Raw genomic sequence first — 72089 nt, forward strand, 5'->3', positions numbered from 1 at the left:
TGGTCACATTTTGATTTGTGCGAGATGGCCAACGGTAAAAGAAAAACGCGTTGTCATCATTGTCTAGGTTTTTATGCCGAAACCGCAAACTCCACGTTGAAGCAACACGTCGAAAAACCGTTTTGCAAGGCGTTGAAACAACAACAAGTTGGTGGTCAAACTTCCATGGCAAGTGATGGCGCTAATATTTTCAACTACAATATCAATATGGTTAGGGATGAAATGGCGAAGTTTGTAATCCAAGAAAGTTTGCCGTTCAACCACTTCGACAACCAACGCTATACAAAGATGGTTCAACGAACTCTCCAACCACGATACACGCATGTAAGTCGTGCTACTCATTGTTATGTAACCGTTTGTTCCAAGACTAATGATATTATTATGTGTTTAACTTTTTATGAGTTTATTGTTAATTTTTTTTATAAAAAAAACTGCATTTAGCTGAAAAAAACAGCCCAAATAGCTGAAAAAATGAAAAAAAAACATGCTGTGAACTTACTGCAGCTTTCTGCACAACCGGTTTTTTTTCCGGTTTTTTTATTCGGTTATTGTTAACCGGTTTTTTTAACCGGTTTCTCACTCACCGGTTAATAATCGAATCAAAAACCGGTTTTTTTAAAAACCGGTTACAACCGGTTACAACCGGTTACAACCGGTTAGGACCGGTTACAGTTTTTCCCCCTAAAAACCGGTTATTAACCGTAACCGGTTAATAAAAAACCGGTTTTTTTTTTTGCTGAAAATAACCGGACCGGTTATTAACCGTAACCGGTTTTCCAAAATAACCGATTTGTACACCTCTAGGTGGGGCTCGCAACACCCAAATAGATCTATCACTCATGCCCCTCGGTCCTTAATAAGGATTAATGGTCTCAAGATAACGCCTACCCATTCACATGATCTTACAGTATTTTCCTTAGCTAACCATACCATTTGTAATCATAATCATTTGTAACATGTATCTCACCCCCGAAGTTATAAAACCAAAACAGTTAAAAGAAAAGGGGGACATGAACTCACAGTCTTGCGTTCTTCGTATCACAGTAACTCAAAGCTCCTTCGAATGTACACGACTACATACAACGTACTACGGTTTATTAGACAAGCGGGTCGTGCCTTGACTTAGTATTAATTAGTGTATTTGAGTTACGTTTCTTTGTGTCTTCGATACTATTCCAAGTTATATAATTATTTGTTAAAATAATAAATATTTTAACTTAAATTATATTTATTAAATTTTGGAATAATTGTTAGAATATTATTTTAACTTGTTACTTTTCATGTGTTCGTACATGTATATCCTTCCCAAGGATGGGTGTATTCGTATTCGTATACTTGTATATTTTTGCCATGTATTGGTGTCGTAATCCGGTGTGTATTTATACGTACGAGAATACGTATTTTCTTGTATTTGTTAAGTATTCTTATACTTAATTTTGTATTAATTTTTCCGGAATATTATCTTTAATAAAAATTCACCAATATAAATATATATTTTGAGAAATATTACTTAGAAAAAATTATTTATAATTTTCCTTTGGCAAAAATATTTGTATTTTCATATAAGTTCCAAAAATAATATTTTTCAAGTTTAACTTGGAAAATATATATATACTTATTTTTCTCCAAAAAATAATATGTTTCATGTTTATTTGAGAAAATATATATTTCTTCCAAAAATAATATATCTTCTAATAGTTCCAAGAAAATATATATATATTTTCATTTGCCAAAAATAATATATTTTCTCCTTGTCAAAAATATGATATATATTGTAATAATTGTAAAAATCATATTTTTGTTCTTTTGGTGTCAAAATATTATTTACCAAAAATATACTTGTGAATCAATTTTCCGGAATATTTTTGTGAGTTATATTCCTTTGTTCGGTTTCGCCTTAACACCCCGTGTTTCAAAAGTCAAAGTCAAAGTCAACATTGAAGTCAAAGGAAGAAAAGATTGCTAATTGCGATCTGTCACTTCTTGCTCAATTCATGTTTTTACTTCTTTGACTTGTAGATAGTCTATTTATGGTTTGACGTTAGTTGTATTATGTGGAGTACTTGTTAATAATCGAGGTTTTATCACTATTTATCAATGTTTATCGTTGTTTTATCGCTTATCGCATCACAATCGCATTCGCAACTCGAATTACGTGTTCTGGATATTATTATACGTGTGTGTGTGCCTTTTGTGTGTTACTTGTGCATGTTTATGTTTATGTTGTGGTGATTAATCGAAACGCAATCGCAACTCAATCGCAATCGAATCGCAAACGCTAAACGCAAGTTAATTATAATGATTGTATGTTAGATATAGTAGTTGGGATTAAAAGTAATTTAAATGAGAAACTCTATCGCATCGCAACGCTCAACACGCGAATCGAAACAGCAAAACTCGTCGCGCCGAACACTCCAATCGAGTGGCCACCCGATCGACCAGCCACTTTCCCCACTTTCCTTTTATGGAAACCCTATAAATACCCTCATATGTCACATCAGTTGATGTTGACAGCTCCTCTCTCTACTCAACTCGCTCCAGCCTCTATTTCTTCTGATTCCTCGCGATTCTTGTAAGTTTTCAACCTAAATATTGTACTTTCTTAGTCTACACGCACTCCTACACCTTTCTATCTTTTGAATCTTAACTTTTAACCGTGAAATCACTAGATTTGAGGTGTTCTAGGATGATGTCATCATGGTGTTCATAAGAACTTCATGTTTTGGCTTCAATCCATAAAAAACAACTTAGATCTGAACGATTTCCACATAAATAAACAAAGATCTTGCATGGATTTGAACATATTCATGGTGAAAAGGATTGAAAGATGGTTTTCCAACTTTCTTTCAACTCTTTTACACTCAATGTACTCAAACCCGATGGAATCGGAGCTTGTTCTAATCTTCTACTCATTCTTAGTGATGCATTAGTTCCAGATCTGATTTCTATCCAGGAGAGATATTGATTTCGGGTTTGAACATGGACAACCGACTCCAACCGTGAACTGTTCGGACTAGGGTGATTCCTGTTCGGCCGGGTCACTTGGGACGAAATACGGGTCTTGTTGTTCAAGCAAGATATCAAAACGTCTCATTCAAAGCTACAACACTTCAAACGGAAACAAGGGTTAGGACGATCAGACCGTCGGAACGGATTGCCGTCCGATCGGGTTACCACCCGACCGGATTGCCACCCGATCGACCGGCCGTCCGATCGGGCTACACTTGATTCCATACTTAAACTATTTCTCAAACTATTCAAAGGATCTGAACGTTGAAACGGATTACCACCCGATCGGATTGCCATCCGATCGAGTGACTGTCCGATCGTGTGACGTTTGGGACTTAAACAATTTTCAACATGTTTAGTACGGATTGTCACCCGATTGGATTGCAATCCGATCGAGTGACAAACTGCTGTGAACTTGTTCTCACTAGAGTGTCCTACATATCGGATTGTCGCCCGATCGGACCGCCGTTCGATCGACCGACCTGAAAGGTAGAGATACTTCTATGTTTTCAAAATGCTACAACGAAAACTTCAAAGCACAAGCCATCATACACAAACACATCCATCCCAAACGAGGTAACAATCCAATCGAATGGTCACCCAATAGGATGACCATCCGAACGGATTGTCACCCGATTGACTAGCCATCCGATCGGATTGCCGTCCGATCCACTAACACTCTACACTATTTTACGCGCCGCTTATCGTTATTGTTATCGTTCTGATCAGGCTAAACTTACTCTAGCGCTCCCTTCAATCCATCATCGCTGTGAGTATACTCGAACCCTTTTTGCTTTATGCACTTTTAGGTGTTACATACGTTACTTATTCTAAATCACATCGAACACACTACGCAATACTTTAACGCTAACCATTACCGCATGCTATACGTGACTTAATGAATGCTTGTTTGTTATGTTTACACATGGATTGCTATCTACCTGCCTTAGCAACGATAGTACTATAGTTTGGACTCAGCACCTGTTCACTCAGGGGTTGTTAAGGACAATTAATCACATGGGTCACAGTGGTGATCATGTATTACAAACTGCCTTGCGCAGTCAACCCGCAGTCATCGGTATTGATAGGATCATGTCGATAACTTACGTGCTTCATTTCACACTGTGTACGTGCTGGTTATGCGTAAATGATTTCAAACTCTATTATATCTATTAAACTTGTATGCTCACCTTTACACTATGTGTATTGACTTTTACTTTAACGTATGTAGCAGGTGCTTAAGATGTTTAAATGCTTGGCTTGCTGTGAAATCGAGGCTAGGAAAGAGTCTAGAAACAAAGACAATTTATTTTTATTTAAATCTGAGTTATCGGAACATTTTTGTTTGAAGAATATCTATTTCTGTAATAACTATATTATCTTATGAGTCATGGTATGGGACATGATATTTAAACTATTCGGTAATTTAGTCGTTATGGAATTACTTTGAACAATCTGTTTCGCTCAGTGTCGCGCCCCGATGATTCCGCCATCGGTTGGGGTGTGACAGCCAATATTTTGTGTATTCTTTGTATATTTATTCCTTGGAATTTTGGTAATATTTTGGATTGTAATTTTTGGTATTTTGATGAGTTATATTATTTCAAATCCTAAAATAATATAACTAATACACATAATATACAATAATCACACACTTGGTGACATCTAAATATATATTTCCTAAATATATATTTATTCACTTTTATTTATAAAAACCAACCTTCAATATTTATAATTTTTGTAACAAAAATTATGGGCAAACTTTATGTGAAATTTCATGGTTTAAAATACATTTGTAAATATTTGTTCAGAAATATTTTTCTAAGTGTTTAATTTTTAGAAAAAAATTTGTCATAGTTTCCCCTAAAAATGGAGGTTTCCATACCTTCAAGGCATATAATTTTCTTTTGTAAATCCACACAATCAATCAACAATCAATAATAAACAATCTACACTTACCGATTTTGCCAAAAAACAAGCATAAACTACCACTTCATGAACTTGAAAGTTTACAAAAAAATTGTAGTAACTTACTAGTGTATTTAGTAAGTCTTGTTACCCTTTAAAGTGTGGTTGATTCTTTAAAAACATCATTTTTAAAGAAATAGGTCTTTACAACTTGTGATCACATTTTCTAAAAATGTTTCTTCTTGGATTTTTCTTGTTACATATGTGTTTCTACACTTGTCTAACCTTTAAAAACATGGTTGATTTCTTTAAAAACCAAGATTAAACAAACTTTGTATTATTAACTTGATTTCTTGAAAAAACACTCTTGAAATCTTAGATTTACAAGACTTACAACTCACTTTAATCATCATTTATAAGAAAACAATATATTCTTTCAAGTTCATGTCTTTCATGAGGATGATCCATTAACCTCTAACATGTCCATTCTCTCATATTGCTAGATTATGTTTTTAATCATGATCTACCAAGATCATATGATGACCTACATCATTTACATAAGAAATCAACAATCAACAAGTAAATCAACACATAAACAACATGGTTTCTTCATGATTTAAGCTTATGTTCAAGTTTCATTCTCTTGATTCTTAGTGTTCTTCAAGTTTATCATCATGTATCATTCTTTAACCACTTAGATAAGATGTAAAATGGGAAGATTAGTTTTCTTACCACTAGCTCAAGGTTATGGATGATCAAGAGAAGAAAAGAGGTGGATAATAGCAAATAGAGAAGGTCCTTGAACTTCCGAAAGCTCCTAGCTTCCTTATGCACCTTCTAACACACTTGGATATGCTTGGAATGTATGGAAGATGATTGAATGATGGCGGTGTGTGGGGAGGGGGTTACGGCCGAGAGTAGTAGAGGGAGGAGGAAAAGAGTTTGTTGGTGATGATGGTAATGAGAAATGATTAAGGACCTTAGGTTTAAATAAACTTTCATCCAACACAACATAATCCAAGGTGTAATATGTCTCTAAAGCACAAGGCAAATATAATAAAGAATTGCAACAAAATCCATGGGTGGGTCCACCCATGGTAACCGTAAGAATGAGGGGGGGGTTAAGATGTAATGACTAGTTAAGTTAATTAGTTAGATTTCAAGTGTTCTAGTTAGGGATTTAGTTATTAGATATTTATATAGTGTGTTATGATGTTCGGGGACCATAACTAGCTTGGTAATGTTAAAACAATGCTTCTAGTGAAAATTTGGTGTTTCGGGTAGTGTCCGGTTGTTCGGTTGGTTACCGGTTCATTAAGGTGCTAAACTATGCAGTTTAGTGTGCTTTATGTTACCTTTTGTGACACTTTTGATTACCGACACTTAGGAAAGCATTCAGGACCATTTAACCTTATTTCTGCATGATGTTAGTGTGTTTAAATGCTGAAAATTGTTGATTTTTGCTGAATTCAGCACTTTATGTGAGTTTTAGTCACTTTCCGGCACTTAAACTATCTCTAGGAAGGCAGTTTTGTGATCCTTACTTTCCTACACACTATACTAGGGTAATACTTGGTTTCTGACTCATTTTTTGTCCCAACACATTATCTATCTATGTACTGAACTACGTCAGCATTTTTCTAATTTGTCTGATAACTGTGCTAACTGTATTTCGTGCATCATTTGAGTCAATAAAGTTCTCATGCAATAATGATATAACATTAAGCAATATGTGATGAACATGTATGTATAAAGCAATAATCAGAAAGCAATTCAAGTCATTAATTGTAATTCAACATAGTCATTAAGCACTAATCATGGTTTAATAGTTGTACGGATACCTGGAATTTTGACAGTTGTCACAATTCGTCATGAACTTAGGCCACTTTATCTATGATTCTAAGTCTCTCGTTGTTGATTCTAATGGGCAAACTAGGACCCATGAAATCAAATACAACTTACTGTCAAAACGAGTACTTAGGCTAAATAATACTTTTATGCATACATACTTTTGTACTTGAATTCTAAATCCCAAATCCAACCGCTAACGTCGTATGAACTTTTACCTTCGATTCCTCATTCTCAAACAACTCGTCACTCACGGATAATAGGAAAGCTTTTGCAATATTGTGAGTATACTCGAACACCCTTTTCACGTTTTGCACTTTTGGGTGCAACATGTTTACTTATTCAACCTACACAATCACTTATACTTTTATATAATCACACAAACAATATAATACATGCATGCTAATATGTTATACTTGATTCGTGTTTTCTGGATGATTATTTTGTGAGATAAACTTGTCATTAACTATGTACGAGCCTCCCCTTAACATGTATAGCGCTATAGGAGTAACGCACCGCCCGTAGTCTTGTGGTCATGTTAAGTCTTTTATACTTGCGGTAATCAGGGGGTTGACTTGAATATTGCATGCCAGTTTATACGTTAATCTTGATAACTAAGTTTGCCATGTGGATTCGTTTAAATCATTTTATACTTATGTTATGTATCAAACTTGTATACTCGTCAATACTTTTGCATAGAACTATACTTTATAACGTGTTGCAGGATTTTGATAATGATGATGATACACGAAATCTAGTAGGATGTCTAGAAACGCACTTTAAACTTTAATACTTGTTGTATTGTAATTCATTTTGTTTCAACTTGTTGTATGTCTATTCCAAAAAAAATGTACTTGATGTTAGCAATGAAATGAAATTTGTTATTAAATACTTGTCACATTTAGGGGTTGTTTGGTAGCCTCTTAATGACCATTTAGATGCTACCTCTTAATGGTTTAAAACCTCTGAATGAATAAGAGGTAATCTCAAGTCTGAATGGTAAATCATCACATGTCACGTTCTTCTACCTTCTTATTGGTAAAATTCTTAATGGTTCCATTAAGAGGTAGCCTCTTAATGACCATTCAGATGCTACCAAACAACCCCTTAGTGTTATGAAGTCTCGAACAATCTCGTTCATCTCACTCTCCATCGGTTGGGGTGTGACACTAGAAGCCTCTAGTAAATTGTGCCTAAGTTAAGTTATTTTGAATTACGGTTGTGCTAGATATTGATATTATTAAAGACTAGTACATGTAAAGACTGTTAGCCTATTTTATTTTATAAAGGCTTGGGATATGGCACTAGCCACTTGGTCGGGTATTGCTAAAAGGGCGAATGATGTCACAAAAATGTAAATAACCCGTTTTAATTCGTATTGCTTGATAACTTAAACACTTGAGGGTTAATGCGACCTTGTCCTGGGCGTCCCGACTCATTTAATTGCAAAATGGCCACGACTTAAGCACGGGGTGTAGGCATACACCTGACAGACGCTAATGCTATATATTTATATGATTATGAAAATGTGGCATATCAATTAATCATGTACCGACATCTGATTTCTGGTCCCCGACTGTATTGACAAGCATGTAAAACTGATAATAAGGGATATAGTTTGTCCCAAGTTATTTAAAAATGATATACCAAATGGTATCAAATAAATTTTGAAAAGACTTTCAAAAGAATCGGTTAATTGTACCAGTGAAAATTTTCACTAACGTAATTTCAAAAGACTAAGCGCAGGTGGATAGCAAATACGGAATAGGCTGGAGCAAGCTTCATCTTATATATTGGAATTTGAAACTCCACAGAAAAGACCCGTATTAGTCTAAAGTGGCTTTTTATTTCAATCCGCATGTGGATATTTACACGAAAAACTTATATAAACTTTAATTATTAATTTCAAGCTTTTACGTTGTTGTTTTATTTTTATTACATCTTCCGCTGTCATTTGTGATAACTGATATCAATCGTCACGCATAAACCTCAAGTACGAGCCAACCGGGAAATCAGGGTGTGGCAATCTAATGCAACCTTTTACATAAAAAATTTGCAAAATTGTATTAAGTTTGCAACCTTCTAATGCAACCCTAAATAAAGAGGCTGGATTAGATCTAAAGCAACATTTTATCGGGATTGCATTAGCTTCATTTCTTTGTAGTGCCCCGATAAATGAACTTTAAACTAGACGTAAGGCTATCTATCTAGACGTTGTGTTTTTTTTTTTCATTTGACTTATCCTAGAGACTATTATGATTTATTTGGAGATTGTTTTAAATTAGGGACAACAATGGGTCAGTATGGTAAGAAAATTTGTAATTTCATTCTCATACCCGACTAGAAAACATTGTCCATTACTCAATATCCAGCAGGTTTGTAGCCATACCCACGGGGTTGTATAGAGTATACCAATTATGGTTTATATGATTGAGATTTCCCGTTGGGATTCCTATTACCCGAAAACCCAATAGTAAACTCATTTCAAAATCGAATTGTCGTATTAATCATTCCACCACACCTCAAACAATTTTAATAATCTATACTTTTAAAAAAGTCCAACATACTATTGAAATATATATATAGGGTAGGGTTCCATCGTGAACAACCTCCCAAGAGTGAACTGCGTGAACAGATATGGACCCTTGATTTCCTTTTTAGTTGTTAAGGGTAGGATTGTAATTATATAAAAAATTAGATTTAAATTATTATTTTAATAATTGAATGAAGTTACATCTTTCCTAATTTAAATTCATTATCCACATTATATTTGTTTATTAATAAGATAATTATCAAAACAAACAACAAATCACCAGATTTCAATTTTATTTTTTATTTCAGATTTCATCATCATAATTTAAATTTTGATTTTTAAGATCCACGTAACCTTCATATTTCAACGGTATACACATGTATATTTGGATATAAATAGAACAGTACACATGTGTACTCAGCATCGTACATACGTGTAGAGTAATTCACAGGTGTACATCAACATTCAATACAAGAAAATTCTGAGATATCACAAAAACAGACGATATACACATGTGTACATCGCATTAAAAAGAGAGCAAAATCAGAATACACATGTGTACATCGCATTTAAACAAATAATTATTTTAATAATTGAATTAAGTTACATCTTTCCTAATATTTGATTTGATTTGTGAGAGATTTATGCAATCAATTTAAGAGGATAATTGATTACTTGATTTGTGAGAGATTTATGCAATCAATTTAAGATTGAAATTACACATATACCCTTTTTGTATTTAATTAAATGGAAAAAAATTAACCAAATAATTACCATCATGCCACTCACTTTAATCTCAGGATCATAAAAATCAAGGGCCCAGATCAGTTCACGCAGTTCACTCTTGGGATTTTGTTCACGTTTGAACCTAATCCGTTCACGCTTCAACATACGATAAACTAGTTTTGGTAATTGAATGTGTACCACAGAATCCATACTTGTTCCAACTTTGTGAAAAATTCTAAAACTAATATCATATACAAACACAACTCTCATATGTTCCGGGTTGTTCCGTCTAGTTCGAGTTTTTTTGCTATCCCAGCTTCAAACTGTATGTAAAAATCTTAGGGGCTGTTTGGTAGCCTCTTAATGACCATTCAGATGCTACCTCTTAATGGTTTAAAACATCTTAATGAACAAGAGGTAACCTCAAGTCTGAATGGTTAAGAGGTAACATCTGAATAGTAAATCATCACATGTCACATTCTTCTACCTTCTCATTGGTAAAATTCTTAATGGTTCCATTAAGAGGTAGCCTCTTAATGACCATTCAAAGGCTACCAAACAGCCCCTTACTCTTTCCAACATCATTCTTCTTGACATTTATTGATCTTAAACATATTGTAGCATTACTATTCTTTTTTTGTTTTGTGGATTGACCCATAACCAAATGAAACCCATGTCAAAAACCCGATTAACCAAGATTTTAGTTATGGTTCTATTAGTGCCGAGAATTGAGTCATGTAAAGATGACACTGTAATTGTAAGATCATATATATAGGGTAAGGTTCATGCGAGAACCACCTTTATTTCGAGAACCGCAAGAACCAATGTGAACACAAAAAATACCTAAAAAAATACAAAAAACACAAAAAGAATTTTTTTAACATTTATCTAAAAAATCACTATATTTCGTTACCAAAAAAAAGAAACTTTTTTTTTCCGAGTAACAGTTATGGATGCACATGTGCATATGTATCATTTCTTGGGCAAATTCCGTAATATATTATCCGTAGTAGAAAAATGCACTTTCATTTACATTACCATCCGCAATACACTTCTTTTTACATTACCAATATTAAGAATGCACATGTGAATCATTATGTATAACCATCATATAACGTGTTTTGGTACAAAAAGTTTGTGATTTTAAATGATAAAGTAGGCCCATATACATGTGTTCTAATTAGTTATATATAGTGGTTGATGGTTTGATTATATTTGTCACTTTATGATGTAATATGTTGTTTGGATGGTATAAAGAGTGTTGATGTACATGTAATAAAGTTAAATATTGGTAATGGTATTGTATTATGGATGGTAGGAGGCAGTGGTATTGTATTACGGATTGTAGGAGGTAATGGTAGTGTATTATGGATTGTATGATAGATGAAAGGGAAAGTGTATTAAAAGTGGTATACCAAAACACGTTATATCATGTTCATACATATAGATGCACATGTGCATTTCTAGTGTAGTTAATGTTATAACAAGTTCATACACATAGATGCACATGTGCATTTCTAATATTGTTAATGTAAAAAGTAGTGTATTATGAATGATAGTGTAAATGAAAGTGCAATTGTCTGATATTAGTAATGTATTACGGAATTTATCAAAGAAATGATACATATGCACATGCGTATGGATAATTGTTCCTCGATTTTTTTTGGTTTTTTCTGTGACGAAATATATCGATTTTTTAAAAAGGAATATTAATTTTTTTGAGTGTTTTTTGATTTTTTAAGTTTTTTTGGTTTTGTTCACACTTGGTTCTCACGGTTCTCGCAATAAAGGGTGGTTTCTAACGGATCTTTCTCCTATATATAGAGGGGGGGGTAGGTTCATTTGAACTTAGTAAACTTATCCTAACCCTTGTTTTAGTTTAAGATGCAAAGAGTAGGATTGTAAAACATAATACTAATTCATTAATTATCTTTCCTTTTTATTAGGGAGTTATCCAAATCAGTTACATAATCCTATATTTTGGTGATTTCAAAATATCATTTAAATTTTAACAAGATTTTAACTCAGTATTCATACTCGTGTACAACAGTGCAATACACGGACGTACAACAATGATTACATATACATACAACAGCCTCCGTGCTCGTGTAGAATTGTGCAATACACAGACATACAACAATGACTACATATACGTACAACAGCCTGTACAATAGTGCAATACAAAGATGTACAACAATGATTACATATATGTACAACAGCCTATACACTCGTATACAACAGTGTAATACATCAATTTATTTAACTTAGATATATGTAATACACTGATATACTAATTTGGATATATGTGTGTTTGCCATCACAAATTGTCGCTAGCTCGCTTGTTGTGTATAGAGAGAGAATGAAGATTGATTTTAAATTGGAACAATGATATTAATACATAGATGACTAGGGCTGTAAACGAACCGAACGTTCAGCAAACAGTTCGTGAACCGTTCGGCGGGAAGTTCGTTTATGTTCGTTCGTTTAATAAACAAACGAACATGAACAAGAAATTTCGTTCGATTAGTTAAATGAACGAACATGAACAGAGGTCTCGTTCGTTCGATTGTGTTCGTGAACGTTCGGTAAGGTGTTCGTGAACGTGTTCGTGAACATTCGTTGATTTGCGTTTGTTTATGTTCGTATGTTTGTGTTTTAATTGAAGATCTTTGTACTTTCTTATATTTTATTTGTACTTTTTATATTATTAATCTTTTATTTATTTTATTTCCCTAACAATTAAACTGGGAAACCCACTTTCACCTTGTTTATGCATCATTTTCCTTTCATTTCTCGTTATTTACATCCACGAATACGATCGACCTCCGTTCCACAATAAGGGATTCAAGTTCGAGTGCTACTCTCTGGGCCATCTATCTTTATCCTTCGTCGCGTTCGCCAAATTTATATGTGTTCATGAACCGTTCGCGAACACGCTCATTTCCTTAATGAACGAACAAGAACATAAAATCTCGTTCGGTAAGTGTTCATGAACCGTTCGTGAACACATTTATTTCCTTAACGAACGAACACGAACAAGGCCTTGTTCGTGTTCGTTCGGTTCGTTTACAGCCCTATAGATGACTATACGAGTATTAAGGCATTGAAAATTTTTCAATAAAGGAAAGAGAAAAATGCCCGGATAGTCCCTGTGGTATCGCCTTTTTTCACCTATAGTCCCCAACTTTCTAAAACTACCTGAATAGTCCCCAAGTTTTCATTTTTTGTTCCCGGATAGTCCTGGGTCTAACTTCAGTTACTTTTCTCTGTTAAAATAATGTGAAATGACAAAAATACCCTTTCCTTAAAAGGCCAAACCATAGGGACTATCCGGGCATCTTCTTCCTTTATATTTATAAAACCCCACCACCACACTTCATCTTCAACCTCCACCCACCATCACCCTCCTCCACCTTCCACCATCGCCGCACACCCCCTTTTCTCCTCTCCCCCTCGTTCTTCTGATCCAGCGACTGGAGATCAGAGACGCAGAAGGAACGACGGAGACCTGGGATATTGCGTTATCAACATGGGATATTGATACGATCTGGACTTTATATTCTACAATTTGCAGCTGCAAAGAATCAGAAACAAGCTTGAAGGTCACTCAATGTACATATATGCAGACAACGTTAAACCATAAAATAGAAAGAAAAAAAACGGTACTCACTGCAGTAGATAAATTGATTGAGGTCAAGTGTCACCCTGCCCTGGTTACTAGTGTCAAAAGAACTAAAAAAGTTCCTGCATATGTTGTTTTAATAATATTATATTTTCCTGATAAAAAAACTAATATCAAAGATGCCCATTTAAAAGTACTTAAATTTCACATTTATGCATTTTATTAAATACAAATTATAATACAACCATTATACCCTTCTGTTTCTTCTTACACTCCAAACTTTTATGTCCTAAAGCAAGTTTTAAGGGAAGGGTATAAATGTCATAAATTAGAAAGAAAAAAAATGATACTATGATTTTTTGTTGGGTGGGTTATCTATTATATTATCGTGTGTAATAGCACGTTCTAAGGGTATATGATCAGCTTACCGAGCAGATTGGACAAAGATACAAAGGGACATGAAGTCATCCAGCCGAAATTTTCCGTTTTTTTCTTTATCAAAGCTCTGTAACAAGTACAAAAGCAAGGATTCAGAAATAGATGCTAAAGTTCTTAGAAGCAGTCATCTAAATATCACACACAATGCATGTTATGCATCAATTGATGAGTGTTAAACCGGAGGCTACGGGGATGAACATAGAACGAGGGGGAGATGAGAAAAGGGGGTGTGCGGCGATGGTGGAAGGTGGAGGAGGGTGATGGTGGGTGGAGGCTGAAGATGAAGTGTGGTGGTGGGGTTTTATAAATATAAAGGAAGAAGATGCCCGGATAGTCCCTATGGTTTGGCCTTTTAAGGAAAGGGTATTTTTGTCATTTCACATCATTTTAACAGAGAAAAGTAACTGAAGTTAGACCCAGGGACTATCCGGGAACAAAAAATGAAAACTTGGGGGCTATTCAGGTAGTTTTAGAAAGTTGGGGACTATAGGTGAAAAAAGGCGAAACCACAAGGACTATCCGGGCATTTTTCTCTAAAGGAAATGATTACATTTCCCGAGATACGAAGTTGAAATAAAGCAAATTACATATATACCCCTAAATGTTTTATTTTAAAGAATACAAACTAGCCATTAATATTAATCACTAGATCTAGACATCAATTGACAAGATTTATTCACTTTATTCACACAAACACTGTGGTTCACTCATGAACCCCACCATATATATTACCAGTAAGAATAATGGGGGGCTACTAAACGTACCCCCACTTATTACTTTTTATACCCCCTTTCTATAAAATCACATTTAAACTTGTCATATTTACCCTCTAAACAAATCATATTCTTTAAAGTATTCTTTTTTGTTACAAAACAATTTCAAAAGTGTAAAAGTATATTATAGACGTTTAATAAAAATGTTTATTTAAAAAAACAATATTTTTTAAAAGGTTTTCAGATATCTTTTACACTCTCTCAAATATGTATTTTGATTATGTATTCTTTTATTGAACATCTTTACAAGTTACTAATAACGTTTTTCATATAGAAACAATAATAAAAAAGTTTTGAATTTTTTGAAAAAAGTCTACATTATACTTTTTCCTCGTCTAGTTTGTATTTTAAATGTCTTATATTTATTATTTTTAATATTTTAAAATGTTTTTTTTTATTTTAGAATGACTTGAAGTGGGTATCTGACGCGTGGTCGAAAACCGATGATTATTCGTAATTAAGTTTATGTTTTTACGTGACTTTTGGTTTCGAATGACCTACTTTTGATTACAAAAAAATCCACATATATTTTTGAAATCAACCAGTTTGATATATTTTTTAAATGCAGAAGAGAAAAATATTTGTGAATCAACCCTATCCATTTGTTTTGCTTTAGAAAAGTGTTCACTTCGATCCAAGTCTTAAACTGGTTTTAACTTGTTTATAACATATTATTTACACTAATTAAATTTGAATTTATATAGATTATTAATTTATAGTTTGATAAAATAATTTTAGTATCTATTGTTTATTTGTTCACTTACATAGATGGCCTTTAAACGCCATTTTAAAAGATTTTTTTTTACTTTTTTGATAAATAAAAATTGTTAATTATTTTATAAACACATCAAAAGTATTAAAAAAATATAAAAGTAAGACCTTTGAAATACAAACTAGACGAGAAAAAAACATAATATAGATTTTTTTTCAAAAAGAAAGTTCAAAACCTTTTTTATTATTGTTATAAGAAAAAATGTTATTATTTATTTGTAAATATGTTCAATAAAAAAATATAATCAAAATACTATTTGAGAAAGTGTCTTTAGAAACAATATATGAAAACTTTTAAAAAATATGATTTAAATAAAAATTAAAAAATTAATATTTAAAAAAACATCAGTAATCTTCTTTTACACTTTTGAATTTGTTTTGTAACAAAAAGAATATTTTTTAAAAAGATGATTTGCATAGGGGGTAAATAGTAAAAGTTTTAATGTGATTTTATAGGAAGGGGGTATAAAAAGTAATAAGAGGGGGTATATTTAGCCTACCCCGTAAGAATGTGTTCAACCCTAAAATATTAACCATAATCTTACCAATATAATAAAAGAAACTAAATTTGGACACGTGTCGTTCTCACATCCAACCTCTCCTTATTTTCCCGCTCATTACCATATACCGGTTTACATCCACACGGATCTTTAAACCCGACCATTCTTTATGAAGCCCAATTCGCCTTCTAACCCTAATTCTATCGCCACACTTCTAAATTCTAGAATTATCTCCTCAATCTATTCATCATCGTCTTCAACGCGAAGCAGTTAAGCCCTAATCTTTTTTCCTTTGTTCTCCATTCCACATGTTCCCTCCTCTCGCTTATCTCGTGTCGTTACGATCTCTTCGCCTTTCGCGGCGGCTGATTCCGTTTCGGTGTCTGGAATCGAAGAATCGGAGATGATGACGAGTTTCAAGTTTCAACTCTTGGTGGTATCGTTTTACAAGTTTGCTGATTTTCCTGACCATGTCGTTTTGCGTAAACCACTAAAAAGCTGGTAAGTGTTCTCTACATACATGTTGCTGAATTAGGTTTAATCGATGTACATATAGCTATTGTGATCTTCTCATTTAAATGTCAACTTTGAAATTGATAAAAATGCTTTCTTTTCCATTTTGTTTTTGTTTTTCTTGATTACAGTTGATTCATTGTAGTGTTTTTTTTTCTTTGTTTTTGCTTGTGGTGGAACTCTGTTTCTTGTAATCTTAAATAATAATAGTATATTTGGAAAATCTACGGGTAAAATATGTTGAGATTATGTTTTTGCTGTATCTAGAAGTAGGGCTCTATTTATGAGATTTGTTCTTTAATAACTTATTTTTTTTAAATGAAGCTAGGATCGTCATGGTGAGCATCCATACACAAAGGCTCATCAAACTTTATGGACCATAATGGTATCTGTGTAACAATATATTTTCATGTTTGGGACTTACTATTCGTTTGCTTGTAATTTTCCTTCATTTAACACCATATATAATACTTATTTATGTAAAGAACTCTAAATTTGTTGGTTTTCATTTTTCTTTTTGTATTTATTGATAATATTACTGTGTTCAAATTAGGGAGAAGCCCTTTTCTTGATGGTCTTTCATCATATAGCAATGGGTAATACAACGGAAGTTCGGTGCAAAACGCATGATTTGGCTTGCATCCTTCACATTGGATTGATGTTGAACAACCTAATGAGGTAAGCGTGCAAATCATGTTTTTTATGCTTATTTTCCGTCATTAGCATTATATTTATCTGTGCTACCTTTACTGTCTTCCCTATGCCATATACGTATGTATATCTATGTTTTAATCAATATCAATAACAATGGTGAAAAGTGTTTTATTATTTAGTTATAATATAATTAAACTCATTTGTTTTGTTAATACTTTTACTTTTAATCAAATTGACTATATAACTGAAAAGAATTAGATCTCAGTTCTTGTAGCCTCTTTTGTTGCCAACCCAAACAGTTCATAGGTTGTTAATTCAATTCAGGATAATCAAAATCCTCAATTATTAAGAGAGCCTCCAAATAGTATTTCTATTAAAAAAAAAACCTTGGTAAACATAAATACCACAACATTGTTAGTTTTCGATAATTTTTCTATGAACTTTTTTGCAAGTTCAAGCTCTTTTTTTGTTTGGAGGCGGCAATACGGCCGGGTTAGTTTAACGGGTCAAAACAGTTTATTACGTAGCAATGTGATTGTAATTTGAAGTTTGTGTATTAAAGTAAAGTTGCAATTTTGCCCCGTATACGGGTCGATTCATATATGTTTTATCTCTGACATTTGAAAAAGGCAAAAACTAATTGCTTAAAAGAAGTGAAAATGTCAACTGGGTTGTAAGGAAAGTTGTTTGGAATGCTTATAAGTTATTTTATGAATTATATTGTTATCATCATTATTCATCCAGTGTACTGTTTCTTACCTTTTTATAGCAGAATGTTTATATTGATGCAGTTGCATGTATGAAGAGAATTGTTGAAAAGGGGAAAGCCATTGCAGCTAATGTAGAAGGTATTGAGAATCATTGGGGAACCTCTGTTTCTTGTTGGTTGACATTTGTTTATTTAATGTTTTTTAGACGGCATAATCACATTTGATTACAAATTTAAAATGCACTTATGGGGTGTTTGGATGTGCACTCTGACTACGTGAATTGTCTTGACTATGTGAATTAGACAACTATAATCAGATGGTAGTGGTACCTACACTTGTATTTGTAAATTGTTTGATTATTCAACAAGTTGATTACAAAATGGATGTTTTAACATCTCGACTCGTCAGGTAACTTTACATCTTTTATCTAATTATCTGTGGATACATGTATGTGTTCTACACAAATTGATGAATGAATACAATATCTTTAAATCTTTTTGGTTCTCACAAAATATGCATTAGTGTGTGCATTAAAACCCTTAAACCGATATGTAAATCTTACAATTATGCTTCCAAAATGTTTTTTTTTTCAAAATTGTAACGGTTTTTATTATTTAACCCGTGTAACACACGGGTCCATAACCTAGTTTATATATATATAAAGTTTATCCATGTGGCATGTTGAAATATTGACTTTTGTTCTTAAGTACCATAAGATACGATTATAGTCCTTATTGTTCAATCCTCTTACACACTTTTCGTCCCTAGATGTATGTTTTCTAGTTTTGAACGTTATTTTTTTTTCAAAATTATTGTTTTACCATGTTGATTAAAAATAGTAATAGTATGGAACATCCGCATGTACATTATTCTTCTCTCTCCCACATCCTTTCTGGTCACCATCTTCAATCACCTCTCTTATGACAATCTTTGATCATCCCCCGTTACTATATTTAGTTACCCGCTTTCGAACTTCACCCTCGAGGATTTGTTCTTACATTTCTGAGTTCCTCCATTTTTTAAAAATTTAGGCCATAGTTAACCTAAAACCCATTTGACTCCATCCACAACCATGAATAGGCTCCTTTTATGTTCAAAAGAAAACACACATCATAACAAATGAAATGACAAGTATTAGCTTCAAAATCAAACTTAGTATACACACATGTAGAGGTTACAAAACATATTATAAGGACCCCTGATCGTAATCCAGAACAACAACGATGTAACAACTCCCAAAACACCTTATAAGGACCCCTGATCGCAACCCCAGACTTGTACGGCGCGAACCAATTTGAAAAACAAAGAATCTTGTAACTGGACTCTCAGGAGACATGCGGGGGGTACCCCTAAATCTTCCGCGTGTCGCGGGAGAGTACCAATACATGTGTTACCCGAGCGCGACGTGTGGCAGGGCTACACGCAAAAAAATGTGTCGCAAATTCTGACACATTTACTACGCATTTCCTACGGAAAAAAGACCTTGATTTTTTTGGGCAATTTGTGACACAATAGTGACAAATATACTAATTCTAAGTATTGTGTCAGAAATGCGTAGCAACTTGCTACGCATTTCCGACGGAACCATTATTTATTTGTTGGAATTAGATTTATATTTTAAATTCATTTAAATATTAATTGTTGCGTCAGAAATGCGTAGCAACTTGCTACGCATTTATGATAAATTATTTATTATTATACTTAGATTATATTTTAATGTTTAATCAACATTATTATTAATTATTGCGTAGGAAATGTGTAGCAACTTGTTACGCATTTGTGATGGAAAATTTATTGTGTAGGAAATGTGTAGCAACTTGCTACGCATTTGTGATGGAATATTTATTACCATATTGTGTAGGAAATGTGTAGCAACTAGCTACGCATTTGTGATGGAAAATTTATTGTGTAGGAAATGTGTAGCAACTTGCTACACATTTGTGATGGAAAATTTATTACCTATGTATTGTTAACCTGGTCAATATCAAGCTTCTTCAACTCAGCCGGTCAAAGACGGCAGTGGTGGTAGTGGCTTGGTTCAGACTCAGTGGAGGCAACTAGTTTTATTACTACCATATAAACATGTGATTTACGGCTCTTAATTTCTCGTAAAACAAGCATTAGAACGATAATAAATAGTGTTTAAGGCGAACATTACCTTCATGTTCTTTTATAAACTATTCGCCGAACGTTTGGTTCATATGCAGCCCTAATTATTATATAACTATAATACATTTAATTTTTTGTAAGTATGTTTTGGAATTAATAATTAAATCTTATTTGATAGTTGTAAATAAAAAGAAGAGTGAATTGCAACGACTGTCCTTTATCTTTATACCCATTTGCAGGCGTTGTCCTTTATGTTTAAAATTGACGAGTTTTGTACTTTATTTTTTAAAATTGTCCGTCAACCATCACCAGCCACCACTCATATGAGTTAAAAGACTAAATTTCTCTTTCTTTCTCGACTCTCACTCAGACATACTTGTTGCAGATCTGTCGATTAACCATATAATGCCGTTGCCGTTGAAAGTAGTGGTGGTTGATGCCGGTTATTGGCGATGGTTGGTGATGGTGTGCAGAGGTATAGAGAGAAAGGGGTTAAGAGGGAGAGACAGGTTGATGCAATACTTAGGGAGATTTTCAAAAAAAAAATTGATATAATTATACTTTTAATGTGATTTATAAAAACAAATTGATATAATTACACTTTTAATGTGATTTATAAAACAAATTGATATAACAAGTTTATAAAAAACTGGATATAATTTATGTGCCACCATATTAATAATAATAATATTTTTTCATTAATTAACTAGTTAATAATAATAAAAGTAATAGATTCCAATTTTCTAACTTAGGCATAATATTTTACACATAATTGAGCCAATCAAAAGCTTTAGTTAAACTTCACATGGATCACCATCCTACGGTCAATTGTTCACCTAATTTTCAATCCAACGGTCCATTGCTCACCTAAACCCTACCTATTTAATCCTCCATCTCATTTCTCACATTCAAAACCTAAAAAAAAAAAAACCCTAAGAGAAAACTACTGCCGCACACCCCTCAAAAAAAATCACTGGTGCTAAGCAAAAGCAAAAGAAGGAGTGGATTCTTGTTTCCTTTATTTCCTTTCTATCTTGATGGAAATCACTGCCGCACACCCCAAAGAAAGGCCATTTCGGTTCACCGGCCACACCCCCTCACCATCACTTCTCTTTATTTCCTTTTTATCTTGATGGAAGGACTGATAATGAACAAATATTGTTGTTATTGAAACCGGCGGATGGGTAACGGTTTCAAGGGAAGAAAGAAGGAGTGGATTCTTGTTGGTCGCTCATTTGTATACACTTCAATTGAAGAAATTATCTATATTTTTTCACTGGAAAATAATATTTAGGGGTTTGATTGAAGAATGGTGAGGAGAGAGAGAGAGAGAGAGTTCATATGGCTTTGAAGTTATGCCCAAGATAAATTTATGTTTGTAAATTTGTGAATGCGATTCAGATTTAGATTTTGATTGGGAATGCGATTCAGATTTGTTTGTAAATTCGTATAAATTTATGATTAATGTTATTGAATTTTTATAGTTTTTAGTTTTATTTACTTTTGTATCCGATCTCTGGATGTTTTATAAATAGAATAACACTAGAAAAAGCATTAAATTTGGTGACAATTGTGTAGCAAAAATAAAAAATTAACTTCCGTTAAATGGGTAGGAAAATGCGTAGAAAATGTGTAGCAATTTGTGACAGCCCTTTTCTGTCAGAAATGGGTAGGAAAATGCGTAGAAAATGCGTAAATAAACCAGTTTCCTACGAGTGGTTTAACTACATATGCATTTCGTCACAAATTCGTAGAAAATTAAATTTCGTGATAATTGTGTAGCAAAAATTAAAAATTAACTTCCGTTAAATGGGTAGAAAAATGCATAGAAAATGTGTAGCAATTTGTGACAGTCCTTTTCTGTCAGAAATGGGTAGGAAAATGCGTAGAAAATGCGTAAGAAACCAGTTTCCTACGAGTGGTTTTCCTACATATGCATTTCGTCACAAATTCGTAGAAAATCGCGAGTTGTGACGCATTTCCTACGGAAAATGGTGTCAGAAATTTTAATTTTTCTAGTAGTGGTATAGGGGGTAAATAGTAAAAGTTTTAATGTGATTTTATAGGAAGGGGGTATAAAAAGTAATAAGAGGGGGTATATTTAGCCTACCCCGTAAGAATGTGTTCAACCCTAAAATATTAACCATAATCTTACCAATATAATAAAAGAAACTAAATTTGGACACGTGTCGTTCTCACATCCAACCTCTCCTTATTTTCCCGCTCATTACCATATACCGGTTTACATCCACACGGATCTTTAAACCCGACCATTCTTTATGAAGCCCAATTCGCCTTCTAACCCTAATTCTATCGCCACACTTCTAAATTCTAGAATTATCTCCTCAATCTATTCATCATCGTCTTCAACGCGAAGCAGTTAAGCCCTAATCTTTTTTCCTTTGTTCTCCATTCCACATGTTCCCTCCTCTCGCTTATCTCGTGTCGTTACGATCTCTTCGCCTTTCGCGGCGGCTGATTCCGTTTCGGTGTCTGGAATCGAAGAATCGGAGATGATGACGAGTTTCAAGTTTCAACTCTTGGTGGTATCGTTTTACAAGTTTGCTGATTTTCCTGACCATGTCGTTTTGCGTAAACCACTAAAAAGCTGGTAAGTGTTCTCTACATACATGTTGCTGAATTAGGTTTAATCGATGTACATATAGCTATTGTGATCTTCTCATTTAAATGTCAACTTTGAAATTGATAAAAATGCTTTCTTTTCCATTTTGTTTTTGTTTTTCTTGATTACAGTTGATTCATTGTAGTGTTTTTTTTTCTTTGTTTTTGCTTGTGGTGGAACTCTGTTTCTTGTAATCTTAAATAATAATAGTATATTTGGAAAATCTACGGGTAAAATATGTTGAGATTATGTTTTTGCTGTATCTAGAAGTAGGGCTCTATTTATGAGATTTGTTCTTTAATAACTTATTTTTTTTAAATGAAGCTAGGATCGTCATGGTGAGCATCCATACACAAAGGCTCATCAAACTTTATGGACCATAATGGTATCTGTGTAACAATATATTTTCATGTTTGGGACTTACTATTCGTTTGCTTGTAATTTTCCTTCATTTAACACCATATATAATACTTATTTATGTAAAGAACTCTAAATTTGTTGGTTTTCATTTTTCTTTTTGTATTTATTGATAATATTACTGTGTTCAAATTAGGGAGAAGCCCTTTTCTTGATGGTCTTTCATCATATAGCAATGGGTAATACAACGGAAGTTCGGTGCAAAACGCATGATTTGGCTTGCATCCTTCACATTGGATTGATGTTGAACAACCTAATGAGGTAAGCGTGCAAATCATGTTTTTTATGCTTATTTTCCGTCATTAGCATTATATTTATCTGTGCTACCTTTACTGTCTTCCCTATGCCATATACGTATGTATATCTATGTTTTAATCAATATCAATAACAATGGTGAAAAGTGTTTTATTATTTAGTTATAATATAATTAAACTCATTTGTTTTGTTAATACTTTTACTTTTAATCAAATTGACTATATAACTGAAAAGAATTAGATCTCAGTTCTTGTAGCCTCTTTTGTTGCCAACCCAAACAGTTCATAGGTTGTTAATTCAATTCAGGATAATCAAAATCCTCAATTATTAAGAGAGCCTCCAAATAGTATTTCTATTAAAAAAAAAACCTTGGTAAACATAAATACCACAACATTGTTAGTTTTCGATAATTTTTCTATGAACTTTTTTGCAAGTTCAAGCTCTTTTTTTGTTTGGAGGCGGCAATACGGCCGGGTTAGTTTAACGGGTCAAAACAGTTTATTACGTAGCAATGTGATTGTAATTTGAAGTTTGTGTATTAAAGTAAAGTTGCAATTTTGCCCCGTATACGGGTCGATTCATATATGTTTTATCTCTGACATTTGAAAAAGGCAAAAACTAATTGCTTAAAAGAAGTGAAAATGTCAACTGGGTTGTAAGGAAAGTTGTTTGGAATGCTTATAAGTTATTTTATGAATTATATTGTTATCATCATTATTCATCCAGTGTACTGTTTCTTACCTTTTTATAGCAGAATGTTTATATTGATGCAGTTGCATGTATGAAGAGAATTGTTGAAAAGGGGAAAGCCATTGCAGCTAATGTAGAAGGTATTGAGAATCATTGGGGAACCTCTGTTTCTTGTTGGTTGACATTTGTTTATTTAATGTTTTTTAGACGGCATAATTACATTTGATTACAAATTTAAAATGCACTTATGGGGTGTTTGGATGTGCACTCTGACTACGTGAATTGTCTTGACTATGTGAATTAGACAACTATAATCAGATGGTAGTGGTACCTACACTTGTATTTGTAAATTGTTTGATTATTCAACAAGTTGATTACAAAATGGATGTTTTAACATCTCGACTCGTCAGGTAACTTTACATCTTTTATCTAATTATCTGTGGATACATGTATGTGTTCTACACAAATTGATGAATGAATACAATATCTTTAAATCTTTTTGGTTCTCACAAAATATGCATTAGTGTGTGCATTAAAACCCTTAAACCGATATGTAAATCTTACAATTATGCTTCCAAAATGTTTTTTTTTCAAAATTGTAACGGTTTTTATTATTTAACCCGTGTAACACACGGGTCCATAACCTAGTTTATATATATATAAAGTTTATCCATGTGGCATGTTGAAATATTGACTTTTGTTCTTAAGTACCATAAGATACGATTATAGTCCTTATTGTTCAATCCTCTTACACACTTTTCGTCCCTAGATGTATGTTTTCTAGTTTTGAACGTTATTTTTTTTTTCAAAATTATTGTTTTACCATGTTGATTAAAAATAGTAATAGTATGGAACATCCGCATGTACATTATTCTTCTCTCTCCCACATCCTTTCTGGTCACCATCTTCAATCACCTCTCTTATGACAATCTTTGATCATCCCCCGTTACTATATTTAGTTACCCGCTTTCGAACTTCACCCTCGAGGATTTGTTCTTACATTTCTCAGTTCCTCCATTTTTTTAAAAATTTAGGCCATAGTTAACCTAAAACCCATTTGACTCCATCCACAACCATGAATAGGCTCCTTTTATGTTCAAAAGAAAACACACATCATAACAAATGAAATGACAAGTATTAGCTTCAAAATCAAACTTAGTATACACACATGTAGAGGTTACAAAACATATTATAAGAACCCCTGATCGTAATCCAGAACAACAACGATGTAACAACTCCCAAAACACCTTATAAGGACCCCTGATCGCAACCCCAGACTTGTACGGCGCGAACCAATTTGAAAAACAAAGAATCTTGTAACTGGACTCTCAGGAGACATGCGGGGGGTACCCCTAAATCTTCCGCGTGTCGCGGGAGAGTACCAATACATGTGTTACCCGAGCGCGACGTGTGGCAGGGCTACACGCATGATGAAGCTGGTATAGGCAAAATAGGTCGCCCATGCGACACGCGGAAGAGACACCAGTCCCATGCGCGATGCGCGAGAGCAGCCCATTTGCCCTATAAATGCATTGGGACAGAATCCTGTGCACACTTTCGACGTTATTTTCGCGGAAACTCGCTCTGATATCTCCGTTTTCTTTATACTACCCCTTAAACCTGTGAAGTTTTGCCCTGTTGTAAGTATTTCAACCCCTGATCACTAATTTGATACCATGTCCGATCGATTCGAAACCCAGCAACGGTTGCCAAGGTGTCGCATGAATAAGGCTACACTTTGTTAACTACGTTGGGGTTTTAATCTCGTGATGTATCGATAAAGTTTGAGTTGGGTTGTTACACTAACACGTGTGCATTGTATATTTTTATTAGGAATTATACCAGGAGGCTTTAAGTTAAAACCCGAAGTCTACAATGTGAGTCATTCTTCTTTTTCTCACAACATTGTGATTCATTATTTCTTTTTATCAAATGCTTTGCAAAACCCTAAATGTTTTTCAGTTATACTTACAGTGATTAAGTTTTTGTATTCTGCAAATTACTGCCGATATGTGGGGTTTTGTATACATTACTTGATAATCTTCACCATCGGACAACGGATTAGCCAATGTGTGATATGACCATAGTCACAGATCCAGTCGAGTGACAAATACCAAATGGAGTATTTGTTAGATATAAACAATGTAATCACCCTTGATTCTGTAAAATATAACAATGTGTCTTTTTATACAAATGAATGAGCTCACCAGTATTTTTCGCTGATAAAATGTTTTCAAAACGCGTTTCAAGTAACTTACTGTGAATATAATAGAAGCCTGTTGTGGAGCACTGAAGGCTTAAATAAAGTGGCTATGATTACCTGAATAAAGAATTTTGTGTTTTATTAATTAGGGTTTGATTATAATATGGGTTTTATCCCATTTATTTAATATTAAATTTTGGTTGTAATACCCCGAATCTTAATGTGCTGGTTATAAACGTGTGAAATATGTAATTTATATTTCATATATTGTTAAACGAGTAAGATAATTGTGTAAAAGGTGAAATATCTTGACAAACCTTGGCTAATATAGGAGACCGTTAATATTAATAATTAAATATATTATTTTATTTACCTTACTCCGTTTTTAATGAAACTTAGGTTAAAACGTAGATAAAAATATGCTCGTTTGACATATTCGTCGTTTTATAAAACGTCATATTTTAAAAGTTATACAAGAAAAACGAGTTAAGCAGCTGAATTAATATATATAAGCAAGCAAGCTAGCAGGTTAAGCAGGTAGGTAGGCACGTCAATTGAATCCCACAGACCAGAAAAGGATTTGAGGTGCCTGCTTGCTTGCTTTAAATAAGAGTCTCAGTAGGTTGTTTAGGTACCAGTTTTTTTAACGGGAATGCTCTAGTATAGAGAATCCTGAATATACGATACCCCGTTGGGTGTTGTTAATAGTCGTTTTTGGAGCGCGAGTAAGAGCAGGAGTAGGGAAACTCTACATCAACGTGCCGTAAAAAGTTTTGAGGTATACACTCGTTTAAGTTTATGTTTAGTTATTTATTATTTATTTTTAGTAGTTAATATTAGTTTTATTATTAGTAATAATATATTAGTAGTAGTAGTGTTAGTATTATTTTTAGGTACTAGGGTTATTGTCAGGGGCGGGTATTGGGTAGCCTAGCCTTAGTTAGGCATGGACTGATCACCCATGCTTAAACAAGGTAGGGTTAACCAATATCCAACCATGATAATGACTAGTTAGGTGTACCATTACCTAACCTAGGATTATGTAATTGTGTCAGGACCTTGAGACATAACCCAGTATTACTAGCGGCTGTTAAGCAATTGCTAATCAGGTGAGTCATCATACTTGTCTTTTAAACTGTGATAGTATACTCGTCCATAACTGGTAATAATGAGAATGCTACAGTATGCATGTGTCAGTAGGGGTATATGGGATCCTATTATGCTTAATGAGGTGTGTCACTCTGGGAAGGGTAATAAGGTGTTGTACCCACAGGCACTTCGTGCTTATAAGGTCCAGCGACACACACTCATACCTATGTGACGGCCGTAGGGGGACACAGCTGGAGGACCAGTATGTCTCTTGTACGGTGGTTTGTGACAAGTCAAATGTGACCTATAAGGTTCAATGAGGTCCAACCTGACTATAATGTGGTCACATGCCCATATTGTGTATGCATATAATGTAAAATGTGGTCTGTCTTTATAAAAATTGTATAGTATGAGCTCACCAGTATATATCTGACGTCGTTTTGAGTATACTTATCTCAGGTTAGTCATGAGGAAAGCTATAAGAACTACTTGACAGTTGGGGAGTTTTAGAAGATCAAGGAGTTCTTAGTTGCCAAAAGTTCGTAAATAAATAAAGTGTTGTACTCAGACTATTATAAGTTTTAATAAAAGTAGTTTGTTTCCGCTGTAAGTGTATCAATTGTGCACAATCACCCGGGTTACGGGGTGAGGGTGTTACAGTTGGTATCAGAGCCCGAGGTTTTAGCGAATTAGGTATTGCAGGAATGCCTAAGCTTTAACCAGTAGTTCTCTAAAGATTAAATAGCACACTCAGACTAGGCCAAATAACATGTTCTCAGGAAAAGTACTTGCATAGTCAATTGAGTGACGCTAGAAGAAGTAAACTTGTTGTGCCTTTTTATGTGCTATATATATATATATATATATATATCTATGTGATGTATATAGTTGTTATATTATAATGATGTATCATACATACTAGTAAATCTTTATACTCATATTCCTATAGGAAGGAGACAATGTCTGAACATGGAGATGAATAAGGGTCTAGAAATAATCAGAATAACAGAAGGAGAGAGGAAGATTCTTATAGGACTCGAACTCCCTCTCATAGTGTTAGGTCCCGGTCTAGTACAAGCATGCGTCTAAATACTGAGGATATCCACAATATAGCTGTGGAAGTGGCTAAGGTAATGAAGAATGCACAAACCGGTAATGTTAACCAATCTGGAGAGCGACATGAAGAAAGCTCAGCAGCCTCCACGCCACTAGAACGAAAAGGTGAATATCCCAAATCAAAGGAATGTACTTATAAGCACTTCATGTCCTGTAAACCGCAGTCCTTTGACGGAAGAAAGGGAGCACTAGAAGCTCAAGACTGGCTCAACAGAATGGAGTCAGTATTAGACATATGTGAGTGTGATGACCGCAACAAAGTACGGTTCACGGTACATATGTTTGAAGCTGAAGCTTCACTGGTGGAACATTGTGGTCCGAACAGAGGGAAAAGAAAAGGTTAAGGAGATGAAGTGGGAAGAGTTTATTCAAAAGTTTCTTGCTAAGTATTGTCCTCCTAGTGAGACTGAGCAACTGGAAGTGGAATTCTTTCAATTAAAAATGGGAAATAAAACCTATCGAGAATATGTTTCTCGTTTCAACGACATATCTCGACTGGTTTCTTATTTAGCATTGACCGAGGAACAACTGATCAATAGGTTTATTTGGGGTCTACCCTCTGAAATGAGGGTGTTTATCAAATCCAAATCCCCCAAGACTTTTGCAGAAACTGTTGAGGCTGGCGCCGTCATGGCTGCCGAGATGATTCTGCGGCAGGCTGAATCTCCCGCACCAAAAAGAAAGTGGGAAGAAAGAAAGGGGGACACCCGGAATAACAACTTTAAAAGGCCTAAAACATTTCCTCAATGTCAAATTTGCAAATGCTTTCATACGGGGGAATGTCGTTTTCCTTGTCCAAATTGTAAAAAGACGGGTCATGCTCTTCAAGAATGCAAGGAAAAGAAGAAGTGTTTCAAATGTGGAGACCCTAACCACATGAGATCTGAATGTCCCGAACTTAAAAGAAATGATAGGACACAACCAAATCAGCCAAAAGGGCGGGCATTTGTACTCACCACGGAAGAAGCCAAGACCAATACAGACGTTATCACGGGTACGTATCTCGTAAATGATGTATATGCGCGTGTGTTATTTGATACCGGTGCAAATAGAAGTCTAGTGTCGACTACCTTTAGACCTTTCTTGAACCAGGCGTCCCAAACCCTAGATCATACCTTTACAGTAGAAATGGCTGATGGAAGTCAAAGAGAGATAGTTGACATAGTTGACATAGTTGACATAGTTAAGAATTGTAAAATAAGCTTAAACAACCATGTTATCCCTATAGACCTAATGCCTATGGAACTTGGAGAATTCGACATAGTCATAGGAATGGACTGGTTGACACCATATCATGCGGAAATTATATGTGACAAAAGAATCGTCCAACTCCGATTACCCAACGATAAACAACTAACTGTATCGGGAGACCGCACTGACAAGACTAAGAACCTCATCACGATAGCACAAGCACATAAATGCCTAAGGAAAGGGTATGTTGCCTTTTTAGCATATGTCGTAAACACTACAGAAAAGCAGAAGGTCGAGGACGTGCCAGTAGTACGAGAATACCCCGAAGTGTTTCCCGACGAACTCCCGGGACTACCATCGGATAGACAGGTTGAGTTTCGCATTGACCTAGTTTCCGGTACATCACCGATTGCTAAGTCGCCGTACAGACTAGCCCCGACAGAAATGCAAGAACTCAAGAAGCAACTACAAGAGTTACTTGACAAGGGGTTTATCCAACCCAGTTCGTCACCATGGGGAGCACCCATCTTGTTTGTCAAGAAGAAAGATGGGACGATGCGCCTGTGCATCGATTATAGAGACTTGAATAAAGCCACTATAAAGAATAAATACCCTTTGCCCAGGATCGACGACTTGTTTGATCAATTACAAGGGGCAAGCTATTTCTCTAAAATAGACTTGAGGTCTGGATACCACCAAGTGAAAGTTGCACCAGAAGACATACCTAAGACTGCCTTCAGGACTAGGTATGGTCATTATGAATTTTTGGTAATGCCATTTGGACTGACCAACGCACCTGCAGTGTTCATGGACCTCATGAACAGGGTTTGTAAACCTTACCTCGATAAGTTTGTGATCGTTTTTATTGACGATATCCTTATCTACTCTAAGAACGAGGTAGAACATGAACAACACCTAAGAGCAGTCCTTGAATTGCTCAAGAAAGAAAAACTCTATGCAAAGTTCTCTAAGTGTGAATTTTGGATACGTGAAGTGCAATTCCTAGGCCACGTGATAAATGAATGTGGAATACAAGTTAACCCTGCAAAGATCGAGGCCATCAAGAAATGGGAAGTACCGAAGAATCCCACTGAAATCAGAAGATTTCTGGGGTTAGCAGGATACTATAGAAGGTTTATTCAAGACTTCTCAAAGATTGCAACACCATTAACCACACTAACCCAGAAAGCCTCTAAGTTTAATTGGGGACCTAAACAAGAAGAAGCCTTTAACACGTTAAAGCATAAGTTATGTAGCGTCCCAATACTGTCACTTCCTGAGGGAATAAAAGATTTTGCCGTCTACTGTGATGCATCTCACTATGGTATGGGATGTGTACTCATGCAAAGAGGCAAAGTGATTGCCTACGCCTCTAGACAGTTGAAGATTCATGAACGGAACTACACAACCCATGATTTGGAACTTGGTGCCATAGTGTTCGCATTGAAAATTTGGAGGCACTATCTTTATGTCACACCCCAACCGATGGCGGAAACATCGGGATGAAAAGAGACATCATAACACTATGTGACAATATTATTTAAATCCAATTTCATAAATGATTAAAATTCCAATACATTGTTTCAAATAAAGACAAATTGCAACAAACATTGTTTATTATTGGAATGAGTATCTAAGTCCATCCTAACTTGATTTCTTCATCATCTTGTCTATCAACCTGCAACATGTATTAAAATAAAATCAACAAAAGTTGGCGAGTATACAAGTTTGAATACATAGCATAATAGTTTAAACGTTTAAAAACTCATATCCAACATGAACATAATAAAATAGTTTCAGCCATGCTAGTTCACGCAGTCCAAGTGATAGCCCAAGTTTCCAATGCGTTAAAGTGCCTGTCCCAAAGTTTCACGGGAGGTTAACATGTCTCATCCTAACAATACCCCTCGACTACAAATGGGGGAGGTGCATTACCCCTATAGCGCTACTATTGTTAAGGCGGAACTACACACAGGGATTAAACGTTCACATGGCACAAAATAGTCTCAAGTATCACAAGTTTCATGTTTAAATGGATAGAATATGTTTCAAATAAGTTTCAAGTGTCACGTGTTTGAATATAGAATACATGTTGCATCCCAAAAGTGTTTAAATCAAAAAGGGATCAAGTATACTCACATAATTGCTAAGCCTTCCGATTATCCAAATGTTGACGAGTGTACGAGTTTAGGAGGACGAAACACCGAGGTCACCCTATAAGGGCAAACGATGGTGCATGAGTGAACGGGATTCCAAGAGAACGAATGAGAGTGGTTATCCTAGATATTAAGATCTAACATAAACGATTTAGTTATTTATTAATAAAATTCTAAGTCTTGAATTGCTTTCCTAAATTAATTACATCTTTAGTTGCTTGCAACTAAACTTATTAATATTTTATGTCATAAAAGAATTTATATAAAACATTGATTATTTAGTTTTATAATTAAATTCTATAGTTCATTACTTTATTAAAATCAAAGAAATTGGACAAAAGGGGATTCGAAACAAAATAACATAAACTGTTTCCTATAAGGGATTTAAAAGTTAAAAAAAATGAATTTCAAAAAAAATAAGGCTCACAATTGGCCAAGACCGGATTCGAATCCATGATTTTTGTTCACGTGCACGTAGCCCGACCAACTGGGCTACGTGACTAACCCGGTTAGATTAGGGATTTTAATTGTTTTATATAGAAACATCTGTTTCATGAACTGAAGAAATAACACAAAAAAAATATATATAGAGAGTGACCTCTGTTATGCCCAAATAGCTCCCAACCAACTAGTCTGCTACATCATAATTGGAAAAAAAACTTGTTTTTAATTCACTTATACATGTTTTTAGTTATCACATGCACTGAACAAAATAAATAAAAAAAAACAAAGGGCCGCGCAGGGTTTCAAACCCACGCCCCAATGGTTTTGGCTTAACCACTCGTCCACCATGCTATCTCAACTGTTTTGAAGATGGAAACTGTATACGTATGCTTTCACTTTACTAATACACTAAAACAATTTATTATTAGTTCTTCATTTTAGATGACCTCACTTACTGTTATGTGTATATGTTGATTCAATTGAAAGAAATTAGCAACATTCATCCCTTTTATTGAAAAGAACAGCCGAACATAACTGTCTGTACAACCTCAAAGATTCATTTGACTGAACATAGCACAGAGCTAGAACGAGATACGTACGACTAGTGATTAAACGAATATATAAAAAAAGAAACACAAAGGAACAAGAATTATACCGAAACAGTTGATTCGAAAGTCCCATCAGAACTCCGGTGAGTTCGACTCACTCCGACGACGGCTTCGGGGTTTCTCCGATGAACGTGGTCCGAACCAACCCGAATTAACTGAACCCGAACTGAGACCCAAGGCTGAACCGGAATTAAACTGAGATCTGACCTGAGACTTGAACCAAACGAGACCCGAAACATCCGAAGCTGAACAAAACAATAAACACCACCACTGCCCTGTCGTCACCGGAGAACGGACAAGAAACGACTGTCGCCGCCTTGTACGGCGCTATCGCCATCATTAGCGGTCAGACACGATGGAGTGTGGGGGTTTTGTGAGTGTATAACAAGGAGGAGGAGGATTGTGATGTGCGGCTCCCGTCGGAGATGTAGCTCCGGTCGCCAGAGCTCAGTAAAAGGGGGGATAGGGTTTGTGAGTTCTTTTATGTTGCAGGTATGTGTGTTAACAAGGGGCTTCTTGTGTCCATGTGTGTGTGTTAACGAGAGAGTGAGGGAGAGAGGCAGTGGGTGTTTTAGGTTGAAGACAAGATGTTGAGATCTTGGGAGGGAATCGGTACATGGGAGCGGCTGATGAAAGAAGTTAGGGTTTCTCCAAAAATGTTGACAAGGAAGAATGTGATGTTTTAAATAGTTAGGTTTCCAGGTGGGCTTGGGCCTCTGGCCCACAAGCCCGTTACTAGTGTTTTGAGCGGCCCGATCACAACGCCGAAGCCCGAACTCCATGAAACGTCGAAAAATAATAAAAAAAATCTTAGGTCAAACAATGTGTAAAATAGTGTCGTACATCGTTATTAGACGCGTACTTTGTCAGTTGCGTTAAAAGCGCGTAAAAGCGTTGTTTTTTTTAACCGTTTTTTTTTAGATTTCAACTGCGTTTCTAAAAATAGGAAACGAACTCGTATTTTCTAAAAAAAACATGGAATTACGGAAATACGAGTCGTTACAGTCTCCCATCCTTTAGGAAATTTCGTCCCGAAATTTATTCAAGATGAAGACTCGAAAGGATTTTGGCAAACATAAGAGGTTGTTTAAAATTGAGGCTTTGGAGTTTGACACAACGAAGAATAATCGAGGTATAAGGGTAAAAGATTGATCTAATAAAAGATTATGAGTATAAGAATAGCATGAGTAACGGATAGACGAAAGTAGCATGATAATAATGAGGTCTCGTCATGGATAATCAGATATAATGCGTTTGTGAGTTGTTTAAAGTTTGTATTAGGTCCAAAAAGTCTACAAAACACTGAATTTCTCACGGCACGTTTTACGAAAGTTTGGTAACATAGTGAAAACACTTATATATAGGAAGTACCAACGGCGTATCCACCATGTTTTGACCACGTTACGTCCGTTCCGTATTCGGTGTCATGTTACATCCCGTGTCTTACCATACACAGTAGTACACTCTATGGTTTCTCATACGCCCATCACTATAATCCCGTGTGCACCCGCGATTATATTGACCGTCGCATGATCCGCATAGCTTGTACTAGTTACGTATGACTCAAGGTATACATTAATTCTGAAAATAAGATTGCGTATAAATAGGGTTGTAGCATATAAGCATGTTTGTGTTCCAAATAGTATAAGGTCAACGTAAGCGAATCCTTCGGGTTTCGCCCGTGTACATGTGTGAATGTATAAATTTTTGAGTAAAAAGCATGAGCATAGTATAAGTTTGAATTTGAACACGCACGTGAGCATAAACACAAAACGCATGCCAGGAGTATGAGTAAAAGTATAAGCATAACGTGTATTAAAATGAGCATAAATGTGAGCACAATTTGAGCACAAACGAATGACGTGAGTATAGACACAATTCGTATAAATGAGAGTACAAACAAAAGTACGAGTACAACAGAAATCTTATAAACGCGAGTATAAATGCGAGTACGAATATAACGTAAATCGTATAAACGAGAGTATAAATGCGAGTACAAATATAACATAAATCGTATAAATGAGAGTATAACCACGAGTACGAGTGTGAATACGAGTATAAATATGAGTATAAACACAAGATGCATGAGTATGGATGTAAATGTGAAAATTAAGTGTAAAACATGAATGTTTAAGTATGAATAAAATACATGTGTATGAGTATAAGTGTAACAAAGTTGTAAAAGTGCAAATGAAAACATAACTCGTATGAATATGAATACGAATGTAGTATAGACATGAATGTAAGGGCAACGTAAATGTATAGTTGTGAGTGTGTGTATAAACGTAAACGTATGAATTTTGAATCATGAGTATAACATAAATGTGTAAGTATGAACATAAGTGAAGGCATAAAATGTATAAATATGGATATAGGAAATAATGATTTTGTTCACAGTATAAATCGAAATACACAAGTTTATGCGCGTAAAAGATTAAAAGTTTTGAGTATGAAAGAAAAAAAAAAGAACGAGTGACGTGCGTGAGATTGTTGTGAGATATTGACTAAAACGTGTAAAATGATATACATATATAGTTGTTTGCGCAAAACGTGAAGTTAAAACAGATTGAGTTGTCATGGAATGTAAAATCTAGTTTGTGAATGTAAGGAGAATATAAAAGAAAACATCTTTTGATTATGCGAAAGGATACTTTGTAAAAAAAAATGGAATGCTATTATGGTTTTAAAAGAATTTACATAGTTGAGAACTTGTCGGTTCTTATGAAGTTTCCTTGCCCACGTGTTTTGAATTTAATTGGCGTATCGAGCGAGGTTTTGAAAAGTTCTTGGGATTACCAAGCTTGCATCGTTTTAAGTAACTTTTATATTAGAAAGTTTTGAAGTTTATAGATTCTTGAGGAAAAGTTGATCCTTAGAAAAAGGAGTTTGGTATACGAGCTTAGTGGTTGTTGAAAAATGTTTTATTGGTTTTGAAAAGGAGTTTTAGTAAATGCTTAAATAATACTGGTAATATTTTATAGGTGTGTGCGAAAAAAGTTGATTTGATTCTCAAATAACAAAAATAGAAAATCTCTAGTTTAATGATATGTGATGAGCTTGTATTATTAGTTATGTTGAATACAAAATTCGTGGGCAATGGATTGGTTAGACCGACTAAGTTGACGAGTAGTATTTCGTGAAATTTTGAATATTGAGAAACAGTGCCTACGGAAAAGTTAAAAATTTCACGTGTGTAAGCTATATGAAAATATAGATTGTAGGATAACAAGTTCATTCATATAAACAATGCATTTTGAAATAATTAGAGATTTGACTAATGATAAACGATTTAGATGTATAAATGATCGTGTTTACATAACATAGTCTATTAAAAGAAAGTATCGGTAACGATCACCTAGATAAGGGAATCACCCCTAACCCATTGGTGAGGTCATTGTAAGATGAGAAAAAGAAGCGCAGTTAATCGTCAAGGTAAGGAAATCACTCCTATCTCGACGATATGTCTCCACTTGTTGTTACAAAAAAGAAAATGTAAATAAAATTACGAGAAATTATGCATGCTAATAATGCATAATCGTATGAAATGTAATAGTATGATGTATGCGCAAAAGTGAAATCTCACAAATAGTTCAAAATTGACAAGAGAGAAGTTCATCATAAAAGATCGAAAATAATAAGGCGTAAGTTCGATAAAAAGTGACTTGGATGGTTCCAAAACGGAACGTTGACTAACCAAAGTGGTCGAAAGGTCATTTGAAATTGAAGAGCATGCTTTGGCCTAATAGATGGTATACTCCCGCCGACAAGTCGGTTAACGGTATTCACCCTTCCGGTTACTACATGCCCCAATTCAATTGAAAATTCAAGACTTGGCGAGATTTATGTAAAGAGACATCATAACACTATGTGACAATATTATTTAAATCCAATTTCATAAATGATTAGAATTCCAATACATTGTTTCAAATAAAGACAAATTGCAACAAACATTGTTTATTATTGGAATGAGTATCTAAGTCCATCCTAACTTGATTTCTTCATCATCTTGTCTATCAACCTGCAACATGTATTAAAATAAAATCAACAAAAGTTGGCGAGTATACAAGTTTGAATACATAGCATAATAGTTTAAACGTTTAAAAACTCATATCCAACATGAACATAATAAAATAGTTTCAGCCATGCTAGTTCACGCAGTCCAAGTGATAGCCCAAGTTTCCAATGCGTTAAAGTGCCTGTCCCAAAGTTTCACGGGAGGTTAACATGTCTCATCCTAACAATACCCCTCGACTACAAATGGGGGAGGTGCATTACCCCTATAGCGCTACTATTGTTAAGGCGGAACTACACACAGGGATTAAACGTTCACATGGCACAAAATAGTCTCAAGTATCACAAGTTTCATGTTTAAATGGATAGAATATGTTTCAAATAAGTTTCAAGTGTCACGTGTTTGAATATAGAATACATGTTGCATCCCAAAAGTGTTTAAATCAAAAAGGGATCAAGTATACTCACATAATTGCTAAGCCTTCCGATTATCCAAATGTTGACGAGTGTACGAGTTTAGGAGGACGAAACACCGAGGTCACCCTATAAGGGCAAACGATGGTGCATGAGTGAACGGGATTCCAAGAGAACGAATGAGAGTGGTTATCCTAGATATTAAGATCTAACATAAACGATTTAGTTATTTATTAATAAAATTCTAAGTCTTGAATTGCTTTCCTAAATTAATTACATCTTTAGTTGCTTGCAACTAAACTTATTAATATTTTATGTCATAAAAGAATTTATATAAAACATTGATTATTTAGTTTTATAATTAAATTCTATAGTTCATTACTTTATTAAAATCAAAGAAATTGGACAAAAGGGGATTCGAAACAAAATAACATAAACTGTTTCCTATAAGGGATTTAAAAGTTAAAAAAAATGAATTTCAAAAAAAATAAGGCTCACAATTGGCCAAGACCGGATTCGAATCCATGATTTTTGTTCACGTGCACGTAGCCCGACCAACTGGGCTACGTGACTAACCCGGTTAGATTAGGGATTTTAATTGTTTTATATAGAAACATCTGTTTCATGAACTGAAGAAATAACACAAAAAAAATATATATAGAGAGTGACCTCTGTTATGCCCAAATAGCTCCCAACCAACTAGTCTGCTACATCATAATTGGAAAAAAAACTTGTTTTTAATTCACTTATACATGTTTTTAGTTATCACATGCACTGAACAAAATAAATAAAAAAAAACAAAGGGCCGCGCAGGGTTTCAAACCCACGCCCCAATGGTTTTGGCTTAACCACTCGTCCACCATGCTATCTCAACTGTTTTGAAGATGGAAACTGTATACGTATGCTTTCACTTTACTAATACACTAAAACAATTTATTATTAGTTCTTCATTTTAGATGACCTCACTTACTGTTATGTGTATATGTTGATTCAATTGAAAGAAATTAGCAACATTCATCCCTTTTATTGAAAAGAACAGCCGAACATAACTGTCTGTACAACCTCAAAGATTCATTTGACTGAACATAGCACAGAGCTAGAACGAGATACGTACGACTAGTGATTAAACGAATATATAAAAAAAGAAACACAAAGGAACAAGAATTATACCGAAACAGTTGATTCGAAAGTCCCATCAGAACTCCGGTGAGTTCGACTCACTCCGACGACGGCTTCGGGGTTTCTCCGATGAACGTGGTCCGAACCAACCCGAATTAACTGAACCCGAACTGAGACCCAAGGCTGAACCGGAATTAAACTGAGATCTGACCTGAGACTTGAACCAAACGAGACCCGAAACATCCGAAGCTGAACAAAACAATAAACACCACCACTGCCCTGTCGTCACCGGAGAACGGACAAGAAACGACTGTCGCCGCCTTGTACGGCGCTATCGCCATTATTAGCGGTCAGACACGATGGAGTGTGGGGGTTTTGTGAGTGTATAACAAGGAGGAGGAGGATTGTGATGTGCGGCTCCCGTCGGAGATGTAGCTCCGGTCGCCAGAGCTCAGTAAAAGGGGGGATAGGGTTTGTGAGTTCTTTTATGTTGCAGGTATGTGTGTTAACAAGGGGCTTCTTGTGTCCATGTGTGTGTGTTAACGAGAGAGTGAGGGAGAGAGGCAGTGGGTGTTTTAGGTTGAAGACAAGATGTTGAGATCTTGGGAGGGAATCGGTACATGGGAGCGGCTGATGAAAGAAGTTAGGGTTTCTCCAAAAATGTTGACAAGGAAGAATGTGATGTTTTAAATAGTTAGGTTTCCAGGTGGGCTTGGGCCTCTGGCCCACAAGCCCGTTACTAGTGTTTTGAGCGGCCCGATCACAACGCCGAAGCCCGAACTCCATGAAACGTCGAAAAATAATAAAAAAAATCTTAGGTCAAACAATGTGTAAAACAGTGTCGTACATCGTTATTAGACGCGTACTTTGTCAGTTGCGTTAAAAGCGCGTAAAAGCGTTGTTTTTTTTATCCGTTTTTTTAGATTTCAACTGCGTTTCTAAAAATAGGAAACGAACTCGTATTTTCTAAAAAAAACATGGAATTACGGAAATACGAGTCGTTACACTTTACGGTACAAAGTGCACTATCTATAGTGACCATAAAAGTTTAAAACACATATTTGAGCAGAAGGAGCTCAATATGCGTCAGAGACGATGGATGGAGTTATTAAGTGATTACGACTGTGAGATCCAATACCATCCAGGTAAGGCAAACATAGTAGCAGATGTTCTAAGTAGAAAAGAGAAACCTCAACCAATAAGAATTCGTGCAACCAGAATAGAGGTTAAAACTAGTCTCTTAGATCAAGTTAAGAATATACAACAAGAAGCCTTAAAAGAGAATCATATTGTAAAAGAAAGAATGATTGGGAGACTGAAGCTACTGACAATGGGAAATGATAATATCCTTAGGTTCAACAATAGTATATGGGTTCCTAATTTTGGAGGGCTGCAGGATACAATCTTAGAGGAAGCTCATAAGTCTAAGTATTCCATTCACCCTGGCAGTGACAAGATGTATAAGGATTTAAGGAGAGATTATTGGTGGCCAGGAATGAAGCGATCTGTTGCCCATTATGTGGAAAAATGCCTTACATGCCTGAAGGTGAAGGCAGAACATCAAAAACCCTCTGGATACTTGCAACAACCAGAGATCCCAGAATTGAAATGGGAGAAAATCACCATGGATTTTATCACGAAGCTCCCAAGGTCAAGTCACGGTTATGATACTATTTGGGTAATAGTGGACAGATTGACCAAGTCTGCACACTTCGTGCCAATTCGTGAGGACTATAAGATGAACAAGCTAGCTCAAATTTACATCAAAGAAATAGTCTCGCGACATGGGGTGCCTGTATCGATCATATCAGGCAGAGATAGTCGTTTCACATCTAAATTCTGGAAAAGTTTCCAACAAGAGTTGGGAACCAAGCTTAATCTAAGCACTGCATATCATCCTCAGACGGATGGGCAGAGTGAACGGACTATTCAGACATTAGAAGATATGCTTCGGGCTTGTGTAATTGATTTTGGTGGAAGTTGGGACACTCATCTACCACTCATCGAATTTGCCTACAATAATAGCTATCACGCCAGCATCAAAGCTGCACCTTATGAATCTTTATACGGAAGAAGGTGCCGCACTCCTATCTGTTGGACGGAAGTAGGGGAAAGTCAACTATCAGGACCAGAAATCATTGTGGAGACCACAGAAAAGATCCAGCAAATCAAAGAAAGGATGAAAAGTGCTCAAGATCGACAAAAGAGTTATGCAGATCAGAGGCGTAAACCCCTAGAGTTCCAACTAGGGGATAAAGTAATGCTTAAGGTATCACCTCTGAAAGGAGTGATTCGGTTTGGAAAGAAGGGAAAGTTGAAACCCCGATACATTGGTCCGTTTGAAGTAACAAGCAAAGTAGGACCAGTGGCTTATCGGCTAAAACTTCCTGAACAGTTGGCAGGAATACATAATACTTTCCATGTATCAACTTTAAGGAAGTGCCTAGTGGACGAAGCCCAACAAATACCCCTGGAAGAGGTACAGGTTGACGAAAACTCAACTTCATTGAAGAACCACTACAAATCGAAGATAGAAAGGTTAAAAAGTTACGCAAGAAGGAAATTTCGTTAGTCAAAGTCAAGTGGAACGCACGTCATGGACCCAACTTTACATGGGAACTAGAAAACATAATGAAAGATAAGTACCCTCATCTTTTTAAGTAATGACAAATTTCGAGGACGAAATTTTTGTAAGGAGGGAAGGATGTAATACCCCGAATCTTAATGTGCTGGTTATAAACGTGTGAAATATGTAATTTATATTTCATATATTGTTAAACGAGTAAGATAATTGTGTAAAAGGTGAAATATCTTGACAAACCTTGGCTAATATAGGAGACCGTTAATATTAATAATTAAATATATTATTTTATTTACCTTACTCCGTTTTTAATGAAACTTAGGTTAAAACGTAGATAAAAATATGCTCGTTCTAATGACATATTCGTCGTTTTATAAAACGTCATATTTTAAAAGTTATACAAGAAAAACGAGTTAAGCAGCTGAATTAATATATATATAAGCAAGCAAGCTAGCAGGTCAAGCAGGTAGGTAGGCACGTCAATTGAATCCCATCGACCAGAAAAGGATTTGAGGTGCCTGCTTGCTTGCTTTAAATAAGAGTCTCAGTAGGTTGTTTAGGTACCAGTTTTTTTAACGTGAATGCTCTAGTATAGAGAATCTTGAGCATACGATACCCCGTTGGGTGTTGTTAATAGTCGTTTTTGGAGCGCGAGTAGGAGCAGGAGTAGGGAAACTCTACATCACGTGCCGTAGATAGTTTTGAGGTATACTCTCGTTTAAGTTTATGTTTAGTTATTTATTATTTATTTTTAGTAGTTAATATTAGTTTTATTATTAGTAATAATATATTAGTAGTAGTAGTGTTAGTATTATTTTTAGGTACTAGGGTTATTGTCAGGGGCGGGTATTGGCTAGCCTAGCCTTAGTTAGGCATGGACTGATCACCCATGCTTAAACAAGGTAGGGTTAACCAATATCCAACCATGATAATGACTAGTTAGGTGTACCATTACCTAACCTAGGATTATGTAATTGTGTCAGGACCTTGAGACATAACCCAGTATTACTAGCGGCTGTTAAGCAATTGCTAATCAGGTGAGTCATCATACTTGTCTTTTAAACTGTGATAGTATACTCGTCCATAACTGGTAATAATGAGAATGCTACAGTATGCATGTGTCAGTAGGGGTATATGGGATCCTATTATGCTTAATGAGGTGTGTCACTCTGGGAAGGGTAATAAGGTGTTGTACCCACAGGCACTTCGTGCTTATAAGGTCCAGCGACACACACTCATACCTATGTGACGGCCGTAGGGGGACACAGCTGGAGGACCAGTATGTCTCTTGTACGGTGGTTTGTGACAAGTCAAATGTGACCTATAAGGTTCAATGAGGTCCAACCTGACTATAATATGGTCACATGCCCATATTGTGTATGCATATAATGTAAAATGTGGTCTGTCTTTATAAAAATTGTATAGTATGAGCTCACCAGTATATATCTGACGTCGTTTTGAGTATACTTATCTCAGGTTAGTCATGAGGAAAGCTATAAGAACTACTTGACAGTTGGGGAGTTTTAGAAGATCAAGGAGTTCTTAGTTGCCAAAAGTTCGTAAATAAATAAAGTGTTGTACTCAGACTATTATAAGTTTTAATGAAAGTAGTTTGTTTCCGCTGTAAGTGTATCAATTGTGCACAATCACCCGGGTTACGGGGTGGGTGTTTCATTGGTGTTTTACAAACTCTGAAATATTTCCTAACTACGATCCTGATGAAAATATTTCTGCTGCAAATTTAATAAACACCGGTACCACCTAACTGTTCACGGCTCCTGCCCAGGGTGGGGTCGGGGGCTGTGACAAACAATGTGATAAATGGTACGTTTCTCGTAAACGATGTATTCTTGTCTTTTTGATACTGGCGCGGATTTGTATCCGTTGAATTTGAACAGTTGCTTAAGTGTAGACGCTCTAAATTACCAAAATCATTCGCCGTCGAAGTCGCTAACGGTAAATCTATAACTGTCGATTCAGTTCTTCTTAATTATTCTCTTAATCTCAAGGATCACAAGTTCTCGATTAATCTCATACTCATGCAATTGGGAAGCTTTGATATCATAGTAGGCATGGATTGGCTTCAGCGAGTCCGTGCTGAAGTTGTTTGTTCTGAGAAATTCATTCGTCTTCCTCTTCCTTCTGGTGACTCATTACACGTCTATGGTGAGAAACCTTCAAAAGGTCTCAACCTTATGTCGTGTACTCAAGCAAACAAATACTTGCACAAAGAGTACCTTGTTTTTCTTGCCCACATCGTGGAAAAGAAGGACAAAGGAAAAGGCGTAGGTGATGTTCCTGCCGTTTGCGATTTTCCTGACATCTTTCCCAAAGACCTACCTGGCCCCCCTCCTCGTTCTGTTGACTTTCGCATTAACCTCATTCCTGGCACTACACCTGTTGTAAAATCCCCTTACCGTCTCGCACCATCGGAAATGCAAGAGCTATCAAGCCAACTTCAAGAATTACTTGATAAAGGCTTTATACACCCTAGTACTTCTCCTTGGGGCGCTCCGGTCCTCTTTGTCAAAAAGAAAGATGGATCATTCTGCATGTGCATCGACTATCGCGAACTTAACAAGCTTACCGTCAAGAACCGTTATCCTTTTCCTCGCATCGACGACCTCTTCGATCAACTCCATGGCGCAACTTGTTTCTCCAAAATCGACCTTCGTTCTGGCTACTCTCAACTTCGAGTCCTCGAAGAAGACATTCCTAAAACCGCGTTTCATACTAGATACGGTCACTACGAGTTTGTAGCCATGCCTTTCAGTTTAACCAATGCACCTGCGGTCTTCATGGATTTGATGAACCGTGTGTGTAAGTTATACTTGGATCGCTTCATGATCGTTTTCATAGACAATATTCTCATCTATTCCAAAACCCAAGACGAACATGAGAGACACTTGCGTCTAATCCTCGAACTCCTACGAACCGAACAACTTTACGCCAAATTCTCCAAGTGTGAATTTTGGCTAAAAGAAGTTCAATTTCTTGGTCACATTGTGAACGAGAAATGCATTCACGTTGATCCAGCTAAAATCAAAGCCGTCAAGAATTAGATCACACCGAAGTCTCCGTCTGAAATTCGTTTGTTTCTTGGGTTGGCGGGTTACTACCGCAGATTCATCTCCAACTTTTCAAAGATCGTTGTTCCTCTCACTTCTTTGACAAAAAAAAAGAAAAAAAAACTTTTTTGTTTAGGGTTCCAAACAAGATGAGTCTTTTCAAACGCTCAAGTACATGCTTTGCAATGCTCCTATTCTCACTCTTTCCGATGGTAACCCGGTTTTCTAATCCGGTCCGACTAGTGAACCGTTGAAGTGTCCGGTTCAATGTCTGATCCAGTTATGAAGACATTGTTTTTAACTTTTCAAAAATTCAACAAGTCACTAAAATAACCAATCCCATACACCCCTTACTTAAACTAGAATATATGCAATAAAACAATTTTGAATTCCTCTCCTTTTCAAACCAAGAAGCCGCTAAACTCATCTCCAAAACCCCTTCCATCATCTTTCCAACACCAAATCAACAATCCCTACATTCAACCATCAACTGGGTCTCAAACAAATTCAAAATCTTGAAACCCCATCTGCAAATGTCATCTCCACCCCCACCAAACCCCCTCCCCACCACCACCACAACCCCCAATTTCTTGCAACCCCAAAAACATTCACACCCACCAGTCTACCAAACCTTCTACAACCCCCAACACTCCAATTCACGACCTCATCATCAACAACCACCTCTCCCGGTCTCCAGTTACCCTTATACGGTTAATCGCCCACATGGGTTCTTGAATTCGGATCAATTGGTTAAGGCTAACCCCTTGTCTGCCCCTTTGCAACAGCCCCTTGTGGGTGGTGCTCCTACTGTTTCTGCAAACACAAAGGTTTGATTTTTAGTACTTTGATTGCTTCAGGATGTTGTATATATAGCTTTAGCGTTTTAGGTTGTACATATATGTTAATATAGGAAATTTGGGTACATGATGCTAGAAACCTATGAGAAATATAAGATATTTGTATGGTGCTGTGCGCTTTGCTTTGCGCCTTTCAGCTTTGGACTCTATCGCATCAGTGCGCTTTTTTTAAAACCAAGATTTGAATACCTTGATCATTTTCTGTACAGCCTCCTACTTTTTTTTATCTTGATAATCAGCTGATTAAAGCTGGATATAGTTAGGTAATTTTACATTTATATTCATAATTAAGTTTGGTCAACACTATAAAGTTGCAATAGTAAGTCAACATGCGTATCCTAACACCCCCTTCAAGTATTTACAAAGTTTACGTTTGAAATGTATCCTATGGGAGATGGACGGTAAGGTTGCTACCATGTGAACCGAAGGTCACGGGTTCGAGTCGTGGTACCTTGATAGGGAGATGTCTATGCAAATTCTAAACTTTGCAAAAAAATTCGTATAATGAATGAATCAGTAGTTATTTTGGAAAGTTGGTCAATGCGCCTGCAAAAAGAAGAATAAAATTCGTCGATAATTAATGCACATTTAACAAAAAATTAAAAAAGGACAAAGGTTCATGCTCCGGATCCATATAAATTTAATGATTGTCATTTGGGAGAATGAATAGGAGATTGTAACCTAGGTTTATTTCATAAGTTTTTATGCGATGGATAGAGCGTTACGCCCGGTTAAGGGCAGAGAAGTGACTAAACGGTTGTTTATCGATTTAAATCAAAAGCCAGAAGAGGAAGAGCCAGATCATCAACCAAAGGTATGGTTAAACCATTAGAAAAGAAGTGATTTTGAAGTATGCATTCAAGTAGGTAGTTCTTTATGTGAGAAAATAAAAATCTTGTTAGTTTGTGTTTGTTCAATTAGTCATATGATGTGTGATGTTTTGGAAAGTATGTAACTTTTTGTCGTCTGCAGGTTGTGGGTCAATCATCGGTTGCTTTTGATAATAGCTTAAGGTACTATCCGCATACCATATGTTGTTTGGTTTCTCTCTTCAGACCAATGATCATAATCTTTATCCATTTATGCAGGGAAAAGAATGGAGATGATGCCTTCATCGTTATTAGAGATAGAAAGGTAAACTTACGCTGTTCTCCTTATGTGTTTCTGGTTATAAACATATTTGCTACTTGCTAGTTTGAAATCTGTTCATATGGTATGGGTTATCACTTGTTTTGGCGTATATGCCAAGAAGAAACATATCATATCATAGTAGTTAAAGGCGAGTCGCAAAGGGCACGCCTGTCGCCTACGCGCAAGGCGCAAAAAAGCGTACACCCGTGACAAGCGAGATGCACGTCTTTTCAGGCTGGTGCAGCCCTGTTTTAGTTAAGGTCCATGCAATTTTTGGCTGGTTTAGACTTTAGATTGGTTTTTGGCTGGTTCAGGAGGGCTTGTTTTTCCGGTTTCGGTTGGTTTTGGCCTGTTAAGGCACTTTTGCGTCTTGCTGTGTTTGAGGTAGGGGTGTTAACGGTTCAGTTTGAAACCGTGAAACCGCCCAAACCGGTCATCAGTTTGGTTTCACGGTCGATTCTTTTTTATTAACTTTCGGTTGGTCGGCCGTAACAGACGGTTTGGTTTACGGTTTATACAAAAAAACCGGCCGTGCAAAATCGGACCGGACCGTAAGATATATCTATTTTTTTATTTATTTTAAATATTGCATATTAGATATGCGTAGCTATATGTTTGTGTCTTAACTAAAAAGAATGTCCTAAGTGTACCTTACCTTAAAATTGGGATAAGTTACTGTTATAACTCTACCTTGATTGATAAGTTAGACTGAGCGTCGAGGCGCACGCCTCTGACAACGGAGTCTTGTATATCTGGCTAGACAGGCTAAATTGGTACAAACAGGACTGACTATTCATGCTTGTTTGATGTTTTTTTGTATGCTTGTAGGTTCAAGTTTCAGAAGGCACTTCTCTTTATGCACAATGCCGCTCATGGTTAAAGAATGGGGTTACTTTAGAAAAACAGGTACGCGATAGTTCTATATTTTTTTATTAGTGCATGTCATGGTGATAGGAGTAGACCCGAACAACACCGGTTCAAATCAAACGGTAAAAAAATATAAGGATAGTTCTACAGCTCGTTTGGATAGAGATTCACCACCAGAGGAAACGATAGGGCTGCGACGTCCAACCGAAGATACAGATGCATCACTCCGGTTAAGAAATTGTGTCTAAGAACACCACTAAACGTGCCACGATTGAGTTAGCAAAGACAATGTTCTTTCATTCCTCTGGAAGTTCGATACATTAGGAAAAGAAATGACAACTACTCTAACCCACGACCTACTATGTAGTAAAGGAAGATGCACGTCTGTTCAGGCTGGTGCAGCCCTGTTTTAGTTAAGGTCCATGCAATTTTTGGCTGGTTTAGACTTTAGACTGGTTTTTGGCTGGTTCAGACTGTTTGAAACTAGTTTTAGCTGGTTCAGGAGGGCCTGTTTTTCCGGTTTCGGTTGGTTTTGACCTGTTCAGGCACTTTTGCGTCTTGCTGTGTTTGAGGTAGGGGTGTTAACGGTTCAGTTTGAAACCGTCCAAACCGGTCATCTGTTTGGTTTTACGGTCGATTCTTTTTTATTAACTTTCGGTTGGTGTGTTTGAGAAGTTTCAAACCGTAACAGACGGTTTGGTTTACGGTTTATACAAAAAAACCGGCCGTGCGAAATCGGACCGGACCGTGAGATATATCTATTTTTTTATTTATTTTAAATATTGCATATTAGATATGCTTAGCTATATATTTGTGTCTTAACTAAAAAGAATGTCCTAAGTGTACCTTACCTTAAAATTTGGATAAGTTACTGTTATCTTGGTTTAAAAAAGCCCGCCCTAAGCGCGCTTAAGCGCATCTAGGCGCAAACCCCATCGCCTTGTGTGACATAAGGCGCACGATGTACAAGAAGCGCAGCTGAGGCGCGCTTTTTAGGGTGAAAATGGACCTAAGGCGCAGCTGAGGCGCACGCTTTTTGTACATGGGGTATTTCTATGCTTCTGAGTGTTGTACAACAGGCTTTTTATGCTGTACATTTATGTTTTTTTCATTTTAAAACATATATAAAGCTTAATTATAGCTAAATCATAGGTATTGGATACTAAACACTTATGGGTTATATAAAATAAATTATATAATCACTTTGCGCTTTGCGTATGAAAAGCTCACCGCTTTTGTGCTTCGCTTTTTAAAAATCGGTTTTAGACCTCATCGCTTTTGTGCGCTTCCCGATTTTTTAAACCAAGACTGTTATAACTTTACCTTGATTAATAAGTTAGACTGAGCGTCTAGGCGCGCGCCTCTGACAACAGTCTTGTACTCTTGTATATCTGGCTAGATAGGCTAAACTGGTACAAACAGGACTGACTATCCATGCTTGTTTGCTGTTTTTTTTTTTTTGTATGCTTGTAGGTTCAAATTTCAGAGGGCACTTCTCTTTATGCACAATGCCGCTCATGGTTAAAGAATGGGGTTCCTTTAGAAAAACAGGTACGCGATAGTTCTATATTTTTTTATTGATGCATGTCATGGTGATAGGAGTGTACAACCAAAAGCTGCATCTCTCTTATCTCTTTTTACATATCAGCCTTTTACAGACCCCAATACCCACCAATTTTGTCCCAGATGTGAATGAGGCGCTGCCTCAAGGCCGTGAGGCGTTTTCCAGATTTTCTCGCACCTCAGGCGTACGTTTTCCAGATTTTCTGTGTTTCAATAGTTAAGTATACATGTGTGGAGAGGGCTTGAGTTTGGTGTGCATAAACTTCCAACAAAAAAATATATTCCATAGGTGCAAACCGAATGCATAACATCTCTTGAGGTTGCCTATTCAGCAAATGTCTAAAATACCCTTTACTATATATGTGTTTTATTGAATTAAAAGTTAAGCTGATGCATGATTGACAGCCACAGTATCCGGATGGTGTCAAATCCCTTCCTAAGCCACTGCCTGCATCAACGGTAGAAGCAAGAAAGGAGGATGACCTGGAATTAGAGGAGGAGGTATTTATATCCCTCTTTATGTTATGTACCATGTTGTTACACTGTCACTAACAAATGATGATTTTTCCTTTATCGGGTGTCAGAATCCCGAGAATGTCGATCACTTGTCTGCTAAGGAGCTGTTGCAACTGCATGTTAATCATGCGAAGAAGGTTCGAGCAAGGTATGTACATATATATATGCTACTTAGTTCTTACTTTGTTGACTCTTAAGATAGTCGAAAGTCAATAATGTATGTTGTTATTTATAGATTAAGAAATCAACGGCTACAAAGAATCGAAAGGTACAAAGACCGTCTTGCTCTACTCTTGCCTGGGGTTGCGGATCAACAGCCAAAGAACGACCCTGCATCTTGAAGCATCCGCATGCCAATGAGCAAACCTGCAAAAAGAAGCCAACTCTTTAACCAACTTTAATAATTGGCTCTTTTTATCTTTTATCTTTTATATTACTTTATAGTTATCTTTTAATCTCCTTTAGAACATTGGATAACTAATTAGTTTATGTTATTATGAATATGATAACAGTGACAATATCTTTATCTTCTTTTTGATTTGTTGAATTCACTGGACTGGAACTGGTGCTGGAAACCATTTCATCAAGAAATCATGTTTGGTTGGTTAAGAAAAGAACTGTGGTATCCAAGAATCCTTTGGTTGGTGATGGGATTTTAACTTTCCATTAGAATGTTTGAACCAAAATTGTAAGAATAAAACATAAGCATGCATTGTTAGATCTATATGTCCAAGACATAACATGTGATAATGTTGGTATTGATTTTATTTTTAAAGTAAGCAACTCTATAAGGCTGCACGGTATGGCTGCGTCGTCCAGCCCGTCCTCCCTCGGCGCCGATCCAACCTCCATGCCGCCCCCCTCCGTCTTCATCCCGTCGCGTCGCCTCCGTCGGAATTTCGACGTCCAGGACGGAGCAAAACAAGTGGGCCCCCTATTCTTTGTTTGTTTGTTTGTTTGTGAATAAGATTTGTACATTAGGCATGGATACTTGTACATAGTGGGATGGGGTAGGACCATCCTCCCATACCCTCTAGTTTAGTGGGATGGACCATCCTTGAGAAACGAGTCAAAATTGTATAAAAAAAAGTTCCCTAGAAGGGTATTTCATGAAGAAAATTAAAAAATCAAATTACACAATATACATACAATGCTATTAAGGAAACTAAATTCAAATACATACCCCTGGTGGAGCCCACTCATCTGGGACTTTCATGAATCTGTCAATTTCATCAAACGTGTTGACAACAGCTTGTACCCATTGGTCTTCTCCTTGGCAAGCTCAGCTTCCTGCAAGTCACGGGCACACAAAAAAATTAAATCTTACGGCTTGTTAGAATATAGTTGCTAAGTTTTGAGTTGTAAAGCAGCAGCTGAAGTTTGTGAGGAAAAAAGTACCTGAGGAGTGTTGTACTCGATGAAGAAATAACCTCAGTGTCTTTATCATCAGGCATCCAAAGCCCATTCTCCTTAATAACTCCAATTTGTGTAGATTTTACCAACTACACCTTCAAGCTTCTCCAACTTTTCCCTAGGCACAACTGGCAAGATATCCACAGTGATAATATTCACGAAGCCAGCATCTATTAAAATGGTATATATCAACGAAAGGTTTCTGTGTTTTTTGATAATCTCAATGGAGAATACAAGACCAAACTTTATAATACAAGAATCATAGAAATAAAGAAAACCAATAAAAGAGCCGTAAATGAGGGCCATAAATTATGTGCTGTAAATGGGCATGAATGGAAGGAGAGAAATAAGGAAAAGATAATGGTTTCCAATACTCCCTCTCAAGTTGGAGTGTGTAAGTTGATGACACCCAACTTGCCCAGAAGAAGACTAAGCTGAGGAGCGCACAGAGCTTTGGTAAGAAGGTCAGCAATCTGCAGCTTGGAGTTGATATGCATGGATGAATTTCTTGGCTTTCGACCCGTTCGCGAACAAAGTAACAGTCCATTTCCACGTGTTTAGTTTGCTCATGAAAAACTGGGTTGTTAGCAATGTGTCTGGCAGCTTGATTGTCACGGAATAGAGGCGTAGGTCCTTCAACATCTATGTCTAACTCGTGTAGCAGCCAATGCAACCATAGAATTTCACTAACGGTGGCAGCCATGGAGCGGTATTCCGCTTCAGCTGAATATCGAGAGACAACTGTTTGTTCTTAGTTTTCCACGAGACCGGAGGACCTCCGAGGAGGAGTAAGTATCCCGTTCGTGATCTTCTTATGAAGGGACAGCCGAGCCAGTCGGAGTCACAGTAAGCCGTAAGACCGTATCCTCCGGATCGTGATAAATGGATCCCTTGACCAATGGTGGCTTTAAGGTACCGAAGGACGCGATGGACAGCGTCCAAGTGATTTTGCCTTGGGTCACTAACAAATTGGCTCAAAACATTGACCGCATATGTGATATATGGTCTGGTCGCCTGCAAATAAAGTAAGCGTCCTATCAATCGGCGGTATAGACTAGCATCAACCCTTTGTTCGGTCTCTCCTTTGTCAAGTTTTAAGTTTGGCTCCATGGGAAAAAAACTCGACTGGCAACCCGTGAATCCACAATCTTCAAGGATATCCAAAGTATACTTTCTTTGGCTTAGAACCAGCCCTTCAGAAGTGCGCGCGACCTCGATGCCAAGAAAGTATTTGAGACTGCCAAGATACTTGATGCTGAATTGTGTATTGATGTGCTTAAAATACAACATATAAATTATATCAAATACGGCGTAAAAACAACCCTTTTTTAGTATTAATATTGGAAAAAGCTTGTGTTTTTGTTCCTTTTGAATAAACAGGGTTAAAAGAGCTTAATTGAACAAAAGGAGCGAAATAACAACAAAAACCAACATAAAATACAATAAAGAAGGATTGACGCAACTTGCCAAGCCCCCATCCACATCCAAACCCAAGAAATAACAAAAACATAAGCTCTGGCACGGGGCCGTGCTCACCTAGCACGGGCCATGCCCGGTGGGAATTCACTGCAGCAGAAAGAGACAACAACAAGAGACAAATTCCAAGCTCAACACGGGGTCGTGCTAAAGTAACACGAGGCGTGGTCAACTCTAGGATTTCCAGAATCTGAAGAAGTACATCAAGTACATTGGCCACGGGCCGTGCCATTGACGCACGGGGCCGTGTTATTACAAGTCTGACACTGCAGTTAATGTAGAAGAGAGAGGCTGATGGCCACAGGGCCGTGCCAGGCGGGCACGGGCCGTGGTGGACGTTTTGTTTTCAGCTATAAATAGGGATGCTTGGTTTCACTTCAACTCATCCTTGGCAAACCACTTTTCTCTCACTTGCCACCACTCCACCACCACTACAACACCATCATCCATTTTCCATCTTTTAGAGTGTGTATGTGTAGTCTCGGGATCCAAGATTGATAGTAAGAATTTTTGTCAAACAAAGCCATGCTTGGCTAAATTCTTACATCACTTGGTGAAGACATATCTTTTATGTATTTCTTTTATGATTTCCAATCTTTGGCAACTTTTTAATTAGGTATGTATGAATGACTTTAATAAATAGTTTTTTATATTGAAGGCGAATCTACTTAACCATTCTTCATATGTCGTTTATTCACATAGTCGTGTCTTTACGGTCTATGTAAAGCACGTTAACTACTTGGAAGGGGTTAGAAGGGTGGTTGGGTAATTCTATGTCTCGTTCGGTGTAAGAAACAGCAAACAGTGGCGATCTCCACATCAGCTGGTTGTCAATTCTTGGGTGACAGGCTCATTTCTTGGCAATGCAAGAAACAGCAAACGGTGGCGATCTCCACAGCTGAGGCAGAATATGTTGCTGCTTCTGCGTCTTGCTCTCAAGTGGTGTGGATGGAACATCAATTGCAGGATTACGGTTTAACTTATTTAAACACTACCATTTACTTTGATAATGATGCTGCAATTCAAATTGTGAAAAATCCTGTCTTCCACTAAAAAACTAAGCACATTGATATTAAAGTTCATTTTATACGAGACTGTTTTGACAGAGGTCTTATCAAACTGGAGCAAATCGACACTGATGCAAATGTTGCCGATTTGTTCACAAAACCTATCAGCAACTCAAAATTTCAAGTGCTTGTGAATTTTCTGAAAATGATCCGATACACCGACTGAGCATGTTTTTGTTTTTCTTAGGTAAATTTGTTCATAAAGTTTTCTATTCTTAGGTAGTTTTTATTTATGCACAAATTTAGTGGGAGAAATTTTGAAAAATACAAAAACATCGAGAAATTTTGAAAAATACATAAACATCAAAAATTTTTGAAAAATACAAAAACATTGAAAAATTGAAAAATACAAAATGAAGCATTGCATGACATGGGAAATGAAATGAATTTTCACATTGTGGTATAGGGCTGACTCATGTAAAACCAGTATCGAAATAGTATGACTCTAGAATGATATGTTGGTAGGCTCTATCTTTAAGGCTGGAAACATTGGTTGTTTCTGTTCAGAACCTAAATTAGTCTATGACCTCAGGAAAGAACGTCACTTGGAATTAGCTCATTTCTATTTGAATGCATGTGTGATGTCCCGATACACACAATTTTGGTCTAGTTCTGAAATATTTTATGAAAAGGTCGTGTATCTCCTTTGTTTTACGTGAGCAAAGACCTGGAGGTGCTAGGAAGCGTTAGCTTCTGTTTTGCGTGAGCAAAGACCTAGCTGTATGTCTGTCGCTTTATAGATCAATTTACACCCAAAAGAGGCCCTCAAGTGCCCAAAAGAAACCCAAAAACCTAATTTGGTCTATATTTTATATCATCTCTGCTCATGATCTATTCTGTTCTCTTCTCAACCTAGTCCCGGACAAGGTTTCAGAAATCTAGAACAGACTTGTGGAAATATGTGGTAGGGAAACTGCTTGCATGAAAGAGTGTGTTGATTATAATTCCAGGACTTGATTAGTATTTGTTTGGGTGTTCATTGTTAAGATATCAAAACATGATAAAAATAGTTACAGGCAGTTATATGGAAAAGGTCTAAGGAGGTGAGTTTAGGTGGACAAATATACTGGCAATCGTTCAGATCATTCAGTAGTAGATCAGTGTTGATAAGTGAAGTCAGGCCCAAAACCTGTGATTTGATCCCTGAGCAATTATGATATTTCCTATTTTATTTTTGTAAATAAATGTTCATATTATTTATTTTTGTGTTTTTAGGTTTTGATCTCGTAAAACGTGCTCGGGAGGTTAAAAGGGTTATCTAAGAAATTTATGTTTTAAATGGATTTTAAAAATAATTGAATAATGTTTAATAAAATCCTGAAAACAAATCCTCTGATGGTCTCGACTCGAGATCATGGTCTCAGCCCAATATCAAAGACCCGGCCCATGATAGATGAGGTATTTAAAGAGGTTTCGAGTCGAGACCTCACTATTCACTCGGAACCTTCTATTGTTACTCTCAATTCTCTCTCAACTTCCGGTGAAAATCCTTACCTCCGGCGTACTTTTCTCCGGTCTCGACTCGTTCTCAGTCACTATATAAGGTATTTTGAATCAAATGATGGTTTTGATTGAAGATTTGCAGGAACTATTTGAAGATTCATTGAAGATTTGAAGAAAATATGAACCCTAATCATGATTTAAAGTGGTCTTCAAAGAAATTAAAGGATGTTTTTGGATTTTAATCCAAAATTAAGCTGATTCAAGGATGTTTATGCAGTTTCGACTTAGGTTGCGAGTAGAGGCTTCAAGGACTTGAGATCTCCGGTTGGGAGTCGCAACCACTCTGGTTTCGAATCAAGACATCACTTGGGATCTTGAGGTCTCGACTGGGATTTCGACTCGAAACCTCTTTGGTCTCGACTCAAATTCTTCTGGTCTCGACTCGAAACCTTGTGGTTTCGACTCGAGACCTTGTGTCTTGCAATTAAAAATTGTTATTTTTGCCACTCGAAATCTGAGTTGTTTCCTGGTCTCGACTGATAATCTATTTTTGACCTTTGACCAGTATCTGTTATACAATTTATACAGTTGACATTTAAATTGACTAAGTTAACAGGTAACACTTGGTAACAAAATCCTATACTTAACTTGTGCATTTTGTGTAGGTCATGGATTTGAAAGTCATCACGGGACACAATCAAGCGGGGTATCTAGCACCACCTTCGGAGAAACATAAGAAGATGTATACTTCATTGATCAAAGGACTAAATAGTTGCCGAATCGTTCATGCTCTACGAGAAAATCCTATAGTATATGAAAGTCTTGTTCAAGAGTTTTGGAAGACGGCAATATTTGACGCTTTAGGAGGAGATGGTAAGGGATCGATTGAAGCGGTGATTCAGAAGAAGAACGTTACTGTAACCGAACAGATTATAAGGGAGGTTTTACAGTTTAACGATCAAGAGACAGATCCTATTGATCTTTCGGTTGGAGATGTTGAAGCTATTCTACCTCGGTTGAGTTATGAAGGAACGTATCCCTCTCTCATGAAGAAGTTTGTGCATCCATACTGGCGTTTGTAGATGCACATGTTTCTGATGTGTATGACTAAAAATAGAGGGGGAACGGACCAGCTAAGCATCACACAGTCTGCAGCATTCGTTTGTCTGATAACGAACCAACCATACAACTACTTGAAGTACGTGTTTGAAGGCATGAAGAGGAATGTCATTGGTGTGCGAAAGGATAAGTTTGTTATGTATCCAAGGTTCTTGCAGATGATCTTCAACGCTCGTTATTCGGATTTGGAGAGAACTGGTAACACTTTGGATCTGAAACCAATGGGTCCATCGTGTTTTGGTGCTCTAACTCCTAAGAAGGGTACTACAAGCAAATTTGAAGGAAGGATTGTACTGGAGAAATTTGGTCAATTTGCTAAAACGGAAGAAGTAGTGGATGAACCAGTGATCGTACAACCTGAAGCTGCACCGGTGAATGTTCCAGTTAATGCTGTGATTGCTGAAGAACATGATGCTCAAGTTGTTGTTGACGAAGAGCCTGAGGCAGAGATACTAACTATAAACTCTGACGATGAAGGCATAGAGATAAGCTGTGATGAAGATGATGACGTTGAGCTTCCTCCTGAAGCTGAAGTTAGTTCTGCTGTTTCTACTGTTCAACCCATGATTTCTACTGAGAGTTTGGCTCAACTGATAAAGTCAGTAACTGAAAAAGATGGGAAATCCTCCTTCCGATCCTTCAGTGCAAAATGAAGAGCAAACTGTTGAAGACCCAAAGGATCCTGATACTCAACAAGTAAAGCGAAGAAGGGATCCTCGACCCGGTGTGTTTATTGAACAAAGCAAAGATCAACCTGTGACTGCTGATGAAGATGAAGATGGTTTATATGAGTTTGATTTTGAAAATGCTAAGGAGTCGACTGAAACTCCATTTGACTTTGAGACGACTGCTACTGCCACTGCTACAGAAACAGGATTTGATTTTGAAGCTGATGAAACAAGAATGGATGTGGATACAAATCCTTCAAAGATTCCTGTTACTACTATTGTTTTTGCTCCACCTGTAACACCAGTCACCGAGTCAAGACCACTTGTTACTGCTGCAATTGCAAGTTCATCTGGTGCAGTTCGTGATGAACCATGTAGTTCAAGTGGGAAACGGCCTGAAGAACCATTGAGGATGCCGTTTGTTGATGATTCAAGTGATGATGATGAGTTTATCAGTGTAAGAGAACTGAAGAAGAGAATCGTGGTACTTGAACAAGACTCGATCTACAAAGATGCAAAGATTATTCAGCTTGAAGACACAATCGTACAAAAGAATCAACAAATTGATCAGCTGCAAGGTGATGTTGGTTTGTTGTTCAACATGGTGTATGATCTTCGTGGAAAACTTGAAAAGAAGTTTGGTGATGAGTTTATTGATCCAACTGACATAGATAGAAGAAGAAAGGCTGAAGAGGATCGAGCAAGGGATTTTGCAAAGGATGACACTGACAGAGCTACTGCTATGGATCATTACTTTAAAAGAGTTACTGATAAAGAAGCTGACAAAGCAAAGGCTGCAAGGTTGAAGCAGAAAAGAGAATATGTGATTCTGAAGAACAAAAATCCCAATCCTGCTGATCCAGATGTTCAAGTCACTCATCATTTGATGGATGTCGGTGAAAGTTATTATGATAAGGTTGGGAACCGTTTAGGCATTGTAAGTTGGGGTTTTAATCATGATCGTCATAGATGGTGGATCAAAAGGAAGGTTGGACCTGTTGAATGGTACAAGAACCCTGCTCAATTTCAGACACTCACTAAAGTGGATTTGACTATATTGTCAAACTCACCATATGTGGATGATAAGCCTGGCGGACGTGGATATCTGTTCTTCGAGAGACTACAGAGAGAGGTTGCCATTGGATTTCCTTCAATGCATACAGCTGAATCCATTGTGACACCTGCTCCAGGTATTAGAGATCCACGTACAAACAAAAGGATGAAGATAGTCTCATGGCCACCGACTGACAAAGAGAAGACAATTCCTTTGGTCAAGAAGATACCCAATGGTGTACTGAAGACCATGCATTTCTGGGCTTATGATGAAACTTTGGGTCAAGCTGTAATCGTTTGTGATGATGATGTGAGCTTCCGTTTGACTGATCCGATAGATTTGCTGAATTTGGATCGAGAGAATCTGGAAGTGCTTGCTCAAAATCAGATTAGAGCTACAGAAAAGTTTGAAAGCGTTGCTAAGGATTGGACTGCGGCTGTTGCTGGAGTTCTATAAATAAGTAAGAAAGGGTTTCATGGCTACAAGGACAAGTTGGAGAGCAGTGGAGGCAGTTAAAGACCGAAGAACCTCTATGCTATAAACCTAGGGGGATTGTTGGAACCTGAAGGTTTATACATAGAGGGTTACAATAGTTCAGGGGTTGATTATGTAATACTTTGTTTTGTTAACCATTGGGTCGATGTCTTTTGTATTGGGTCTGTTGGTTTCAATTGGGCTTCTAGGGGTTTCGACCCACTTGTGTTTAGTATATAAGTTAACCTCACTCATTGTTTTGAGGTTGATCAGTTTGTGGAGTCTAGAGCTAGCCAAAACCTTGAAGGTGTCTTGTATCAGTCTTCGTTTACCGTTGAATGCAAGATAATCTGGTTTGTTTTGATTATTAATTGTTTCGGTTCTATTATAGTTCTTGAATCATCTTGTGTTTGTTTTCCACACTCACACAAGATCAAGTTTGATATCATTGAAAGATCCTTAACGGGACTTACAGATTCTATAGCTAAAATCCTGATAATGTGCATAATTATTCTAATTATGTATGATGATGATGATCCTGATTATGTATGATGATGATGGTGATGGTTGGTGATGGTGATGGTGATGGTGATGATGATCCTGATAATGTGCATAATTATTCTAATTATGTATGATGACGATGATCCTGATTATGTATGATGATGATGGTGATGGTGATGATGATCCTGATAATTATTCTGATTGTGAGTCTGTGTATTAGTGAGTGTATGTTCACATTATATTATGATCATGATGATGATGAGTCTGATGTTTAAGTTTAATGTTCACAGTTGATTAGTGAGTCTGTGTATGCACAATTGTTCTGATGATGCTGTGTATAATTGTTATGATGATACAATTAGTGAGTTTAATGAACTAGATGTAGGTTTAGTGCAATTTGGCCAGTTTGACTAATTAAGTGCACTTTGATGTTCACAGTTGATTAATGAGTTTGATGATCCATTAACATTAGCTTTGTTGCAGTTGACCATTGTGCAGGTCTTAATGTATTAGCATTTGGCCAATTAAGTGCAGGTTATTAGGTGCAGTTTTGATGCAGTTGACCAATTAAAGTCAAATCTTGATTCCTGAACTAGATGTAGGTTTAGTGCAATTTCCCTACCTAGATGGGTTTCAAATACAGTCAAAACGAGGGTATGGGGTTCAATATTTGTTTCCTGAGCTTATAAAGTCAAAATGAGAGAATGGGTTTCAATATTTTTACTTGGTAAAGTCAAACTTGCACCTACTGTGAGAATGGAGCAAGTTTCGAATAAAATGTAGAGCGAAGGACAATATAGTCTTTCAAAATCATTTAGTAAGAGCAAAAGAGTCTTTTAACAACATTTACTAATAGTTTTAAACGTTTCCGGGGGCACATGGTAATGAAATACCCATGTCATGGTTTCAGATGACAAAAATTGGAATATAGGGAGGCATTGGGCAATTTGGACCAAATCATGGGGAGGAAAATTGCACTTTACTCTAAAAACAATTACAATTCTAAACCACTTGAATGTATAATCACGTAATAAGCATAACAATTACGAAACAAATCATAACGATTGATTATAATGTCACACCCTGACTTTTGCGGAAGCGTGGTTATTTGGTGTGATTTCTTAATACCATAGCAATCAATCATAACAATGCTATATGATAAAAACGCGAGATGTTCATCCATTAATTAAAGTGAGATAATACCACAACACCATTGTTTGAAAACATCGACACTTAAAATAAGTTACAAACCACAACGTGTTCAAAAGAGTTCATAATGACTCGACAAAAGTACTTAAATAAAATCTGAGTTTAGAATTTTGTATCCCGTCCAGGAAAGGGATACACCCCCTAAACTCAACAACCCCGGATGACATCTTTATTCAAACGCAGCTTACGACGCATGCATACCCTTCCAGATCCGTTAGTTCCCTGAAATACATGTAGTTTGAAAAAATCAACAAAAGTTGAGCGAGTTCATGTGTATGTCTGTGTGTATAGACCTTTAAAGTATGTCTGTATGTATGAATGTCCCTGGTATGTAGCAAATAAGGAAAAAGAGATCACCAATGGGTTGCAAAGCCAATGGTATGTGTGAAATGGTGCAGGAAGACTCAAACCTAGCAAATTTGTACCGGGCCTCCGGCTGGAAGACATAGTCACCACTATGGGCCACCCTGGTCCCCATGGGTGTGGGCTCGCTACACCCAAATAGATCTATCACTCATGTCACTCGGTCCTATGACGAGGATTGATGGCCTTAAGTGTCGTACCCACCCTTCACATGATCTAGTAGTAAACCCTCCTTAAGCTAATCATACCATGTAATAAACATTTGTAATAATCGTAACATGTATTTCACCCCCGAAGTATAAAACTGAAAACAGTTAAGAGAAAAGGGGGACATGAACTCACTGTATTGCGTCCTTTGCTCGTAACTCAAACTCTGTCAGCAAACACGACTACCTACAGTGTACTAATGTCTATTAGACAAATGGGCTGTGCCTTTGCTTAGTATTTGCGTTTTGAGTTACGTTTCTTATATTATTCCGAGTTATAATTATTTGTCGAAATAATTATTATTTGAACTTAAATTATATATAGTGTTGGAATAATTGTTCATTCAATATTTTTGTATTAATACTTCTAAAGTATTTAACTCCGTATTTCCTTCCCAAGGATGGGGTATTTATACATGTATATTCGTATTTGAAATAATATATTTTTAAGTCCCACTTAGAAAATATATATAACTTAGTTGTCAAAATTAATGTACTCCAAAATATATATATCTTTCCCAAAAATAATATATTTTCACTTCTTGTATCCAAAACAATATTCACCAAAAAAAATATGTTTGTAACAGTATGTTCCGGAATATTTCATAAGTTACATTTTAGCGTTTGGTTCCACAATAACAAGTGTGTAACTTAATTATTTATTCCTTGTAATTTTTGGTATTATTTTGAAGTGTAATTCCCATGGTATTTGTTAAGTTATATTATTTTACCCTAAAATAATATAACTATTCCACAAAATAAACAAATATTCACACAAGTGTCTTAGTATAAAAATATATATATATATATATATATATATATAGGGTAGGGATATGGTAAAAAGTGTCTAAAATGTGAGAAGGGTAAGAAGTGTTTTAAACCATTGGATATTTGATCTAATGGTTGAGATCAATAGGGTACAAAAATGTAAATTGTGTTTTAATTAGAAGGACCTTATGTAAAATTGAAGGGCAATAGTGACTTTTCCAACGTTTCAAATATGGTAACCGTTTCAAAACCCCCATCAATCTCCTAAAAATCAGCGAATTTATGGTAACCGTTTCAAAACCCTCATCAATCTCCTAAAAATCAGCGAATTTCTCGTACAGAATAAATTCTTCGATTACCTTCACAACAACTTTTATAACACTATAAGAACAGTATATTACATGATAAAACACTATAGGAAGATATAACACTATCTGTTTACTGTAAGACACTATACATAAATAAAACACTGTTGATGGGGATAAAACACTATGAAAAGGAACAATATATTACATGATAAAACACTATAGGAAGATATAACACTATCTGTTTACTGTAGGACACTATACAGAATAAAACACTATTTATGGGGATAAAACACTATGAAAGGAACAATATATTACATGATAAAACACTATAGAAAGATATAACACTATCTGTTTACTGTAAGACACTATATAGAATAAAACACTATTGATGGGGATAAAACACTATGAAAAGGAGATTAAAGATGGCCTATACATAATATAACACTATTGACTGGGGAATATAACACTAAAACAAGAACTTACCGTAAACAATTAAATGTATAGAACAATTCGAATTCGCCTGATATATCTCATCGCCAATTTTTGGCAGTTACCTTTGGAAATCAATTAATTGATAATAATGGAAAATTACTAATACACCCTTTTGAATTAATTAAGATAAAGGACACTTGTCATTCCCAAATTATTTCTTACACTTCTCACAAAAGTCTCACTTTGTACAGGATCCTCTACATATATATATATATATATATATATATATATATATATATATATATATATATATATATATATATATATATATATTCTAAATATATATTTAACCATTTTCATGTACAAAACCAACCTCCGATACTTTGTATTTTTGTTACAAAAGTTATGGCGAGGTTTATATTTGAAAAACATAGTTTAAAATACACTAGTAAACACTTGTCTAGAAAATATTTTCTAAGTGTTTATATTTTTAGAAAATTTCGCCATAGTTTCCCCTAAAAATGGAGGTGTCCATGCTATATGAGCATATCATTTTCTTTTCCAAAAATCATTCAAACAATTAACAATGATTCATTAATCATTTTACACTTACCAAGTGTAAAAACAATACGCTTTTCATAGTAACATGAACTTGATCTTTCACAAAAACGCGTAGTAACTTGGTGAAGTGTTTAGTGGGTTTAGTTACCCTCCAAAGTGTGTTTACTTCCTTTGAAATCTCATTCTTGAAAAGATTTGGTGTTTACAACTTGTAAACATAATTTACAAAACGTTTATCCATAGCATTTTCTTGTTTCTCTAGGGTTCATTTATTTGTCTTTCCACTAAAAATAGTGTAAGTTCAATAAAAACCATGATCCTTCAAGAATCATCTTTTTTTAACTTGGTTTCTTTTAGAAAAATCATTCACAACTCTTGGATTTATAAGTTTACTAGTTCACGTGGTTTGTCGCTTTACAAGAAAATCATTTCACTTTCAAGTTCATGTTTGATCAAGAAGATGATTATTTCATGTAAACCCATAATCACCTTCTAACTTGTTAAACCATGTTTTTAATCGTACTTTAACAAGTTCCATATGATGATCAACATCATATTATCAAGAAATCAATCAATCAAGTGCCATGCATGTATTTAACAACATTAATCCAACAAGATTTCATCACTTTTCATCTTTATGTAAACTTTATGTTCAAGCTTTTAGTTTGTGTTCTCTAGTGCTCTTGTTATTTTCATCATACTACATCTTTTAACCATAAAAATAAAAGTAAACAAGAGTTATAAGAGATCTTACTACTAGCTTTAATGTAACACCTCGAAATTTTGAGTCCAATAATGTATTGACACGTGTCTTGAGTTTACACGTGGCATTTTATATTTAATAAAGGACTAATATTGACAAACCTTGAAAGAATGTAAATTCGAGGGTTATAAATGTCAAACAAGGGTAAGTATACTGTATAGTAACCCTAAACGATGCTCGTACCTTCAAACGAATAAATCATGGATCGTACGGAAGCGAAACGCGGAAGAAAGTGAGAGATTACAAGCTGCGGGGGTTAACTGTGTCAACATGTTTAATTATACCTCTGAGTGACCCTTTGACGTACCCGAAGCCTTGTAACATTAAAATACGTTCACTAGAATATAATGTATAAATTCCGCGAAGTTCCGTTTTAAAACGAGAAAGTTATGATCAAATTCGTATGAGAAGGGTTAAAAGCGTCAACAATATAAATTAAGACTTTTCGGATAATAAGTAAACTATCCGGGGGCTTAACAATGCGGGTAAATAACGTGAGGTCCTTAATTGTAATTAACCAAGGGCCAAATCGCAAAGTTACCCCTTCAAACCCGAAAGGTCAGGTTATTAATTAGGTGTACATTTCTCTGTGCTAAAGGGGGTTATGTGAGGCTCCACTCTATCCTGTTGATAGCTGGAGGAAGAGGGACTGAAAACTTGGATTATGAAATTGCGAAACAAAATTTTAAAATTGGATCAATCAAACTGACTGCATGTCCGTGAGGATCCCACCAGAGCGCCTTCCACTTCTAATAGGCCACGAACTAGACCAGAATCATTCTCAACGAGTCAGAGGAAAAGAAAGCAAAAGCGATTCCCGTACACAGGTCTCCGCAAAGTCGTAAGACCATGTATGGGGGCTGACGCCTGCCCAGTGCCGGAAGGTCAAGGCGGCTCGCTTCGCTTTTGTTGCGGAGCTCACTGCTTTTAGAGTAGTGCTTGCAGCTTGCTGCTTTCTGTTCAAGCAGAGCTCGCTGTCTACTCCACGAGTCGCCACAGCTTCGCCTACGCCACTTGTATATAGACAACAATAGCGCCCAAGATTTGCCCTTCGCGTAGTTCATTGAACCTTCCAACTTCACTCCGTGGCCTGTGCTAAAGAAGCGTGTCTTAACTAATTCCTTTGAACTCATTTCAGCTATTCTACCTCTCGATATCTCCTCACCTTGCACCTTTTCTTTCTTTTCCTCATCCCATGATCCTTTCCCATGTCGTGGAAGTGCAGCAGTGCTCCTTCATTCTTCATAACGACTATAACCAAGCTGCCAACCAATATAGTGAAGCGCGCCTTTGAGGCTAAAACCTTGCCTATACATGTAAGCTTAGCGGGTAAAAGAGACCCGCTAGACAGCACTTTCCTTACCGTAAGGTAACTCGCCAATTCAGCAGCTTTTTGTTCCATTTCCCGCGGAGTAAAATTCTCATCAGTACAAGTCAATGGAATGGCTCCCTGGCCTTTGTTTCACCGACATTGTTGCTGGTTCGGCAGAGGATCTTAGTCACAGTTCAGTTGGAGCGGTACGCCCTTCTCTCGTATCTACTCATGCATGTCCCCCTACTCGACCCATAGCACCTTGGGACACCTGCCCATCATCCATGAGCACTTATAGGCCAATGTGGGATGATCTTGAAGCCTTGCTTGCACTATAAATAGCCCTCATTGTCCACAACTTAGAACACACCTCAAACACACTTCTCTGATCATTTCTAAAGCTCCAAAGTGTTCTTCTCTAGTTCTAAGTCTTACATCAAGCCTCTGTAAGTATGCCATACCTTCTATAGCTTTGTTTTTGCTTAGTTTAGCCTAAAAGTCAAACCGTCGTAACTACGGTTTGACTTCAAGATAAATCCTTAATGGCTCAGTCTTATGTCGAATCAAAGGTAGTTATGTGTTGATGTTTATGTGGGTAATAAACCTCTAAAAGGGTTCCCTCTGATCACCACTCTAACTAGTTCAAATGTCGAGTCAAACGAATGCTTAAAAAGTCAACAGAAAGCTATTTTTGCGATTCTTGCATAATCTGTAATATAAATGATATGCAACCTGTTTAGACACTCATAAAACATGATATTAAGTATATAAACTTGTCTACGCTCGTTTGATTCGGCCATTTGCTATATTGACCCGGTTCGGAACCGAATGTCGCAAAAGTTGACTTTTGCTTTGACCTCAGTTCTGACCCGTTTTAGTGCAATGTAGATATGCCTTAGGACTCTCTTAGGACCAGGTTACATGATGGTATAAACCTCTGTGACCGGTTTGTTGTTGTCCGAGTCTTTTACGCATTTCCGTTAATTACTTAAAAGTTGACCGTAACGCCCTTTTTAAAATAAAACGAGTATTTCGGACACGTGAAGGGACCATAACCTTGCTTACTAAATTCTAAGCATGTCCCTAAAGTTTCACGCCAATCCGAGGTCTAGAATGGGAGTTATGCTAAATAGCGCATTTATAAGAAACTTTTGTAATAAACGGCGCAATTAGCATAACGCCTACCTAAATCAAGATTTCGTCACCAAAACTTTTACCCACTGTAGTTAAATAATATTTTGGGATTTTTAAAGATTTTTAATCAATTTTAACCTGCTCATAACCTGCGGTTATGGCTACGGTTCGGTAAATACCGAATATGCCCTTTTCGGCCAAAACTTGAGTTCTACAAGGTCTTTTGACCCGATTCCAGTTGCTACTGATTTTAAATAATAAATAAGATATTTTAGACTTATTAAACTGATCGGGAACCTCAGGTTTCCTGTAGAACTCAGAAAGCCCTGTAAAAGTCTTTAAAATGACCAGAAAACCCCTACGGGGCATATAATGAACTAAAACTCGTTACGGGCATTATGGAAGGTATCCTACTGATACCACAACCTCTTTAAAGTATATTGACTTAGGAAAACAGTGTAAGACTCCTACGGTTACCCGTTGCGCCTATTGCGCGCACGGTTCGGCTTATGTAACTAGTTTACATAAACTAGCCGATACGGGTCAAACCATATTATTTTGACCCCAAAATCCAGAGTGTGAATATTAAACCCATATAAAACAAGTCTTCGAGCTTGTTGGGTCAGAATCACATTCCATTCTCGGTTTTCGCCTTTCACGCGATTAAACCGTATCTATCCCTTGAAACTGACCGGTCTAAGCTACGGCTAATATAAAGACCCGTTAGGATTCTAATAGGTTATTTTAACCTTCGTTCCAGAATAGGAGCCCCAGTAAAAGATATTTATGATTTAATCGAATAAGGACAATACTTACAATGGTAAATACTTTTAACTTATTTTCCCTTATACGGGCTTGGGTTACGGTATATAAAATACCGCTTGATTGAGCATCAAATAATTCCATCGCTTAGGTGGTTAATTGAATAGTTTGATCGGCTCATTTAAACAGTCTTGTTACTTAAAAGCCTTTGGGGGGTTAATGACCATGTCCCGGATATCCTTGGCATCATTTTACGAAATGGCCACGACCTCGACACCTAGGTGTAGGCGTACACCCGGTTGATGTCTATACTATTAAAAGACGTAACCGATGGTTTACCCGCCTCGGTTTTACGCAAATGTGGTGTGTCTATTGATCTTTAACCCGGCACGATCCGGGCTACTGAACGCATAGAAGGAACATGTAATTCGTTCACAAGATTATAATTTTTAAATAATTCTCCCAAGTTATAAAAGAATTTGTGCCTCGTGCATTCAAATCAATTTTAATAAACATTTTTCAAAGGTGTCGGTTGAATGTATTTACGAGTGTAAACTGACGTATTTTTTCCAAAAAGATTAAGTGCAGGTACTACACGTAATCGGTTGGCATTAGCTCCTTAGCATCTTAAGAAGTCTCGCAAGCTTGATGTCTTATCTGTTGAACAACATTTTTATTTACTTTGGTCCCTCCTGTGGATACTATTCAACTACTTGTGATACATTTGATATTACAGTAAATGGTTGAAATATATTATTCTTTATGCTTCCGCTGTGCATTCATATATTGTGGTTTGACTATATTGTTGCCAACTACGTCACGGTAATCCCCCACCGGGCCCACCGGTGATACACGTGGAAATCGGGGTGTGACAGGTTGGTATCAGAGCCAACATTGAGTGAATTAAACACTATCCTAATGTGTTTAATCTCAGTGACACAATTGCACATACTTGAGTCTAGACATGAACATAAGACAAACTGGAATCATATTTTTTTTTTCTTTTATTATTGTTATTTAAAGTTTTGAAAGCAGGAAATATGCCGCCAGTGATCTTCCGAGGAAGAGGAAGGGGAAGAAGAGACAGAGGAGAGATCGTTACTCATCACGATCACGAAGCCGGGCCTTCAAATACGCGAGCTCCTTCGACCACCAGGAGTGAAGAACCGCAAAGGCGAAGAGACCTTTATGAACCTGCGAGGCATTCCACCTCGCATAGCTCGACGCCATCATACCGGCACTCATTCGGGCCAAATTCAGAAAATGATCCCAACAACCCGCAACCCTCCTTCATACCTCTACAGCGTTCGGTGTCACACCGAAATTTTGACGACCCTACTCCATACTTCAGAGGTCAGTTTAATCCAGCTGACTACATCCAGGAACCTTCAGGCTTTGTTCCGTTAGGGCCGCAAGATCACTTCTCCGAAGATCATATGGACGAGGATACTGATCCGACAGAACCTGCTCGTGGTACGCCCACGCATCCAATAGAAATCTCTGATGGGTCATCCTTTCATGGTACGCCCTATCAGGGACCCGATAGTTTCATGGCGTTGTTTAATCAACACGAGTGGTACCACACGCCACAGACATCACAACAGCCGCAACATCCGCGAGATCCCTCCGAGGATCCACATTTCGTGGCAGTTACGCCACCACCTCCGCCACCGGTACAGCCAGTAATGCCTGATCCGCCAAGGCGTAGGAGGACAAATGCCCGTATGTCCACACGAGGGGGAGGGGATTTCCACTTCAGCACCCCTCGACACTCTAGTAGTAGCCACTACCCGCCACTACAAGAAGAAGGACCTTCAAGTCCTGTACAGGAGGTGAACTCCGCACCAGCTGCACAAACTTCGCCACCGTTTGGGTATGACCACCCAATACCTGCTTACACGGGTCCAACGGCTTATAACCCGTTCGAACCGTCATCTCAAGCACATTACAACTACAACTATGAGCGCGACCCATATGTGGTGTCGGCTAGGTATAATGCACTCTATCCCGACGGAGCTCATGGGAACATGGGAGTACCGGACTACTCAGCTCATGGGTACCCAGCACCTCCCAGACCTCCAGTTCCGCAACAGGCGCCACAACCACGTTTCTCTCCTCCCGAACAAGAAGAAATACTCCACCGTTTGAGTCGTGTGGAGAGAGAATTCGAGGAAGAATGTAAGAGCCACCGAGGATTCCTCAAGGGCTTAGCAAACCTACTAAAGGGCAAGAAGAAGAAACGTGACCATTAGTCCTTAAGTATGTTCTAATGTAATGTTTATTTTAAATAAGTCCCTGCGTGGACGTTTATCGTATTTCAGTCCATACGAGGACTTATCTTTGGTCCCTGCGTGGACACTTATCTTGTATTAGTCCCTGCGTGGACTTATCTCTTTTATTAAAACCTCTATGTAGGTATGTACTGTTTAAAAGTCCCATTTAGGGCGGTATGTAATCGTATTAAAAATTTTGGAATGATATATTATGAATTTCATGTTGTTATTATTAGATATGGAATAAATCAAAACCATTCCTTTTTTTTTAATTTGATCTGCCTAAATAAAGAATCTTCAGAGTGAAACCTAGCCAGGTGTCTTTTAAGATCCGGCCAAAATGGTAAGACCTGATTAAAAGATTCAAATCCCCTGTTAACCTCTGTAAGCATGTTAACAATCATGACAGATGTGATTCGTCAAAGTCGCACACATCATTCTAATACAAGAATCCTTTAAAGGATTCCAAAGCCCAAATTAATGATATAATAAATCATGGGTTAAATCATCAATAAAGATGATCACTTGTTAAACATCCATAAGTGATGTAGTGTCTAAGGGCCAAATTATCAAACATCCGTTAGTGATGTAGTGCCTACGGGCCATAATTGCTGTCATAATAATACAAAAGACAGTGGTGGTTTATGACTCCCTGTCAGAAGGAGTAAAAGGAATACGGTTCAAACCTTCATACCTTGATTCTCTGTAATCTCGGCTAATATTATAACGTCCTTGTGACTAGGCTTTTATGCCACTAGCAATATTAATTGTGATTAAGGATAAGTATGTTCAAATCCTAAATGTTAAGTAAGTAACAAATTAACCAGATATGGTCTTCAATACCATGGTTAATGAATTGCCATAAAAGACAATTCAATGATAAACTCCTAAATAGAATTTTCATTATCTTCTGCAGCAGATACAAGCTACTATGGCGAATCCAAATGGAGGAAGTAGTCATACAAATGAAAATGATTATGATAATGCCCAAATAAATCTAACGGGCGCTCAACTCAAGGCTCTTGTCGACAACGCTGTGCAAGCAGCTCTGGATCGACAATATACAGAGTCTCGAAGCAGAACAGTTTCCAAACCACCATCAAAGCCAAAGACACAATCAAAATCCCACAGCAAACCACTATCCAAACCCAAGAAGGACGACGATAACCACTCGTCCAAGCCCAAGAAAGACGACGACAATCACTCGTCAAATGAAAATAGTGTTCGCCGCGAGAGGGAGTACACTGATGCTTCTCGTGCCAGGGGTTGCACATACAAGTACTTCGTATCTTGTAAACCCCGAGACTTTACAGGGGAAAAGGGTGCTGTCGAATGTATGACATGGTTGGATGAGATGGACACAGTAGTGGACATCAGTGGCTGCGCTGAAAGGGATGTAGTGAAGTTTGTGTCACAGTCATTTAAGGGCGAGGCCCTAGCTTGGTGGAGGGCGCTGGTTCAGGCCTCAGGAAAAGTTGTGCTTTACAGCATGACGTGGGAGGAATTCGTTTCTCTCATTAAGGAAAATTACTGCCCTCAGCATGAGGTGGAGAAGATAGAGTCCGATTTTGTGTCATTGGTGATGACAAATCTGGACTGCCAGGCCTATTTGACGAGCTTCAACACGATGTCTCGCTTGGTTCCTTATCTAGTCACCCCGGAACCAAGGAGGATTGCTCGTTTTATCGGGGGGTTAGAACCCGCGATAAAGGCTAGTGTGAAGGCCTCTCGGCCAACGACCTTCAGGTCTGTGACTGACCTCTCTTTGTCCCTCACGATGGACGCGGTCCGACTGAGATCGCAGAGGAACAAAGAGGCCGAAAAGAGGAAGCGTGAGGATGATACCTCGCGGAGGTCGGGAAAGAAGCACCGTGGAAACGGTGATGGCAAGAGAGGAACGGAGGCGAGAAAAGAAGGGCAACAAACCGGAGAGAAGCCCAAATGCAAAAACTGCCAAAAATTCCACTTTGGGAAGTGCAGGTTTGGGCCGAACTCACAGTCCCAGTCAAAGACGCATACTTGTGGACTGTGCAAGTCCAAAGACCACAAGACTGTGGACTGTAAGAAGATTAAAGACGCAACCTGCTACAACTGTAGTGAGAAGGGGCATATAAGGAGCAACTGCCCCAAGCTCGCCAAGAAGACTAAGGAAACCAAAAAGAATAATGCTAGAGTCTTCAAAATGGATGTGAAGGAAGCGTTGCAGGACGACAACGTAATAACAGGTACTTTTCTCGTGAATAATATATTTGCAAGAGTACTTTTCGATTCAGGCGCTGACAAATCCTTCGTAGACCAAAAATTTTGCAAACTATTGAACATGCCTATCAAAACCCTAAATGTAAAATACGAAGTAGAGCTAGTAGACGACACTGTAGAAACCGTCTCCACTATATTAGAGGGATGTATGATATCCATTAAGAACCATTCTTTTCCTCTATCTCTACTTCCCTTTAATCTAGCTGGTTTTGACATCGTTCTGGGCATGGACTGGTTATCACACAACCAGGCCCAGATCGTCTGCAATAGAAAGCAAATTGTGCTAAAGACCCCGACTGGTGAATCGCTCACCATTCGAGGGGATACGCAGCATGGGTTGCCCGAGAACGTAACCATGCTCAAAGCTTCAAGATGCTTAAAAAGAGGCTGTGTCATCTACATGGCACAAGTGATTATTGAAGAACCCAAATCAAGGATAGAAGACATTCCTGTCATTTCGGAGTATCCAGAAGTTTTCCCTGAAGATCTACCTGGATTGCCACCAGATAGGTAAGTGGAATTCAGAATAGATATCATCCCTGGAGCAGCTCCCATTGCTAGAGCACCCTACAGGCTAGCACCAACTGAAATGAAGGAATTGAGGACCCAGCTGGATGAACTGTTAGCAAAAGGTTTCATCAAGCCTAGTTCGTCTCCCTGGGGAGCACCTGTCCTGTTTGTAAAGAAAAAGGACGGATCGATGCGTCTGTGCATCGATTATCGTGAACTTAATAAAGTCACGATAAAGAATAGATACCCATTGCCAAGGATCGACGATTTGTTTGATCAATTGCAAGGAGCTAGCTATTTCTCGAAGATCGACTTAAGGTCGGGCTACCATCAGCTGAAGGTCAGAGATGAAGACGTGCACAAAACAGCATTTAGGACTCGCTACGGTCACTACGAGTTCCTAGTGATGCCTTTTGGGCTCACAAATGCACCGGCTGTGTTCATGGATCTCATGAATCGCGTCTGCAAGCCGTACTTGGACAAATTTGTCATCGTGTTCATCGACGACATTCTTATCTATTCAAGGAATAAAGCCGACCATGAGAAACACCTACGATGTATTCTCGAATTACTGCATCGCGAGAAACTCTATGCCAAATTCTCTAAATGTGAATTCTGGCTATGAGAAGTCCAATTTCTTGGACATGTCGTAAGTGAGCGTGGTATCCAGGCGGATCCCGCTAAGGTAGAGGCGGTCATGAATTGGCAAGAGCCAAAGACGCCCACAGAGATCCGTAGTTTCCTGGGATTGGCAGGATACTACCGAAGATTCATTGAGAATTTCTCAAGGATTGCTGCGCCCTTAACTTCTCTAACCAAGAAGAAGGAAAAGTTTATTTGGGGCCCTAAGCAGCAAGAATCCTTTGATATTTTGAAACAAAGGCTGAGCAACGCTCCTGTGTTGACGCTACCGGAAGGTACCGAAGAGTTCGTAGTTTACTGCGACGCGTCACACACAGGCATGGGGTGTGTGCTCATGCA

The 72089-nt window shown here is 36.9% G+C and overlaps 3 protein-coding genes and 2 long non-coding RNA genes across 13 annotated transcripts; 4 read left to right on the top strand and 1 right to left on the bottom strand.

Annotated features, from left to right (window-relative positions):
- The first annotated feature begins 16297 nt into the window (after nucleotides 1-16297).
- Nucleotides 16298-18216, top strand: LOC118483672. Of its 2 annotated transcripts, none has more exons than XR_004871025.1 (4): nucleotides 16298-16629; nucleotides 16966-17026; nucleotides 17195-17319; nucleotides 18087-18216. It is a non-coding gene; the product is annotated as an uncharacterized LOC118483672 (long non-coding RNA). The 2 variants fall into 2 exon arrangements; XR_004871026.1 differs by having other exon boundaries at nucleotides 18068-18210.
- Nucleotides 18217-22393: 4177 nt separating this feature from the next.
- Nucleotides 22394-24396, top strand: LOC118483673. 2 transcript variants are annotated; one of them, XR_004871028.1, is made up of 4 exons: nucleotides 22394-22725; nucleotides 23062-23122; nucleotides 23291-23415; nucleotides 24164-24396. It is a non-coding gene; the product is annotated as an uncharacterized LOC118483673 (long non-coding RNA). The 2 variants fall into 2 exon arrangements; XR_004871027.1 differs by having other exon boundaries at nucleotides 24183-24396.
- Nucleotides 24397-28753: 4357 nt separating this feature from the next.
- Nucleotides 28754-30720, top strand: LOC118484092. The gene is made up of 2 exons (XM_035979984.1): nucleotides 28754-29940; nucleotides 30693-30720. The coding sequence occupies exons 1-2, from the start codon at nucleotides 28754-28756 to the stop codon at nucleotides 30718-30720; spliced, it is 1215 nt and encodes a 404-aa protein (XP_035835877.1).
- Nucleotides 30721-44484: 13764 nt separating this feature from the next.
- Nucleotides 44485-49624, top strand: LOC110890634. 7 transcript variants are annotated; one of them, XM_035979151.1, is made up of 9 exons: nucleotides 44485-44926; nucleotides 45929-45969; nucleotides 46045-46090; nucleotides 46916-46993; nucleotides 48428-48505; nucleotides 48613-48702; nucleotides 48923-49018; nucleotides 49102-49181; nucleotides 49269-49624. In XM_035979151.1, the coding sequence occupies exons 1-9, from the start codon at nucleotides 44633-44635 to the stop codon at nucleotides 49372-49374; spliced, it is 909 nt and encodes a 302-aa protein (XP_035835044.1). In that variant the 5' UTR covers nucleotides 44485-44632; the 3' UTR covers nucleotides 49375-49624. The 7 variants fall into 7 exon arrangements, with proteins under 7 accessions (XP_035835044.1, XP_035835045.1, XP_021993940.1 ...); XM_035979152.1 differs by lacking the exon at nucleotides 46916-46993; XM_022138248.2 differs by lacking the exon at nucleotides 48613-48702 and having other exon boundaries at nucleotides 44486-44926.
- Nucleotides 49625-51094: 1470 nt separating this feature from the next.
- On the bottom strand, nucleotides 51095-51556 carry LOC110888503 (uncharacterized mitochondrial protein AtMg00240-like). The gene has a single exon (XM_022136027.1). The coding sequence runs from the start codon at nucleotides 51554-51556 to the stop codon at nucleotides 51095-51097; it is 462 nt and encodes a 153-aa protein (XP_021991719.1).
- Between the last annotated feature and the right edge of the window lie 20533 nt (nucleotides 51557-72089).

This window comes from Helianthus annuus, chromosome 11 (assembly GCF_002127325.2).
Source record: "Helianthus annuus cultivar XRQ/B chromosome 11, HanXRQr2.0-SUNRISE, whole genome shotgun sequence".
In the NCBI taxonomy this organism is placed as follows: domain Eukaryota; kingdom Viridiplantae; phylum Streptophyta; class Magnoliopsida; order Asterales; family Asteraceae; genus Helianthus; species Helianthus annuus.

What these genes read in the sequence shown, in the direction of transcription:
- LOC110890634 (XM_035979151.1), top strand. Translation starts at nt 44,633, where the DNA reads ATGTCATCTCCACCCCCACCAAACCCCCTCCCCACCACCACCACAACC. An exon ending in CTGTTTCTGCAAACACAAAG is followed by an intron (nt 44,927 to 45,928) that starts GTTTGATTTTTA and finishes TGTCGTCTGCAG; the next exon opens with GTTGTGGGTCAATCATCGGT. An exon ending in GATTTTCTCGCACCTCAGGC is followed by an intron (nt 48,703 to 48,922) that starts GTACGTTTTCCA and finishes CATGATTGACAG; the next exon opens with CCACAGTATCCGGATGGTGT.
- LOC118484092 (XM_035979984.1), top strand. Translation starts at nt 28,754, where the DNA reads ATGACCGCAACAAAGTACGGTTCACGGTACATATGTTTGAAGCTGAAG. An exon ending in CATAAATGCCTAAGGAAAGG is followed by an intron (nt 29,941 to 30,692) that starts GTATGTTGCCTT and finishes GGATACGTGAAG; the next exon opens with TGCAATTCCTAGGCCACGTG.
- LOC110888503 (XM_022136027.1), bottom strand. Translation starts at nt 51,556, where the DNA reads ATGGAGCCAAACTTAAAACTTGACAAAGGAGAGACCGAACAAAGGGTT.